The sequence below is a fragment of the Dipteris shenzhenensis genome, chromosome 19, assembly GCF_047967505.1.
Source record: "Dipteris shenzhenensis isolate YYH24624 ecotype China chromosome 19, Dip_SZ_1.0, whole genome shotgun sequence".
In the NCBI taxonomy this organism is placed as follows: Eukaryota; Viridiplantae; Streptophyta; class Polypodiopsida; order Gleicheniales; family Dipteridaceae; genus Dipteris; species Dipteris shenzhenensis.
In genome coordinates, this window is record NC_141614.1 from 36375355 (window position 1) to 36447443 (window position 72089).

Here is a 72089-nt window from a genome sequence, read left to right on the forward strand (position 1 = left end):
AGATCTACCACCATTTCTCTGCTCTTCAAAAATTAGGAAAATTCTCACGAATGGCAATGGATGTCCGGAATTGTGCATAATCCTTTCCTAGACCATTTAAGGTCATAGAAACTAAATCATCATCTCCACTGGCGACCCAATAGAAGCAAGTGCATCTGCAATCTTCTTTACCCTCATGTGGTAGTCATTGATGCTCATATTCTCTCTCTGCACATTATGCAACTCCTGCTTGAGCTACATTTTGCTGGCTTGCGTATTTATCCTATACATTTTTGTCAAAGTATCCCACGCCTCCTTCGGCGTGCTTGCATCCTAAATATGCACAATCATAGAATCTGAAATACTAATAGACATCCAATACATAACTCACCAAAAAATCACACCCAATTTCTAAGAGGGATTATTTCTAGCCTTATGCAAGTACAAGCAGAGCTTTACCACTACTCTACACACACATTCTGTTCTACCTAAGTCCATGTTGGCACAGAGACAACATTGAATTAACAAGAAATTGGCATGCCAAGGGGGAGGCAAGGATCAACCTCGAGTAGAATGGGAAGATTACAAACAATGAGATGCTAAAGGTTGGACAAGATGGGGAGTGTCAAGGATATGACACTTAAATGAAGAGAAAATTGAGCAAGGAGAAGCTTATGTTGAAGATAGATGTTGTCCAAGTGATAAAGGAGGAACAAGAGGAAAAAAGGATGACAGTATAACACATGCAAAGAGGCATGTATTTAAGAGAACCCTAACCCTATGACCATTGACCAATACTAAACTCGCATCACCACCCTCATTCTTGCGCTTGACAAGATCCACAATAATATTACTACTACCATGGTCATGATCATGACACATGGGTGGAACATGCAGTCAAATTTTCAATCATTTTTGCATCCTATATTTCTTGCTAACATAATATCCTTTACTTCATCCCCAAGCATGCATTCATTCATCGTCTCAGTATCTACATAGAAACTTTTACCACCTGATTTCCATTACCTTAGAGGTTATTTCCACTCAACCTCTATCCAGCCACCTCTACCTCTAAGCTATCTTTATCACATCCATTCCACATATGATACCAAGAGGCACTACTTGTGCCACCTGTAGGTTATCTTTATCGCATCCATTCTGCACTACTTGTGCCACCAAAAGGGGCTTATATCTTGATATATTACTACATCGATGAAAATTAAGGAAAGAACTTGCAAACAAGGCCTTGCATACACAAGCAATAGCTAAATATCATCCCCCCCTCCAAATTATCACCATGCATGACCCTAACATTATTTCATGTTCTAGTAGTTCCATCGATTTGGAGCTAGGAATGTCACCAATCAAATTATATCTTGTCTCTTTAAATCACGCCATGCCCCTTCCACTCCCCCATGCATACATCTTGATAAGTTTGAAAATAGTATAGATCCATAATGCAATAGAGTAATGTTTATGCACAAGCCCTCATGAAAATCTTAGAGATCAAAATGACATTCAATTTTTGCCCCTTGATTTTTTTTTGGCATTCAATGATCCCATTTCTAACACAAATCATAGTATCTTAGAGGATCTGATCCCAATAAGTGTTTTTTGAAGTTGAAGATATTAAAGAAATCATCAACTTGAACATATGCACTTTTTAATACCACATGAGGAGGTTTGCTCCCAATACAAAACATTATCAATAAGTAATCAATTCACAACTCTACATTTCTTAACCATGCTTTTGAACTCCTAGGGTGCATTATATGTAGTTATGATCTATTGTTTGAACCTTCGAGTGAGTGAAAATCCTGCAAAAGTTTTGCTACCTTTACAAACTGGTGGTCCCCACTAACTTTGCTAGGTATTGTTCCAAATTAAAATAGGTCAACTCCCAAAATGGTATAATAAGTATCCGAATTGTCCTTACTCATCTTATGTTCATGATGGATCAAAGATAAGTTGCTTCTTTGAAAGCATCATCAAAATGTATCGAGGTGATGTGTGCAATCATTAAGGTGCTAGCCTCTAGGTTAATAAATAAGGAACATTTTTGTTGTACAGATAGGATAAGTAATGGGGCAAGTGTATTTTTGTTGTAAAGATAGGGTAAGTAATGGGGCAAGTGTATTTTCAAATTATGTTTTAGCTTCTACCATAAGAAAATGGGTGTTATCTCATCACTCGACTTTTTAATGTCAAGTTGGTCAACTAATCAATCTCCTTTGCAAACAAAATGACTAACATGGCACTCTCTATCGAAAAGAAACCACATTATATCTAGATGTAACTTAAATTGTTATCAAGCTATTGCAATGCCTACAAGCTTGCTTTAATCTTGATGCAAGCGAGGCAATGCAGATGCTCACTCATGTAGAAGTTTTTTGAAATTTTCACAAAGTCACATTAATTATTGTTTTTGAAATCAAGATCTTGTGTCTTCTACATTTTGCTACTGCTTTAGGATGTGTAGTTAGAGTTATGTTTCTCTAAACTCTAATTATTATTTTATGTCATCTCTATTAGCATTGCTCATGGTACTTGCTTTGAAGAATTGATCATGCATGGTATATGAATTGCAAGTCCACACATGAATAATAAGTACTTTCTTAATAGTTGTTACCACTACCAAAAGAGTTTGATGAGATTGTTGTATGAGTTACTTTTCATAGCTCTCATTATTTTTTGTTTCATCATAATAAATGCATGATTGGTGATTATTTGCATTACATTCATGGCCCTTCTTTTGTTTTGAGAGCCGGCTTTGCTATGTGTGGTTTATTGAAAGTCCATTGAAAGTATCGATGGCACATTCTTGTTCGAGGCAAGAAAATATGATAATAGTTTTTGGTTGGATATTTGAAAGGAGGATTGGCATAGATCAATGAAACCCCTCAAACTATGGATTTATTGTCATGGGATATGCTTAGAGGCATGGCTACTAATGTCCTCCCACTGCCAGAGGCAAATGTTCTACCAATCTCTTGTTGCTACTAGAGTTATGTGATAACAAGTTAAGCTCTAATTTCATCACCCAATCACTAGAGAATATCAACAATAGTAAATGGTTTATGTGATAACAAAGTAGGCTCTAATATTCATCAAAAATGACTAGAGAATATCAACAAGAGTAAATAGTTTATTTTGAGTTGAGGTATATTCATGTAATTCAAGTCTATAAGAACAATGTAGGTCTATGCACTAGGGTACCTCTATCACTATATGTAACATAAATTATCTCGTTTTATTGAGCAAATATACATGTCTATAGGCATGGTTTCTTCCAAGAAGGAATGCCTTTGCTATCCTATGGGGGTCCTTTGCAAAATATTCACAAACTTTTCTACTGTAGTCATCAATAAAAGTGACAAAATAATGACAGCCTCCAATAGATGCAGCTTTAGTAGCCCACACATCAGAGTGGATTAATTCCAATGGCCTCTTACTCTCTTGAACATGTCTAGGAAATGGTTTCCTTGCCTGTTTTCCAAATCGACAGGCTTCACATTGCTTATGCATTTTTGCAACCTTGAACTTAGGTAATCTTGCAACAATATTTTGGGCCTGCATTAATTTAAGTCGTTGTATATTAACATGACCAATGCGTTTATGCCAAATATCAATATCTGCAACTACACCGGTCCCATGTGCAAACATTGCTGCACTCAATTCAGGCATGTCCGCATCCAATGTAAACATCCTGCCCTTCTTCTTCCCTTTTGCTATCAAGCGACCTTTATTTTTCATATCCTCAACAAAGCATCCATGAGGATTAAATCTGACCTGCAAGCCCCGCTCAACTATTTGACCAACAGAAACCAAGTTCTTGGTGATATTCGTGACATGAAATACATCAGACAGGTATTTCTTTTTTCCATCCTACATAGACAAAAGAAATTTACCAATTTGCACAACAGGATGTGCAGTATCATCACCAGTCTCCACAAATCCTGGTCTTTTCATTTTCCTTACATCTTGCATCCATTCTGCATGACCTGTCATGTGGTTGGACGCACCTGAGTCAACATACCACACATCATTGCTTTCTTCTGCACTTGTTAATGTGCTGAACCATAAACAGATGCTCATTTCTGTCATCACCCTGTTTGCTAGAGGATGCATAATTGCCTTGTTGCAATTTTCCAGTCATGATGTCATTCTATTTTTTATAGCAATCTTTAACCATATGACGCATTTTGCCACAGTAGTAGCATTCAACATTGTGGTTTGCATTTTGGCCTCTCTGCCATCCACCACGACCTCTTTGGCTCCCCCTGCCTCTAAAGTTACCACGTCTTCCTCCATAGGACTGGTTTTCTTGAATTTGCTACATATTCTGATTTCTGCCACGGCCTCCAATCGGCCTGCTCTACCTTTGCCTCTACCTCTTCCAGCATTTGAGTAGAAGACAACTTCTTTTGACGTTCCTTCTGAAGAAGATGCACCACCATTTCTCTGCTCTTCAAAAATTAGAAGAGCAATCAACTCTTCAAAATCAAGAAAATTCTCACGAACGGCAATGGATGTCCGGAATTGTGCATAATCCTTTCCTAGACCATTCAAGGTCACAAAAACTAAATCATCATCTTCCACTGGTGACGCAATAGAAGCAAGTGCATCTGCAATCTTCTTCACCTTCATGTGGTAGTCATTGATACTCATATTTTCTCTCTGCACATTATGCAACTCTTGCTTGGAGCTGCATTTTCCTAGCTTGCGTATTTGTGCTATACATTTTTGTCAAAGTATCCCACGCCTCCTTCGACGTGCTTGCATCTTAAATATGCACAATCATAGAATCTGAAATACTGATAGATAGCCAGTACATAACTTTTCTGGCTCTCTCATGCTAGCCTTTAAATGCCTGCAACTCCTGTTGATTGGAAACATACTCAGCACCCGAGGCCTACATATATTGTCTATGGAGATATACCTTAGGAAGGTGGCAAGACCACTTGCTAGGGGTGGGAGAAGGTGTGGGGGGGGTAACAATGGAAGAGGGAGTGGGTTTGGGTTGACCACAAAGTGGGGGTTGAAGAGGGGAGCTAATGGCACAATCGACCGGAGATTTGGTGACAAGGGAGAGGAGGAAGGTTTCATCAAAGACGAGAAAAGGGACTCAAAAGAAGAGTTACCGACCACTCAAATGGGGGGCAAAAAATCGACACATTTTCTGGACTTCCAATGAGAAAACACAAAAAATCTACACATTTTCTAGGCTTTCAATGAGAAAGCTCTTCCCATAATTGATATTTGGCTACACATTTTTCGGACTTTTTTTTTCTTGGACTTTCAATGAGAAAGAAGAGCTTTCATATAAAATATTACATTTTTTGGACTTGCAATGAGAAAACAAGAAAAATGTAGAGATTGTATGTCCATACATAAAAATATACTGCACTAGTTTTCTGAGATTTGATTAACAAATTTGGCTTCGCCCGGACTCGAACCGGAGACCTTCAGTGTGTAAGACTGACGTGATAACCGACTACACCACGAAACCAGTTGTTTGCAATTTACACATTTTTGACACTGAGTTTGACATATTTTTCGATCGTAGTCCATAACAATTCTTACTCTGCTCAATCACCCGCATTTCATCTCATCATGAACTCGACTCCTGCTGCTGTGCAAAATAGATTCACGTAGTCTTGAAACGTCCTCTTGAGCCACTTACTTTTTGCCAATGCGTCGCTATACGTCTTACGTGCTGTCAAAGAAATTGCGTAGGCTTCAATGTAGTTCAAAAATTTGCGAAACAAGACTCTATTCCCCGAAGAAACGCACTTACTCGTGGAATTCCTTGTGGATCACACCTTGCATCGAAATCAACTGTTTCACAAAATGATATTATCAGCCGTCCAAGACAAGCTTGTGCCTGTATGGAACGGACAGAGATTTAGTCCATGTAAAGTCGAAAGGGGCCAATTAGCAAGAATCAAGTTCCCACAATGCAAGGTTTGCAAAATTGAAGTCAACGGATAGACCTGCCATCATGCTTGATCTTGTCTAACCCAACATCAACTTCTCAGGGGGGCGGGCATAACATGGGGGCCATCCACATAGCTATGGATTCGGGACCTCTTCCTAGGGATGCCATCTTTAGGAAGATCATCTCGAGGGTGCTCGGCCCCAAAACCTTCATCAAGGAGGAAGAAGGTGACATGGTAGTCACCTCAATCGCCAGGCCACCATGTACACTGCAAAAATCCATATGCACATTGCATTGTGGGGTGTGAACCAGTCTTCCAGACAAGGACAACTACTATGCCTTCGCATTGACAACCCTCTACACAAGCAATGAGGCATCCTCACAAGCAAGGGTATCGGAACGGTGAACCCAGTAATATTGTCAACATGAAAAGTGCCCAATATGTGGAGTTTACTCCTTGAATCGACCAACCATGTATTTGTTGCCTCATTAACTTCGATTCCTTCCTTCAATGAGCCTCCAATCTCATTTTGTAAGGTCAAACATGGCTTTGTAATGTTTGAACCACCACGAAATTCGTTCATGCCCACAAGCGGCTTCTAAATTACGTAGTAGTTTTCTTGGGCATCTTAGGGAAAGATGATCTGTGGCCCAAAATTGCTTATATGGGCTGAAAATGGCCCTTCCTAAGCAGTCACATGCAAATGTGGAATGGGCTATGTTACATGGAAAATTGCACCCCTACTCTATTCGATTCACAATCGTGCTTGCTACAACTTCTATAACAAGGGTGCCTTGTAATCATGCCCTCCTATCTAGATAGCAAAATGCACCTTTTTGCCTAAACGTAGAATCAAACTCCATTAAATGCTCATCTAGAGATTCGCCTCTTTGCCCACACTTGCCCTTCCCTTAATCAACAAATCTTATGACATACAGAATATAGTGGAAGGCATCTATATTATTAGCAAGTCCTTTGATTACCACATTCAAACGTGTAGTATGATGGTCCAAGAGTTAGGTGTGGTAAGATTAATGTATTACCCAACACTTAGCATTGATGTGTTGATGACATTAGCAAATCACCACCTTTCTCTAAAGTGCAAACTTGGGGGTTCACCATATATAAATATACCTTACCACATGAACTCGATGGACAAATAATCAAAGATCTAATGGATGTTACCTTTTCGAGATAAGTGGCATTTTAATCATGGAAGATCATATTTTGGATGGTTTTCCCATCGGTGCATGACATAACGATCCAAGGAAACATAAGAGTGGTCTATAAAGGAATCTAGACAAGTGCCATGGAGGGGAAAAACGGATTATGCTATACAAAATGCAACATGGAAATAGAGAGGAAATAGTGGGGACCATGGGAAATGGCGGCTGAATGTGTTATTTCCCCTACCCTTGTGAAACATCAATGTGCTACCCATGAGAACCATTGATGTGACACTTGTCTAGATTCCTTTATAGACCACTCGTATGTTTCCTTGGATCGTTATGTCATGCACCGATGGGAAAACCATCCAAAACATGATCTTCCATGATTAAAATGCCACTTATCTCGAAAAGGTAAGCAATATTGTATAAATTACATGCAACTAGAAGGTGAAAATTAAAGAATATTTTGCACATTAAACATATCTATAATGATCTCATATAGGTTATTGAATACACCTAAGAGTTAGACACACAAATTACAATCACAAGGCTTCAAACAACTAAGCTCACAAGATCCAAAAAATAGATGAATTGCTTAAGCTTTATGTTCTCAAGGGATGACAAAAAATCTCCAAGACTAATATTAAGACCATGGCTAGGAATGAATTCTTGTGCTTTGTTCCTAAGGCTCCTTGCCACTATGCCACAAGAAAACTTCAACCACTATGCCGCAAGAAAACTTCAATGAAGAAGCGTCAATATTGATTGCATTGAATAATGCAAGTATAAGGGCAAGTAACCGCATCATCCCACTCATAGAGATGCATTTTCACCCCTCAATCTCCATGCTATGTTAGAGGTTGAGAAAAACAGTTTAATGTATGGGTGCACGAAGTAGGTATGATCACTCATTAAGCATTAGTTTTTTTGGGGGGGGAAAGGGGGAGAATAGTATTAGGTCCCATGCATGAACTGAACTAAACTCATTTCAATTAAACATGCATCTTGAGTTGAGGATAGTTGAGATGCATTTTCAAAGCGAAAGGGGAAAGAGAGAGAGATTGCGACATCTATGGAGTTGCAAACTTCCTCTTCGTCAATAGGGTTTTTTTAATGGCAGTTAATGCTTGGAGTTGGCCATCTCATAGCACGTGTCAGAGTTGGCCATCTCATAGCACGTGTCATAAATGCCTAGCTCCAAGGAAATCTTGCTTCACCTTTTTTGGCATTGCCCTACAACTTTTTACTTTTTCTATGACGACGTCTCCGAGCTCGACTTCTTACTACTTGGTTTGGCAAGCTTTCCTAGCTATTCATCATCTACCCACAAAGGTGAGAGTTTGATCTTTTCTTCAGTGCGCGCGAGAGCGAGCGCGCTCTCGCGCGCTTATTACAATCTTTTACTATTGCTTTTAGTTCCAAGTATTAACGGTCTTGTTTTGAGACAGCTATGAATCTATATTTTTTCTAATGACTAATCTTTCTTACCCCAAAAAAAGGGAGGGGGGGGGGGTGTGCACACGCGTGCATGCACAATTGCCACATAGAGACACACGTTTGCTTTCTGGCATTCCAAATCTTCAAGGTAAATGTATTTGTTATCTAATTGTGTGAAACATGGAATGGAGATGTGAAACTTCAGCATTTTATGCTTGATAAGAATCATGTAACCCACTTGAACAAAAAAAAGGGCGCACACCTTGAAAGTGATGAATTTCCTTTTTCATCTATAACCTTGAGGAACAAACCTCATATAAGCTTGAGAGTTCCTCTAATAAGCTTTAAAAGTTCTCACAACAAGAGTACAGCTATCACTGATTTACAAGCACAACAGCAAGCATTATATAACGGAAGCCCTAGCTTCTCATACCATGTTTTTAATCGAGCTGAACTCTTGCAACAGGTTCAACCAACTAAGATGATTGCCTTGCAGTTGTTGCTATTACATAGTCAGATCTGCAGACTCCTCAATCAGTTATATAAAGTTAAAACTTCCATACACAAATACTGAGCTTTGAAAAAGGTTGCAAGTTGGCTTGAAGGAGCTGCTTTAGCCACAAGCAATAAAGATATTCTCAACTGCCCGAAACTTTGCAACAAGATCACCCGTAAGATCCAACATCATAAGCTTGTGCAGGCTTAGTTCATTTCACACGAAACTAACCATCTGAGAAAGTGAATGATCCTATTTTGGCCTACGTCGATCAGGGTAGAAGATGTCATCCGCCATAGATTTGATGGAATTCCCCACACGAGATAAGTTTTTTCCTACTGCAGCCGCCACCAGTCCTGCACTGCGAATGAACCTGCAGCCATTATTTTAGGAATTGAAGACATCAGCTCACAAAAATAGGCCTTGGAAGTTGGTTCTCTGCACAGGCAGGCCTTGGAGCATTTCCGCAGCTCTGTGCCTCTAGAGGTGTGTGCACGTGTTCTGATCCTCGTGCATGTGCATGTAAATCAGTAGATCGAAGAAGTCTCACAATTCCTGCTTACCAAACTCAATCAAGGAAGGGCAAAGAGACAGGACAGAACAAAAAGGAGCCCTCCCTTGTAGAAATGAAGAGAGGGGGAAAGGGTGTCAGGACAAAGCTTATAAAAGAAATGCATTGGAAGTGATTAGTACATTACCTAGAGCTAAACTCCTCAGGAGTAAAGCTCCCAATCATGCTGGGAGGCCTTACTGATGATGGTGGTCTTGACATCACTGGTGCAGCTATTCCATCACCAGAAAAGAGAGATTAGAAAAGACCACAATTAATAATCAACTCACCGTTGTAAATATTTCCAATTTCATACAAAAAGATCCAATTCTACAGATTCACACACACACGCGCAGAGTTGGTTTGGGTGTTCCGGGGGGGGCGCAAAACCTTAGCTTTGGCAGACGAGTCACATTATGAGTTTTGAACCTTTTTTCTCGAAAAGAGCTTACAAGTTAGAACTTGCAAGCTGCAAATGATTGACCAACTAGTTACTAAATAGCTTCTAGCCAGCATCTAGAAACTTTAAACAATCAAATCTATTCTCATTTCAAACGTGTGCAGGCAAAGCAGAGTTTGATTGGAGTTTCCAAACAGTTTGTGTCGCAAAACATTAGCTCTGGCAGACCAGTCACATTCTGATTTTTGACTCCCAAAAGCCTTTTTCTCAAAGAACAGCTTCAAGTTAGAACTTGCAAGCTGCAAAATATGAAACTTGAAAGTGATTGACTAACTAGTTACTAAATAGCTTCTAGCTAGCATCTAGAAACTTTAAACAATCAAATCTATGCTACTTTGAAACATGTGAGAGTTTGATTGGAGTTTCCAAACGCCATTGTTTCAAACATTTCCAAACATTTGATAAACCAATGAAACGCGTTTGATAGTAACTATGAGCTCGACACGAGTACACACTCCTGGATATTTATTTTCTTTTCTTTTCTTTTGGAGGGGGGGCAACAACGACATAAGTAGGAATTCCTAGAGATACTAGATGGTATTTTTAGAACCTGTGCAAGATCCACAGACAAGTCACCAGGGCCAGCCATGGACAGAACAAATCTAGGTACTAATAAATACCACTTGGGCAGTAGTGTTTTCTTGATCTGTGATTGTGTAGACCTCACCTTTCCTTAGGTGCCAGTGACACAGCACATAGAGAATAAATTTTTTTTCTAGAAAACATGATTTGAGGCTCTTTTGCATAAAAACACCCTATATCATGCTTATTAGCAAAATATGCTAGGTGTGCAAGAATTTGATAAAAAACGCGATTTGGAGCAGTTTTTGAAGAAACATGAATATCACGTTTTTTAGCAAAAGGTACTAACCTTATTAGTATGTATAAGCTTCAGAAGAGCTTGATGGGTGACGGCTTGATGGTTGTCAGCTTGATGTATCTTGAGCTGTAGTGGGTCAGTGTGATAGAGCTGCTGAGGTTGTGGATAACAGTTTGATGGGTGTCAGCTTGATGGGTTGAGATAGAGCTGTAGTGGGTCTGGGGGAAGGAGCTGGAGCTATATTGAGTCAGGGTAATAGAGCTGTTGAGGTTGTTCTGTCACAAGCCTGTAGGGAGGAAGATGAAACTAGAGATGGAGACAAAGGGAATGATTAAGTCTAGTAGCAGCTTGGTCTAAAAATAGGTGCACGCAATCACTAGATACTCCAAATATAGTACCTTGAAGACTTGTTTTGGCATGTGTGGCTGACAAGTGTGACTTGAATAGATATCTCTACCATCTCTTATCTTCACTTTTCTAAGAAATTACCATGCCCCATTACTTGAAGGAATTAAGAAGCTTCAACATGGCAAGGCCAGGGAGCACGAGGGCCTTCCAGCAGAGACGTGACCCATGTTCGGAGTACTTGCACTTATCCTGGCCAAGCTGTTTAATGAAGCTCTATGTAAAGGCTTTAATTGCGGCCTCGACTGTAAATCCTGTAGTCCCGATTCACAAAACAAGAGACCCTATGGACGCTAGTAACTATCGAACAATCATAGTGTAAGCCAAATGTCCTTTAAAAAAGAAATTTCACTAGTTTCTTTGGAGGAAAAAAAAAAAGGACAAGTGACCAAACTGATCCATACTAGTCGCACTAAATCATGAATGTGATGCATGGTCATGTGCCAACAAAATTTCCTATAGCCGTAAGTCATAACTCTTCCTTGCTGGAAAGAAGTGCATTTGAGCCTCCCACAAAGCTATATTCACTTCTATTGTACAAATTAAATGGGAGAACTCACCTGGCTTTTTCACTCCACACTGCTTCAATAAGATTTATTGTAATTGTCCCACCCATCGTGATGTCTTTTTGCCCATTTATTTGATACAACTTTTCACATTTATGTAAACTTTTCCTTTACTAGGGTTAGGGTGGGCGACACTCTTAAGAAGAACATGGGAACGAGAAGGTTTTTTTTTGTGAGAGTTTTTTTTTTTGGGGGGGTGGAGTGTGGAACTTCTCAATCAATCATTTGCAACATCAATATTTGACTCTTAGGCCAAAGACAACGATAGTAACAAGCTAACCTTCAATACTCTTATGATCATCCTTTTGATTCATTTGCCCTTGCCTGACAGCACTTGAGGTCCGCTTTTCAGCCAAAAACTGATAAAAATAAAAGCTTAGAACATAAGTAACAATTTCCATGGGGTGAAACATGCAAAAGAAAGTTCAAAAATACTTCAAATCGGACCAAAATAAAGGCACACATCCATAGCAACGAGGAGAGATGGCATGCTTAAACTTCATGCCACGTAGAGTACAAGAAATTTGCCACACAAATGAAGCAGCACAAAATGTAATCGTGTAAAACTTAGGACAAAAGAGTCCATTTATTACATTATTGTGTTACGACAACATTAGACATTCACATTCATGCAATAATGAAAAATGATTGCCATATACCTTCAAACTATTAAATCCTTATCATTCTAAGATAGTTGATTTCCTAAATTTTCTCCTGGCAGACCTTAAAGATTGCATCTGAAAAAGATAAATACCAAACGATTACAATGCCTAAAGATGCCCTCCTAGTTTACACAAATCCATACTCATACACTCCTTGTTCAACCTAATCTAAAAGCAATAAACGTGTCATCCCTTGTCACTTGCAGAATGTCACGAGCACCTCCCCACCCCACCTCATCCTGAAGCCACATGCCTTCTTCCTTACAGTGAAAACACTTGTTGGCATCACTGACAGCCTGCCCCTCTTCTGGACTCATCCACTTAAATCTTCGGACCACTGCCCTTGCTTGTCCATTTACCTGCAACAAAATTAGCCTTAACAGGTTTTCCAGTCTTTCCAAACTTTCCTGCTTCCTCTTTCCTAGAACCTTTTGAACCACTAGACGTCCATGTCACCTTCAGTGTGACAAGGTCAACTTCATCATGACTCTATCACCTTCACAGTGATCTATCACCTTCAATGTGATTCGTCATTTTCAATGTGACGTTACCATCTTCAGTATGGTTTGCTTTTGCCGTCTCAGTATGGTCTTGCTTATACCATCTACAATATGGTGACAAATCTCAATATCCATGATAGTTACATCTAGTGATGAGATGTCGAAAGCTAGTGCATGAGGTGGACTTCACATCAGTGAAATTACGAGTCATTTGACTATTTTATACCTCGCAAGGATTTCCAAAACACTCGTTATGTCTCCAATACCATGGTTTATTCGGATATTCCTAACACCTGCAGACTGGCTTTCGGAGTGAGTCTTGGTGTGTTGTGCAATAATGCTTGGCTTGATAAGGGTAGAAAAACCGTGAGGCAGAACCCATAATCTTTGAGTGTTAGGATTAACACCTTGATCACTCACACGCACATTAGTTAGGGCATCTAAAAGAAGGCTTTAGTTTGTGTGAACTCTGAGTTGTCTAGGTCAAGTTGTGAGCATAGCAAACCTATGATTTCTATGCCTGCTTGTTTAACTAACTATGTGTGCATGGCTAGAGGGGTCATGGCAAATTTTATTAAAAGAAAAATTACACACACACATACATTAAAAGACCTATTAAAGATTAGCCCATTCAGCCACTCAGTTCCCCACAGCTGTCACTAGTGCCCAATTAGCCATCCATCTGCTCAAAGTAGAGAAAGAAAGCATACAGGAGCTTTCTCCACTGTCCAGGACTGTCATGACTAATCGTCTCTCACCCTATTGACAGCATATATCCTCAGACATCAGCTTGATTCCATAAGAGAGCTGGCATCACAACATAGCAAACACTATGGCAGTCACACCTGTACCATCCCTCTCGGAGTTCCAGGGATACTTCCCATTCCAAGCATGGATTTCCCAACCCCTACCTATTCAGCAATGAGGCTGTTCCAAAGATGTGCCGTCTACCTAGCAACCACTGCTTGCAGGTTACCCATCTCCTAGAGAAACCAAAAACATATTCCCACACAGAACATGTTACTTGCCAAAGCCGACAAATAGGATACACAATGAATTCGACCCACTCCTAGTAGGCATCAGTATCACAAGCACTAGCCCTACAGGGCTCTGCTCTCACAGCCATGTGACCATAGGCATCCATCTCAGTGCAAACACCTGCATCTAACCCGAGAGCGTTTACTAGCAGCCCACACAAGGCCACACGCTCCCCATACAATCACAAGTGCCCCTGACTCACTGGAATACCCAAACAATGGGTGAAAGCATAACTGAACTGCCCACGGTGCTCAGAAGCACAAACAACCTCTGCAAGCATTCATTGTAATCGTCCTGCCAAGCAAGTCCCTTCAAAAACCAGCCCAATGCTCATAGCAAACACAAGATGGGATGGGTGCACCCTTCTCCTGTAGCTCCCACTTGAGCCTAGGCACATAACCAATGGTCAACTGTAGAAGGGCCAATCTAAGCCTGTCAACAACTTTTACAAGCAGCCCATGGACTGACTGTGACCAGCCAAGAAGCATCCATACTTACCGTACGTCGTCCATATAAGTTGTACGTCATCCATTCCTTCATGTTCCTGCAACTGTACCAAGGCCATATGGAGACCGTACGCACAACTATAAGCATGCCAACCTGCTCAAGTGGTCGTCCGTACCTGACAGCCCGTACAACAAGCGTACGGTAGTCCGTATTTAATGTGCAAGCCTGTACAAACAGCCCCGTACCAAAAACCTTGCAATCACGTAATGTGCAAACCTGTACAAACAGCCCCGTACCAAAAACCTTGCAATCATCCATACAACCGTACACTTAACGGAAGCCCATGCCCACAGTGATCAGAACGTATGGCTCCAGCCGGACAGCCGCATTAAATACTCACGTACGGACTTCCATACAGTCCGTAGGTAACATCATTTCCTTTCCCTGCCCATCCGTACTCACGGCTGCACCCGGCTCTCTGAATTCTTCCGTACCGTTGTACGACCACCACTTTTCTTTGCTCTGTCGGCACTTACTCCCTCTGTGAAAATTCCGTCACCTTTTCATTTTTTTCCAAGGCCTTCCAAAGCCTTCTTTTCCAAAAGGGAGCGCATGGGCATGCCACGTGGCAGCCCATGCCTTAGGTTGTCTCCAACGGCTCTCACTTGCCCCTAGGCCCCCTCTAGTGGGGCCTTTTTAGAACCCCACCAATGACTAACTTCAAGTCCTAAGGTTCTTTGGGCCCTCTTGGACCTAAACCTCTCATTTTCCCGCAAGGCACACTTGCAAGGGGAACTAGCACATCAAGCAACCCATGACCTCACTCTTTGTTTTCCTAGGACTGCCCACATGTAGGCCAACATGCATGCGCCAAAAGTTACACCCTCGTGACTCTTTCTCTCTACAGTTGAGACGGAGGCACATGTAGCTCTACAGTGCCCCTGTTATGCACATATTAGGGAGGACTACCAGCAGATACTGGAGGACTCCGCTCAGTTGACATCAGTTCTCTCCACTGCCTCTCCCACAGCTTTGGGATCTTTTGTCACTCGTCTTTTTACTTGTCGTCAGGAACTCATAGACTCCTGACCCCTCTCCTTGAGGACACTCTTTTTACATTGTATTAAGACAGGTCCCATGGGTCATTTTTGGCCCCCCAAGGACGCTAATAAATTCTACTTCTACTTTCACTTCTCTCTCTCTCTCTCTCTCTCTCATATATATATATATATATATATATAAAAGACTAGAATATATCCAATCCTACAAATCAAATATCTTTATAGAACGAGCAAAAGAACAAAGGAAAATATTTTTTAAATGAGTAAATGATTAAGAAATTAAAAAGAAAAAGAACTTAGTAAGCACAGCTACGCTTATGTTCTCATCTGTACCCAAACACAGAATACCATCTGGGTTTCGAAAGATTCCCGAATCTCTTGGGTAAACCAAGTGCTTACGAAGTTTTGAAATTGCAACCAAACAAAAAAACTTTAAAAGCAAGAAGGAAGAAACAAGCAAAAATTAGAGAGACAGAGAGAGAGACGTTAAATTTCCACACAACCCGACCTAACCCTGAAATTTTTCAAATTGTAAAAGAAGTAGAAAGAAACAACAACTAATGTGGTAACATAAGGAAAAAAAGATAAACCAACATATATATAAGACAATAAATTAAACACCATCGCAAGCACAAAGAAACAATTACTATCATTATTTTGTAATTAGTTGTTGTTTATTTCAACTTTACAATAACAATAAAAGTTAAAATAAGCGAGTGGCAAAAAAAATATACAAAACAAAATTATATTTATTTTTACACACATATAGCACATATTCACACACACACAAACGCACAAATATAGCAAAACTAAACTAAAAAGGTACCTAAGAGTACACGAACTCCAAAAATAGAACAAATCTAAGAACTAAAGAAAATCGGCTATAAAGCTCCCCACTTTGGAATTTGATTCTACGATCAAGGATCCTAAACATACCCAAAGCCGAAATTCCAAAGATATAACGACTACAAGGAGGGACAGAGTGGAGTTTCTTCATTGCTTTTCTTGTATTATAGCCCTTTCTAAGAAGCAAAAGAATTAAATTACTAAATTGAGAGAAAACGCACTCTTACCAGAGAATCTATAGAATTGGGAAGTAATAATCACTCCATATTTAGCCATATCAGAGATGTTTGAGTCAATGCGAGGCATTCGTATGATATTCAGCATAGCATACTCAAGTTGTTGTCGTCTATCAAAGATATCAACTTCTAAACCTAAGGAAGATCGAGTAATGCTGAGGTCCAATAAACTACAAAAGCTTCCACTAGCTGTACAATTAAGTTCATAAAACGCTGGAGGATAAATTCCTACACCAAAACAGTTTGGATCTTAGTACTTAAAATCTTTAAAGTTTAGAATATCTGGGACAAATAAGTCATCTATGAATCTCCTAACCTGACTTGCTCTACGAAGCACGATTGGGCAAGTCTCACAAGAGATCAATCGAAACTCAAATTCATAAGTAAAAAGGTAGAAGTTTGCTAAGTTAACAGCACACTTAGTTTGCTAAGATCTCTCTCTCTCTCCCCCCGTGATATGATTTTGCTTGAGCTATTGGGCTTTTATTTCAGCATAGTACTCAGCAAGGACCTTAGCGCACCGTATGGGTTTCTTCCCTTTGCTGTGTTTTGCACTTTGTCCCATAGGCCTGCCCGGCCTTCCACGGATGTTAATCTCTCTCTCTCTCTCTCTCTCTCTCTCTCTCTCTCTCTCTCCCCCCCCCAAACACACACACACCCCCCACTACATTTACTGAACCCCAGAGCTATACACTTATCCATCTCCCACATGCACTAAGGATCTCGATTGGAATATGCAAGAGGTCAATACAGAGGAGCACATTGCATTCAGATGCCATGTGTACTATAAGATCCATGGACAGGCCGCCCTATTCAAGAGGTTTTTGGCCCACTCAGAGATGTCTTGCCCCATTCTGATCAATGATGTATGGCAATTTACGTCCTTGAGACACGACATAGTCATCGGCTTCTACCAGAGGAGAGCCTAGGGCCCTTTAGAACCCAAGAGTACAGTCACTAGACTTTTATCCCGGTGACTTGGACCAAGGGTAACAAGGGATGCAACATCTCGCCCTCCACATGAGGACTGCAGACACCTCCTGTATACTATTTGAATTGGGGAGACAGACCACTGGAGTGACGGTATCGATTGTCACACGAGGGGCTGCCCCTCAGGAGGAGGGAGGGGCCCAGACAGACTTATCAAGCTGAACCCCATCAACATTACTGATTTTCTTCTTTGATCTAGCCCTCACCAGATGCAGAGCCTATTACTCCATAATTAATGAACTGCAGGCCCCTTCCTGCAGGCTTGGAGAGACCTGGAAAGCGGGAAGCTAAGAGCTTACAGAATCTACTTTTTAGTTGTTAGTTGGTTCATAGTAGCAAATTTTTAGGTCTTCCAATTCTTAAACCCATGAAAGCATGCAAGTTTCATCCCTCAGGTAAATACTAAATCACATTTGAAAGTTTGAATCCTATCACTCATATGGATGCAAGGCAAAGCCACAACAAAGGCTACGATCCAAGGCAAAAGTTATGAGTCATTCCAAAACAACAATACAAGTGTGCTCATCCTTTCCATTATTGGTGTAAAAAATGGCTTATTGTTTAATGACGACCGAAAACATAAGTTTAGAACATTTTCCTAGTATGAAAACAGCACAAGTTAGAGTTTTGAAAGGACAAAAAGAAAAGATTTTGCCACAATCATGAAATAAGGAGCATAAGTTTAGAACATTTTCCTAGTATGAAAACAGCACAAGTTAGAGTTTTGAAAGGACAAAAAGAAAAGATTTTGCCACAATCATGAAATAAGGAGCATATACCTCTATGCCCATGCAAAAAGGTAGCTCTGCTTGTTTATCAGACCGGACAAGGGACGATGTAGCCTGATTCTCCTGGTGAACTGAATAACCCAAACACGCATATCTGAATTCAAGCAACGCTTTTCCATCCTTTGTAGCATCTTGCTCCGACTTCCCTATATAATTATGAACTGCATGCATATAAAAGTAAAAAATAATATTAGAAGTATCATTTGAGACATATGCTCTTGTAACATTTTTTACTGCAGCTCATCAACTTCAGAGTGTTTGTTAAAAAAATTTGTGACCATGTTATCTCGCTTAAGCGTAATTAAAATACAGCTCTAGAGATTCCAATGATCTCACCTTTCATTTATACTAATGAAGTCTATGATTCAGTCCTTCCCTTAAATTAATACCAGCTTCCCCCATCAAAGCACATATGCATGTGCATTTACTACAAAGTGTAAGTCGACCCTGAACATCAAATCAGCTGGACTAAGGAGCCTCGTACCTCTGTAGGCTCAGTTGGCCAGCACTGGTGTCATGTGCACGGATTGGTATCTGACCTGTACTTGGTACACAAGACTAGCTCAGGTAGCCTGGGGAGGCTTAGAGCTAGGCAGGCTTGATTCTCGGGTTGAGTGGCAAGAGTACGAACCAGTTAGAGGTCTTCACTATTTTTGGCGCTTGGGGTCCGAGTCTATAAAAGGGGCCCAGAGGTTCAGTTCTGAGGGAGCCGATGGGAGCAAGTTTCGTTCCCAGGTGCTAGGTCTGATCCTAGATTGAGTCGCGGACGCACGCTTGCATCATAGTGTAGCCCAAGGCCCAATAGTAGATCCCAAGCTTCACAGCGCCACCTAGTGGTATGGGACACCAGGCTATTCGGGATCACATCCCGTAGATGTCATGGTTGGGTGGTGAGCAGCCTGCTCAGTTTTCTCACGTTGTGTGTGTTCTTGTGTTTGCTTGCAGATCAGAGGTTTCAGGAGTGCTGGGACGTGTCAGTTGGTATCAGAGCCAGCTCCTGAGGTAGGAACTTTTGTTCCAAGAATTTTGGACGATTTGTTCCTCCAGGTATGCCCTAATTTCGAAATTTGTGCTGCAAGTTCTTGTTTGGTTCATCGGTTATGGGAAGTGGTCAGGATTTAGGGAAGAGGTAGGAAGAAGAGAGTGAGTGATGAATTCGGGATTCCTGAAGGTTTAGGTGAGAGAGGGTGTGAGGTGTAGCTAGGAGAGAGTGGAGAGGATAGGAGGAGAGGCGTGAGAGGGGCTGTTGGGTACGCGAAGGGTTGAGGGGAACCCTAGGGGATTCCGAGTTTTGGTCAGGGCTGCGCAGTGTGTTAGGTGACGCAGATAAGTGCGCCATAGGCTGGAGCGAGATTCGGCCAGGCAGAGGTAGGTGCGCCATAGGCTGGAGCGTGATTCGGCCAGGCAGAGGGGGTGCGCCATAGGCTGGAGAAGGGAGCGACCGGGCTGCTCAGGGAGGCTGATGCAAAAAAAAGCACCACCCTCCAAGTTGGGAGGGTGGGGCAAGCAAAGCATCGACCCTCCAAGTTTGGGAGGGTGTGCATGCTAAAAAAAGCATCAACCCTCCAAGTATGGGAGGGTGGGCTTTTCTAGAAAGCATAGCTTCCTAGAATAGCTGCACCGTCTCCTTTATAGCCTGGCGAAATCCCAAGCTCAGTCACAGCTTATGCAAGTGTGCGCAAAAAGATCCCTCTACACCTCTAGCGGACTTTCGTCACCTAGGTACGGTTCGCAGCAGATTACCGTACGGTACAGCCAGCAGCGGAACCAGCAGGGGGAGTCTCCGGGTTCACCTACTCGAGCTGATCATCAGCTTTGTACCCCTTCTCTTCAGCCAGCTTCTCTTCTTTCGTCACCTCCTCTTGGGACAGTTTTTCTCTCTGCTCCACTCTCTTTCAAGCTTCGATTCCACCAGTCACTTCTCTCAGTTCACTACTCTTTTCAGATCAGTTTTCAGACATGGCTGATTCTGTAAATCCTGAGTTTGCGATGGGTGACCAGGATTTGGATTACCCTACGGAGGAAGACCAGGGTCTCTATGACGATCTGATTACGAAGAAAGCCTTCAGTGAATTCACCACTGCTCTTGATGGAAAGTTTGAGCAAGTTAATGCAAATCAAACGGGGTTGACACAGCAACTCCAAGGGATTCAGACTACCCTCACACTTCTGACTAGCATTGTTCAGGCGCTCACGCATGTGGATGCCATGGCTTCAGTGTTAGGTCCGAACATCACTCCAGATCCTTTTCCCGGAGATCAGAAGTCTCGTACCAAGGAGGTTGTTGACACTTGGTTGCACAAGTGGCAAGTACACTTCCAGTTTCACCCGTACCCAAATGACAAGAAAATACAGCTTGCAGCTGAGTTCATGTCAGGAAAGGCTTTGTTGTGGTGGAAGGAACTCCAACCCAAGCCTGCAACATGGATAGATTTCTAAGGCGTCTTCAGGAAGGAGTTTCTGAAGAAGGAGGATGATTATGATATTGTAGGCAAGCTCAAAGCCCTCGATATGTCCAAGCTGAACTTGACTTTTGAGGTTTATCTTCAAAGGTTTCGAGATTTGCAGACCAGAGCTACAAAGATGGATCCAGTGACCTTGTTATGTTTCTTTGTGGATGGTTTGCCTGACTCGTACAAGTTGCAGATCAAGAACAACAAGTGTACCACGTTGCAAGAGGCCATGAATTACGCGTGTATTTATGATGATACCATGGCCAATGCAAAGGGAACCACTGTTTCCGACACGAGTGGGAAGAACAAACGGAAGTTCTTCCAGTCTACCACTGGTACCGGGGAGACGAAGTCTATAGACAACGCCTCCAAGAAACACTTGACTCAGGCGAAGAGTGGTCGTGCCCATTTCCGTCGTACCTTGAAGCTAAAGAAGGAAGGACGTTGCTTCTTCTGCGAGGAGCGGGGCCACACTAAGAATGATTGTCCAAAGCGCAAGAATCAAAAACAAGCGCTGGGACCGAAGCTCCAGGCGGGTCCAGGTACCAAAGCCAAGGGAGCGAACCAAGTTTCGATGACAGGTATTTCTGTAAATGTCATTACCTGTCCACTTTCTTGTAATTGCACTTTTAATACTTCGTTATTTGGTTCCCATGATCTTTTCCGAGTTTATGGAGAAGTTAGGGACCAAAGAGTTCACATTCTCTTTGACCCGGGCAGCTCTCACAACTTTGTTAATTACAAATTTGTACAGAAGATGGGGCTGTCCACGATACCTAGCGATCACACCTATGAGGTGCAGCTTCCAGCTGGGAAGCAGTTTTGGGATCGCAAGATTGAAGCGCTTTCTATCCGGATTCAAGAATACACAGGGGCTCTTACGTGCTATGTTATGCACTTGGAGCATGTGGACTTGTTAATCGGAATAGAGTGGTTTAAAACCCACAATATTCGGATTGGATGGAAGGAACATACCCTTTCTTTTATGGATAAGGACACCCAATTTTGTATTCAGTGTGATAATATTCCCTCTTCTCAGGGACCTATTGTATTTGCGATGCAGCTTCGGAATATGTTAAACACTTCTTTGTTTCTTCCTACACTTAGGTTCCCAATGACTAGGAATACCATGATAATTACACTTTCCTATTCTCTATCAGTGTGTTTTGATTCCGCTTTCTTCATTTGTTGTCTTTGTAAATAACACCGTGAATTGAGAATGTTGTTAGACGGTTTCAAGGATGTATTCCCTGCTCAACTGCCAGAAGGTTTACCTCCAGAACGGGCAGTAGATCATCGCATAGACTTAGTACCTGGGGCTCAACCTATTAGTGTACCACCTTATAGGATGAGCCGGCTTGAGGAGGATGAGCTAGCTTCACAGCTACAGGATTACCTGAATATGGGCTATATTCGCCCAAGTAAATCGCCTTGGGGAGCACCTGTCCTCTTAAGGAAGAAGAAAGATTCTACATGGAGAATGTGTATAGATTATAAACGATTGAATAAAGTGACAATTAAGAATCGATACCCTCTACCTCGTTCCGATGATCTGATAGACTGTTTGGCCGGAGCGAAGTATTTCACTAAGATTGATTTGCGTACGGGTTATCACCAAATCCGTATCTATGCTAAACACATAGATAGAACCGCATTCCGAACTAGGTATGGCCACTACGAGTTTCTTGTATTACCTTTTGGTTTGACCAATGCTCCTGCCACCTTCCAGCAAATGATGAACGATTTGTTCCGAGATTTTCTGGGCAAATTCGTTGTAGTGTTCTTAGCTGACATCGTGGTATATAGATGAACGCTTGAGGATCACATAGGACACCTCCGGATTATCTTAGTTATTCTAAGACAGCATAAGCTCTATGCCAAGATGAGTAAATGTGACTTCTTTATGAAGGAGATCATTTACTTAGGACACAAGATTTCTTCTGAAGGTATTAATCTTGATCGTATTCAGAAGGTTTTAGAATGGCCTATCCCTCAGACTATGAAACAACTTCGTTCTTTCCTAGGATTTACGGTATTTCTACGGAAGTCTGTGCGTGATTATTCAAATATCACGGCACCCCTGACAAACATATCGAAAGGTCGTGGACACAGGTCTACCCAGCCGATTTCTTGGAATGATGCATTGAACAAGGTTTTTGAAACCTTGAAGTTTTCTATCAAGGAAGCACCCGTTCTTACATTACTTGATCCTACCTAGCCTTATGTTTTAGAGGCCGATGCGAGTGATTTTGCGATTGGGGCAGCTCTTTTCCAAGAGGGCAGACCTGTAGCTTTTGAGAGTAAGAAGCTAGACGACACCCAATATCGTTGGCCCACACTAGAAAAAGAACTTTATGCTGTAGTGTATGCTCTTAAGGTTTGGAGACACTACTTGTATGGTTCGAAGTTTCTTGTATTGACTGATCATCAGTCAATTAAGTATGTGTGTGATGGGTCTGAATTGAGGGGACGGAAAGCTAGATGGGCAGAATTAATGCAAGATTTTGATTTTGAAATACGTTATCGAAAGGGTTCGTTGAACAGTGTGGCGGATGCCTTAAGTCGAGTCAAGTTTGTAAATGCTATGTCATTTACGAAAATATCCTCTGACCTATTTCAATCCTTGAGAGGGCTTTACACAACTGATAGTCATTTCAGTTCTTATTGGCATAGAGTCCAGGATGGGAGCTCCATGGTTGACAAGGACTCAGGGATTGTGCCACCTACGGTACAGGCGGTGGGAGGTCAATGGATGATTAGGAACGGCTTGCTGTTCCGAAATGGAAAGATTTGTGTGCCAGATGTTCTGGAACTTAGATCCAAGATTCTCTGGGAGTGTCATGATGCTCCTAGTGCTGGACATCCGGGTATACATCGGACTCTGTCTCTTGTGAAGCATACCTTTTATTGGCCTAAGATGCGTGCATTTATTGAAAACTATGTAGTAGGTTGCCGGGTTTGTCAGGTATCGCCTTAGAAGCGCGGGTTTATTACAGCCATTACAAATTCCAGGTAATAAATGGGAAAGTATTTCCATGGATTTTATTACTGGTTTGCCTCGAACGCACAAGGGTCATGACTCCATTTGGGTCATAGTCGACCGTTTGACAAAAATGACTAGATTCTTACCTACTAGAACAACTATTTCAGCTGTTCAGCTGGCTCACGACTTTGTGGACCACTTGTTTAAGCTGTATGGTTTGCCATCTGACATAGTCAATGACAGGGACTCAAAGTTTACAAGTAACTTTTGGACACTTGTTTTTGAGAAGTTAGAAACTACTCTAAGTATGAAATCCTCAGATCATGCACAATCCGATGGCAGAACAGAGAAGGTTAACCAATTGGTTGAAGATATGCTTCGGGCATATGTATCTAAGAGATAGTCTTCATGGGAAGATTATCTACCTATGATAGAATTTGCTTATAACAGTGCAAAGCATTCCAGTATTGGTTACATTCCTTTTATGCTTATGTATGGGTTTCAACCTAAGTCACCAGTTATGGTTGGGTTAAAAGGGATTCAAAATGATGCTGCAAAGAACTTCTTGCAAGACATGCAGGAAATGTTGCAGTTTGCCAAGGAGTCTATTAGAAGTGCCCAAGATCGGGACAGATTTTATGCTAATAGGCATCGTTCACCTAGAGAGTTCTCTAAAGGAACGATGGTATATTTGCGAATTCCCAAGTAATCCAAGAGCCTAAGTACTGGTTTGGTTCCGAAATTATCCCCCAGATATTGTGGTCCGTTCAAGGTCATTAAAAGAATTGGACCAATTGCATATCGACTAGAATTGCCTCCTGATGTTAAAGTACATCCAGTCTTTCATGTCAGTAGACTGAAAGAAGTCTTGGGTGCGGATGATCAACTTGTTTCTCCTCAAGAGATAATAGAAGTTACAGATTTGACTTTTATTCCACACAAACCTGAGTGTATTCTTGAATTTCGTGAAAAACAGATTCGTAATAGAACTATCACGGAATACAAGATCAAGGGGAGGGATCGCGTTGAGGAGGATGCAACATGGGAGACATTACAAAACCTCCAGAGAACATTTCCGGGTTTTTTAGCGAACTCAGGAGTGAGTTCTTAGAGGAGGGGAAGTATGTCATGTGCACGGATTGGTATCTGACGTGTACTGGGTACACAAGACTAACTCAGGTAGCCTGGGGAGGCTTAGAGCTATGCAGGCCTGATTCTCACGTTGAGTGGCAAGGGTACGAACCAGTTAGAGGTCTTCGCTATTTTTGGCGCTTGGGGCCCAAGTCTATCAAAGAGGCCCAGAGGTTCAGTTCTGAGGAAGCCGATGGGAGCAAGTTTCGTTCCCAGGTGCTAGGTTTGATCCTGGATTGAGTCGCGGACGCGTGCCTGCATCATAGCGTAGCCCAAGGCCCAGTGGCAGATCCCAGGCTTCACAGCGCCACCTGGTGGTATGGGACACCAGGCTGGTTTGAATCTGGTTGGGAGTTTGTGCCAGTAGCTCAGCTCGTGGCTTGGAGGGGACATCTCCTGATTCGAGATCACATCCCATAGATGTCATGGTTGGGTGGTGAGCAGCCTGCTCAGTTTTCTCACGTTGTGTGTGTTCTTGTGTTTGCTTGCAGATCAGAGGTTTCAGGAGTGCTGGGACGTGTCAACCGGAGGAAGGGTAAGGCGGGAAGAAGGGCGGGACAGGGGGGGCAGAGCAGCCCCTCTCCCCTATAAAAGAAGGCCTTGGGCCTCATTTCAAGCATCAATAACTCTCACTAGCCAAGGGCAAATAGCAGGAAGCATGCGTGTACATATGCATGCAGCCTCTAGGCCCCAATTCTGTTGCCTGGAGTAATATCTAGGCATTTGGAGCATATAGACAAACAAATGTACACACGTGCGCATGTGTATGGCCCCATCAGTAAAAAAAATTGCGTGGCATGGACTGCCACATCATCCCTGAAGGGCACTAGAAACGTGGCATAAGCTGCAACATTACCCCCATAAGATGAGCCAAGATGCAACATTGCATGTGTCATGAATAGCCATGTCATGAAGGATGTGGCTTACGAGAGTCATGTGGTGGCCACATAACATGGCAAATGACAAAGTGGCAAGATGCCACATAAACCCTTCAACATGTTGAAACATAACACCTTCACCTCCTGACAAATTGCCCCCTATTTGGGCAAATGGCAAACCCACTCATGGCACATGGCACCCACATGTCATGTGATGGACCATTTGTCCATCCAGTCCACCAAATCAATGGGAGACTCCCACAACCCTCCAAATGGGAATGGAAAGTTCCCACGGCTGTAGCTCACCAAAACCAAGTCCACCTGCTAAGTTCAGACTTGTGCGCAAATAAACCCGTGGATAAGTTGGCCTTGGGGGACTAGCCAAGAGAAAGTACCAAATTCCTAAAAGCCCTAAGACTTGATGTTAGAAGTGGGACCCATCCCTAGGTGCAATTACTAGGCCCAAGCGCTAGGCCCAATGCAAGGAATAAGCCTAAATGTCAGGTTCAAGGCAAGGCACAAATGTGACCAACAAGAGTGGGTTAGAGGCATTAATGAGCCACGTGACAGTCCCTTGATTGCATGTACTTGCACGCCTCCTTTTTCTCTCTAGCTCACATTTTGGAGGCTGCTCCTTGGACGTACTGCTTTTTGGCATGCATTTCGAGGTTCACGGCTCGCTATACGGCGATTCTCTTTCTGGCCGTGAGCATTTTCACACTGCTGCACACATTTCAAGGCTGGGTACGGATCTCCTTCACACATCCTGAGGCTCATTGCCAGCTATACGATCCTAAGGTTGAGCGGGAGGAAGTGGCAGTACAAGTGCGCCACAAGGGTAAAACTGTAGCATTGCATGGCCTTGCCACTCCTTAATTGCAGGTCATTTCAGCAAGGCAGTTAGCCAGAGAGCTCAGGAAGGAGCATACCCTCTACGCATTGAATGTGTCAATATCTCAGGGGGGTAGCATTCCCCGTGTTGAGGATTGTGATATGCAACAGTTGCTATCAGAGTTTGCTGATGTATTTGCTGATATGCCATCCCAATTGCCTCCCAAGAGAGATGTAGATCATGCCATTGTTCTAGAGCCTGGTAGTAAGACAATAAGCAAAGCCCCATACCGTCTCTCTAAGGTTGAGCGGGAGGAAGTGGCAGTACAAGTGCGGGAATTGCTTAAGAAGAACTTCATCTCTCATAGCACTTCTCCTTTTGCCTCCCTGATGCTTCTGGTGAAGAAGAAGGATGGATCATACCACATGTGCATTGATTACAGGGATCTAAATAAGGCCACTATCAAGAACATGTTTCCAATCCCCAAGATAGATGACCTGTTGGATGAACTCAAAGGTGACGAAGATAGATTTGAGGTCTGTTTACCATCAAATTAGGGTGAAAGAAGGAGATAAGCACAAGACGGCCTTCTGTACAGAACGGGGCTTGTATGAATTCAAGGTGATGCCTTTTGGATTGACTAATGCATCGGCCACCTTCCAGGCACTGATGATCAAGATATTGCAGCCACTTCTTTTCAGATGCGTGCTGGTTTTCTTTGATGATATCCTCATTTACAACAAGGATAGACAAGAGCACATTAAGCATGTGAAGCAAGTGCTGTAAAATTTGAGGATGCATCAGCTTTATGCAAAAGTTAGCAAATGCACTTTTATGGCAAAGGAGGTTGAGTACCTGGGGCATATTGTGAGTAGACGTGGCATTCGGGTGGATCCTGCAAAGGTGAAATGCATCAAAGATTGGCCACAGCCACAAAACCCCATCTAGTTGAGAGGATTTTTAGGTCTTTCTTTCTTCTACAGGCGCTTCATTCGCAAATTTGCCAAGAGGGCAGCTCCTCTTACTGACCTCTTGAAGAAGGATGCTTTTGGGGGGTTAAGGGAAGCACAACGCAGCTTTGAAGACCTGAAATTTGCTCTCACTCATGCACTTGTCTTGGTATGCCCTGATTTTTTGCGTCCTTTCATTGTGGAGGCAGATGCCAGTGGCAAAGGATTGGGGGCCGTTCCGAGGCAGGAACACGGGGTAATAGCCTTTGAAAGCATGAAGTTTGATGCCAAAGAACTCAATTTCTATGTTTATGATCATGAGATGCTGGCTATCTTGCATGCTTTCAAGAAATGGCACCACTATCTGTACGAAAGTAAAATTAAGGTAAAAACAGATCATAGGACACTCAGATTCTTCCTCACCCAGCCAAATTTGTCATATAAGCAGAAGAGGTGGTTGGTTGCACTCCAATCCTATGATTTTGACATTGGGTATAGAAAAGGAAAGGAAAATGTGGTTGCAGATGCCTTGTTCAGGATGTGGGCTTGCAATTTGTCTGCTATCTCTACCATATATCAGGAGTGGATTCATGGCATTCAGGAAGAGTATATGCAAAATTCTAAAGCAGCTCCCATATTTTCAGATTTGCAGAAGCCTTCTAGTCAGGGTCATCCGGATTTCAAATTTCATAATGGGCTGTTGTGGTGCCAAGACATGATTTGTTTAGTGCCAAACTCAAAATACCGCCAATTGGTTTTGCAAGAAATGCACTCCTCTCCCATGGTGGGACATGCGAGTATCACTAAAACATATGAAAGAATCAAGCAGAGCTTTACCTGGAAAGGAATGTGGAGAGATGTGGTTAAATACGTGGCTGAATGCTTGCCTTGCCAATAGAGTAAAGTGGACAGCAAATCACTCGCAGGTCTCTTGCAGCCATTACCCATTCCAGAGGGCAAATGGACGCACATAGCAATGGATTTCATCACAGGATTGCCTTCTACAAAGAGGGGATGGGACAACATCTTTGTTGTGGTGGATAGAATGATAAAACAAGCCCATTTCATACCCACTAAGACCCGGTATTCAGCATCGCTGGTTGTTGGAATCGGAGTCCTAGTGTGTGTCCTAGTGTGTGTGGTCCTAGAGTCCTAGGAGTGTCCTACAGTTGTGTGAGCGTGAAGAGTCTTGAGGCCACTTGTGCCACCTCATGTGGCAGGTGTGATTCCTCCCCTAGATTATAGGATCTAGATTCTCTTGTGTGAGACCTCATCTATGAGGTGTCTGTGTGGGAAGATAAGGCTTGCCCAGCCTATAAAAGAGGCTATGTACTTGCTGTGAATATATCAATCTATCAACATCAGTTCGTGCCTCAGCTCTTGTCTCCAATCATGTGTCTCTCACCCTTTCCCCATTTTCAACAGTTGGTATCAGAGCAGGTCTTCCCTGACTGAGCTCTTGCTAACCCGAAGCTGCCCACGCTGCTGCTCCAGCTCTTGCCCACGCTACAGCTCCTGCCCACGCAACTGCTGCTCTACGCTGCACCTCTCTGCCCACGCTGCTGCTCCTGCAACAGTCGCCATTCAGCCCGCAGCAAACAGCAAACAAACCCGCCATCCTGCGGATCTTCTGCCCGCTCCTCTGTTCGCTCTTCTACCCGCCTTTGCTGCCCTACCTCGTAATACTGCCTGCTATCTTCCCTGATGCTGCGCCATTCTGCCCGTCCTCCCTCGCGGTCTGCTCACGCCTCCCTCGCAATCTGCCCATAGCCATCCCTCTGAAGATCAACTGCCCGTCATCAAGTTCTACAGCGCATCTATCTACCCAAAGACTACGGTGCAGGACTATTACCTCTGACGGTGCTCTCCAAGAAGCAACTGACGGCAATGCACATGTGCACATGTCCTGCTACTGCCTGTGACTTGTGACGCATGCTTTGATCTGCGTCAATCTCCATCCTAAGTGTCACTGATGCGCATGACTATTGCTTCCGTGGCATGGACATCAGCGCTGCACGAACCACCTCAACAACAACTGACGGGTGGGTGGCAAAGCACTTGCTAGGCACATAACTTTAACTACCTGTGACGTTGCAGCTGTGCAGCCCATTTTTCCAGCAGTTCGTAGAAGTTCGTGACTATTTTCAAGTAGTTTGCAACAGCTCGTGGCTGCTTCCAGCAGTTCGTGGCATTTTTTGGGGATTTTGGCATATTTGGCCTCTTCTGCACTATGGTTTTCATATTTTGAGAAAAAATATCAGAAAACCCAATTTTCTGCAAACCCTAATTTTGCAGCAACCCTAACCCAAAAATTTAGGGCTTTTCTGTCTTGTGTCTTCCTTTGGCATAATTGAAGCTTCTACCATGTAAAATTTGGGCCTTTTTTGAAATTTGAGTAAACATTGTAAGGGATTTAGACACTGGCTGTAATAACAGCTAAGACCTTCCCACCAATGGATAGCATAAAAAACTCCTCGTTCATCGAGAAATTCTCAGGGAGCAATTTCCCAACTTGGCAGACGAAACTCCGGCTTCTTATGCGAGAAGGGATATGGAATATCACCAATGGCAAGGAGCCAAAACCCCAAAGTGATGACGCTAGAATCAGTTGGTAGGAGAACCAAAATGATAAAGCAATGGCTATCATTGGCCTAGCTTTAGCTGACAACCTTATCCACCATGTGGATTTTGATAAGACTGCAAATGACGTTTGGAAAAAATTAGAGAATTTGTTTGGAAATAAGATCAATAATTCCAAAGTATTTCTCAAACAAAAACTCTTCAAGCTCAAGATGAAGGAAATTGAAACCCTCAATGAACACTTGAGCAATCTTGGGTCAATTCTCCAATAATTATCTGCCATCCGAGCCATTGTTGAAGATGATGATCAAGTTGTTGTACTTCTCTCAAGTATTGAAGACATTTCCAAGTACAATGAGATCCTTGTTGTCCTAAGAGTCAGCCGCAATATGAGCTTTAAGGATATGGTAGCTCATCTCATTGATGAGGACCGTAGGCTTACAGAGAAAGCAGAATCTTCCTTCGAATCTGGCAAAGCATTCTTTCTCAAGAATAAGCCCAAGAAGAAAGGAAAACCTCTTAAATGTAATTACTGTCAGAAACTTGGCCATCCAGAGGATCGTTGCTTCAAGAAGATGGCAAAGGTACAAGCCAAAGAACATGCCAATCTAGTTGCGAAGCAGAGCGGACATGCTGTCCAACAGCAAAGACACATGGAAAACATCATGGATCTTGGAGGTACTGGGTAGCTCCAACTAATATGCTACCTCTCCAACCTTGCGGATGATCCTGTAAGGACCGTAATACCTATGAGCAAGCTTTGCGTTGGTATTACCTTTCCGCGAGGCATAACGGTTCTTATGGAGATGTAAATGCACATAATCTTCCTCTTTGAAAGTCAAATCTCCTGCATTCATCCGCGTATTTCTTCTGCTTGGCTTGGGCATCCTGCATATTCCTTTTTGCCAACTGTAGAAGGTCATCCATCCTCTCCAAGTCATTCCGTGCTTGCTGATTTTTCACAGCCATGTCACCAATTGAAGAAGGCATCTCGACCTTGCATCCGTACATTGCCTCAAACGGGCTCATGCCAATGGAGAGATGCTTGGTACTGTTGTAGCAAAATTCAGCAAGTGACGACCATTTATCCCAAGACTTCTGAGTATCATGACAAAAATGTCTCAAATATTCCTCCACCCATTTGTTCACCCTTTCCACCTGTCCATTAGTCTCAGGATGGTAAGCGATGCTAGGTGTGAGTAAAGTACCTTCTGTTGTAAATATCTCCTGCCAAAAGTGACCCATAAACTTTGGATCTCTGTCACTGACAATTTCCTAAGGGAAACCATTGTTGAAAATGGGGAAAGGGTGAGAGACACATGATTGGAGACAAGAGCTGAGGCACGAACTGATGTTGATAGATTGATATATTCACAGCAAGTACATAGCCTCTTTTATAGGCTGGGCAAGCCTTATCTTCCCACACAGACACCTCATAGATAAGGTCACACACAAGAGAATCTAGATCCTATAATCTAGGGGAGGAATCACACCTGCCACATGAGGTGGCACAAGTGGCCTCAAGACTCTTCACACACACAAATGTAGGACACTCCTAGGACTCTAGGACCACACACACTAGGACTCCGATTCCAACAAACCCCCCTTCCAGAGTTGCCACCTATAGATGAAGAGGGCCACATCCTCTGTCCCGGAGTGTATCGTGGGTTCCCGGAGTGTATCGTGGGTTTCAGAGACCATGTACTCTGGAATAAGGCCTACGTAGAGTATCTTATCAAATGGTGGGGACTACCTTAGGATGAAAATTCATGGCAGCCAGAAAGCATTGTCTAGGGCCCACCCCAATCTCCTACCGGATTGATTACTAGTTGCTGTTTGCTGCACTTTTGGACAGCCATGCTGTGAAATTTTGAGGGCAAAATTCTATGGGAAGGGATGGCTGTAATGAAGGGGAAAAAGGGGCCAAGTTAGAGGTTCTTTAGGTGGGAAATATGGAGGGACTATTAAGTCTCCATCCACCACCTACTATGTACTTTTTGATGTGACATCCAATCCTATCTACTCTCCCTTCGTCCTTATTGCCCACACACGCTCACTTTCTCTCTCTCTCCCAACTCCCTCTAAATCTCTCCCTCTTTTTCCTACCTCATTCTCTCTCCTACCCCTTCTCCTCCCTTCTTCCCCTATCTCTCTCTCCCCTTCTGCTTGTCTATCCCCCTTTCTCTAAATCTGCCCCTACCCCTTTCTACATTTACTTATTTCTTCTATCAATGGATGTGCTCTTTTACAACAAGGGCTCTCCCTTGAACTTGTCCTAACTGGAAATTCCACTGTCCAAGACAATTCCTAACTTCAATAGGTATCCAATTCCGAGCACACACTAGCACCCAAGAGCCAAGGCAAGGCTAAGGCATCCCCCAGTGTCTGTGACCAACTGAAAGATGACAATGCATTCCACAAGGCATCGAGCTTCCTAAGGGTGTTTGGCAGTCTGACAATCCAATGTCCCCCCCAGGGAAACTGAAATGCACAAGTGACCTCAAGGCTGGATAAAATTCGCAACACTAATCCTTTGGCGCCAATCTAGGCACACCCTTTGTGTCTGGATGTCTATTCACAGCCCAATTTGGCCAAGAGAGAAATTTGAACAATAAAGGAGCAACAACAAGATTAAAAAGTGATTAAAAGCATCCAAATGAAGGTCAGAGCGACTGTACCCGTTGTCCATGGAAGAGGGGCGATCTCAAGCGTCGCACCTAGGCCACCAGCAGTGCACATTTGACCTTCAATCACAATGGAGTCGAGAAACAACAAGAAATGAGCTCGAACTAGGCTGGAACACTCGTAGGAGGCAGCGGCTCCACAAAGCAAGAGGCCAGCAGGAGAAATCGGTAGCTTAGAGAAAGAAAGAAAGAAGGTTTATTATGGTCTACGAAAGACTGATAGGTCTATGAGATTGGTAGAAAACCTGATACAACAAGCAGGAAGGGTGGAGCTATCAAACGGGCATCATCACCCATGCTGAATGCTAAGTCCTAAGTAGTACATAGTCATATCATTAGTAAAATGACATCATCATCATCGTCATCACAATCCGCATCATCATGTTGATCAATCCATGTCACTAGGCCATGCCGGCTAGCTCTGGCCAGTACAATGTGGCCTCACAAGGTGTAAATGTCAAGGGGAGCTCTCTCGGCTCCAACCAAGTCGTGAATGTATGTAGCTGCAAGAATGACTTGGTTGACCTCGTGGTATCCAAGTGGGATAGATGGGGAAAGAGAGGGCGGAAGAAATTAGAGTGGAAATGATCACCAACAGGAGAGAAGTGTGGAAAATGGTGCCGGGTAGCAGAATAGGGCCGTATTGCCAGCCAAAAGGCCTTGAAAGGTGCGCAAGAGCTCCGTACAGCCAGCAATGATGCATGAAGGAGAGAGACGGTATGGGGCTTTGCTTATTGTCTTACTACCAGGCTCTAGAACAATGGCATGATCTACATCTCTCTTGGGAGGCAATTGGGATGGCATATCAGCAAATACATCAGCAAACTCCGATAGCAACTGTTGCATATCACAATACTCAACACGGGGAATGCTACCCCCCCGAGATATTGACACATTCAATGCGTAGAGGGTATGCTCCTTCCTGAACTCTCTAGCTAACTGCCTTGCTGAAATGACCTGCAATTAAGGAGTGGCAAGGCCATGCAATGCTACAGTTTTACCCTTGTGGACAAAGCTGAGTGATAGGGCATTTAAATCCATGCTGATTTTACCAAAGATTTCAGCCAATCGCAGCCCAGGACAACATCTATTGGGCCCATATCCAGTGCCAAGAGATCCCCAGCAAACTCATAATCCTCAGAGAGCTTGATCCTTGCATCTTGGCAACAAATTTACTGACCAAATGCTGTCCATTTGCCACCTCTACTCTCAGCCCATATGATCAATCTCAGTAGCAATCCCACCTTCTATAAGGTCTTAGAATTGATGAAACTATGAGTGCTACCACTGTCCACAAGCATGTGAACATTCTTGCCATTAATTTGTCCTTTCAATCTGATAGTTTCAGCACTTTTGGCACCCATCAAGGCATGAGAAGAGATAGCATAAATTGCTTGCTGCGCATCCCAATAGATCTCCACTTCATCCACAGGAGCATTGCCATTTGCATCCTCTCGCGCAAGAAAAGGCATAGCAACCTAATGCTCCACATGAAAGAATTTAGGCCAACGGCCTTGCATGTTATGAATACCATGCATATTATTTTCATTAGCACCACCGGGATCAAAGGGGAAATCAGCCCCCTTCATGGCTCCGAAATTTGGAGCTTCTTCCACGATTTGTGCACCGTCTGAATCATCATGAGTGGCATCCAAAGTCTCAGAAGCATCCATCAAATCCTGATCATCCGATATCTCAATAATCATGCTGAGTTTTGCAGTACCACAGTTACTCATTTTGCAAACTTCCCGATGCTCAGGAGTCCACTTCTCACCACACTTAAAGCATAAGTTTGCCCTCTTTCTGCTGTCCATAATAGCCCTGTTGTGTTGTTTAAATTCTGATTTTTCATGTCCAACAATTGGCTTAGCTCCTGGCTTAGCATCAAATGACATGTATGGCTTCGCATATAGCATCTTGCTGCCTGTAACTGTGGGAAACCTTGGAAATGGTGCTGCTGCTGATTTTCTTTCATTCCAATCAGTCACCTTAGGCTTCTTCTCAGCCTCATTTGCATTCCCATATGACTGCCCGTTGTCATCTTATATTTGTTGGCATATTTGGGCTCAAATACCTCTGCCAATTGAGTTGCACGCTCGATTGTTTGAGGGTTATGTGCCTTCACATCTGCAGCAAAAGAAGGACTAAACCCATGGATGAAACGCAATCCTGGCTTAGCATCAAATGACCTGTATGGCTTAGCATATAGCATCTTGCTGCCTGTAACTGTGGGAAACCTTGGAAATGGTGCTGCTGCTGATTTTCTTTCATTCCAATCAGTCACCTTAGGCTTCTTCTCAGCCTCATTTGCATTCCCGCTACTAACTCCCTGCTGCGTAGTAGCTGCTGCCATCTGATGTGTAATTTCCAAAAGTGCGGGCATCATCACGCTTGAGGTTTACATAATCAAACGACATCTCAAGTTTGATGGCCTCAGGTAGGGCTTATATGCACGCAAAGAATCTGCCAACATGTCATCAAAAGTGGCTTGCTTCCCACCACTAACTCCCTGCTGCGTAGTAGCTGCTGCCAAATGATGCACTAGCTGCGTCTCGCTCTATGTGCTCGCTGGCAGAGCAATAGGTGCATGAACCCCGGGCTTATATGCACGCAAAGAATCTGCCAACATGTCATCAAAAGTGGCTTGCTTCCCACCACTAACTCCCTGCTGTGTAGTAGCTGCTGCCATCCGATGCACTAGCTACATCTCGCTCTATGAGCTCGCTGGCAGAGCAATAGGTGCATGAACCCCAGGCTGGGTCTCTCTGCCAAATGCATCTCTCTGAAATGATGGCATACCAAAGGGACTGACCTCTCTCCCAGGGGAATGGGCTGCCATATAAACCAAAGCCAGCTCTAGGCATGCTCACTGGTGCGGTGAAAGGAGCACTAACTGGATGCACACCAACAGGTCGGCCCAAAAGGCACAGCTCAACCTGCATAGATGCCGAAAGCTATGAGCCAAAAGATGGCCTGACATCCTGCATGAAGGTGCTCTGTGGCACAAAAAATGCATTATCTAAGTCCAAAAAATCCCCATGCTGGGGTACATGCAATGGTCCAACAGATTGATGCTCATAGGCACGGCGGGCATCTGCCATTAAACCTCTGCGTGGAGCACACAAAACATCCTGACTATCTGAGTAGTCCCCTTGCTAGGGTGCAGGCTGCTTACCCTTATCCTACATAGCAATGGCAGGTGTGATCTGCTGACCAATCCACTGTCCCTTCTGGGCAAGAGCGGTATCCTGCATAGCCATGGTTGTGGTAAGCTGATGGTTAAACTCCTGTCCTATCTAGTGGAAAGCACCCTGGAGCATAGAGGAAAGGGCATCTAGAAACTGTGTATGCGCTACCTGCGCTTCCCGGGATGCAGGAGAGAGAGGTTGAGTGAAAGGAACCTCTGTACCACCAGTGGATGCATCCACTGTGGCAGGCACTTGCTCATACTGAGCAACCTTATCACTGTCATGCAATATATCACGAGGGGCATGCCTCGGTGGCGTGGTGACTAGCCCTGAAGAGAGCAGCTATAATGAGCAATTGAGATAGTGCGTGGAAACATGAAAATGTCGATGGAGAGGCTCAAAAGAAAGATCGTCGAAGAAGCTTTGAAACGGGGCTTGAATGAGCCAAAATAGGGCTGTGGAGACCCCTAAAGAGGCAAGAAAATTTTGAGTTTTTGCCCCTCTTTTTTTTTTTTTTTGGAGAGGGGGGGAGGGGGGGGTTCCCTACGTCACCTAGGACACTTAGGACTCCTAACCTAAAGACTAGTAAGACAGTTAGGACACTGACTTAGCGTAACCCAACCTACTCTACTAATTAAACCTAGTTAGGTTAACCTAATTGACCAACTAACATAACCTAGCTAACTAGAGCTAACTGACCTAACTCCCACCCCACTAACTAAACCTAACCAACCTAACTTGACCTACTGACTAACCCTAGTTAGGAACCTTAGACCTTAGTCTAAGGTTGTCGTTGGAAGTGGCGTCGCGACGGTGGCGCACGGGCGCAGACAGAGACGCATGGGCTGGGATTGCAAGGGCTTGGCACAGACAACGGCTCACGGGATTGCTACTGGCTGACAGGATGCCGGCTGAGGATACCACAGCTGACGGGCTATCAAGGGCTTGGCACAGACAACGAGTGGCGATGGGAGCTGTTGGCTAGCGGGATGCTGACTGACGGGCTGATGGGAGCTACTGGCTGACGGGATGCCTTCTGACGGGCTGAGGATACTGTTGGAATGGTCACCTCCCCATCTGTAAGCCCCCAAATGAGGAGAGCGTGGGGGAGGGAGACCTAGGGCAAGATGTGCCCAAGAGAGAAGAAAGAGGAGGCACTGCCGCATGGGCAGCACCTCACAGCCAAGAGTGAAAGAGACAGCTGCCACATGGACAGCAGCAAGCATGTCATGTGGGCAGCACTGCTCAAGAGCATCCTAGAGAGCCTGGAGCGAGGTCTTTGGGCTGCGAGTATCTGCAGCAGACGTGCAGGCGGACGCACAACTGTACGGGCCAGTACGGAGGGCTGGAAGCAAGGTACGGAGCAGATGCAGATGACCAGAGGGATGGAGCAAAGTGTCTTCTATATCTGGCTGGTTCATTGTCTATTGATGACTCTGCACATCTAATCTATGTGACGCACATTAAGTAAAGAGGTTTGTGATTCCACATCCCACACGCATACTGTGTGAGCTCCTGGGCATTACTATAAGTCTTCCACTGTGCATACCCTCTGTTGGGTCATTTCTAACAAATACCACAGCCGACAGGCTGCACCTTTGCTAATCCAGATATGTGATGAGCAGTTAGGTGAATCTGCTGGCCTAGCGCTTGTCGCTTGGGTCGAATCTGAAAGCTCTTGCTGGAGAGTCGCTCGCTGTTGGTGTATCTATTGATAAAACTAGTTTGGTCGTCTATCAGCTGGTTTGTCAGCAAGGAGCCTTGCATTAGCGGTCATCATTGTGAATGCCTACGCTAGTCATCCTCCACTGTTGCTTGGCGTTGGTTGTCTGCGTCAGGTTGTAACTGTGAATTATCCAAGCCTTGAAAGCTTGTGTAGTTCTGTTGTGCACCGTTGGCAATAGCGTAGCAACTATAGTGAAGGGTGAAAAGGGCGGAAGCAAAGGTGCCAAAGTCGGAGCTTTGATCCCAATCTAGAAAAGGGGTAGGGGCAGATTTGGAGAAAGGGGGATAGACTAGCAGAAGGGGAGAGAGAGATAGGGGAAGAAGGGAGGAGAAGGGGTAGGAGAGAGAATGAGGTAGGAAAGAGAGAGAGATTTAGAGGGAGTGGGGAGGGGAGAGAGAGAGAGAGAGAGAGAGAGAGAGAGAGAGAGGGCGAGCGTGGGCAGGAAGAAGGAAGGGAGAGTAGATAGGATTAGATGTCACATCAAAAAGTACATAGTAGGTGGTGGATGGAGACTTATATAGTCCCTCCACATTTTCCACCTAAAGGACCTCTAACTTGGCCCCTTTTTCCCCTTCATTACAGTAAATACCGTAAGGGATGCCAAAGCATTTGGGGCCAATCTATGTCTCGTGTACGGTGTTTTGAGCAGGGGCATTCTAGCCTCCTTTCTAGTAACTTAAAGTTTATTTCCTATTGATTATTAACTAAAGGAAGTGGCTGAAAGTGATGCATTGTGGCTGTGATTAATGTGGACGTCAAGTTAGGTATGGATTACTGCCCTTTAGCTTGCAAGAGGCAGGTTTTATGCCAGTACAACCACCATCTTCTCATAGAGGTGAGCCCTGGTAGTGCTGGAAAAGAAAGCCTTCATTGCATTCTCATTACAACTGAAAATTTTCAGTCACAGTGGTGGACACACCCAGTGATCAGGAGGACGACTCAAAGTCTTTTGAATATAAGCCATGGTGGGAAGAAGAAGAGGAGCAGCATGTTCCCTCAGAGCATGCAACTAAGGTGAAGCTGAAGAATTAGATGCAGAAATATTTTTCGAGGTACAATTGGCAAGTGCAGTGGGCACCTTGACACAGTTGACACAAAACCTTGCTGAAATTTGGAACGCCTTTCCGAAAAGTAAGAAGACAGCTAAGAAGAAGCAAAAGAAACAAAGGCATACACATAGTCATGCACCCTTTGGTGGGCAGTTACCCGTGATGCATCCAATTGGTCCTAGAAATAGGAAATGCCCAACAGGGCAATAATTTTCAGTCAGTCAACAAGGGACAGCAAGCCTTTCCTCCCATAGTGATGCATCCAGGATACTTTGGAGGCGGCTCTGTCTTTCAGGCAATGGTTGGACAACACACAGAAGGGATGACAATTCTTGGTACTTATTTGGCAAATATGCAGCCAGGAATGCAGTGTTTTCCACAACCTATGATGGGCTGGAAATGCAAATTGCCAATATAGGAATGCAACCCGGAATGCAAATGGGAATGCCTGGTTCAATGAACATGCCTCAAATGCAAGGAATGGGACCAAGAATGATCAACCCAACCATGGGAAGTGGCAATAATGCACAGAGCACGGGACAAATGATGCCACCACCATTTTTGCAGCCATTTGTATATGATAATATCGAGCATGTTTGCTAACTCTGCATATGATTGTCCAAATCCCATCATGTCCAGTCGAGTACAAGGAAGATCAAACACAAAGTCCATGGCAATGCTCTGCCAAGGTCGATCTGGAATAGGCAGTGGACGTAACAATCCAGGTACCTTTGGCTTGTCATATTTTACTTTCTGACAAATGATGCATGCTTTCGCATATGCCTCGACATCTTTCCTCAAAGCTGGCCGATAGAAGAAATGCTCCACTGCTTTTATCCTGGCATCAATGCCTCTATGTCCTGCATATGGTGGAACGAGACTCTCTGTTAAAACTTTTGGCATGTGACACAAAGTCTATCATGCATCATCAGAAACCATCCTTAAGAATGTAGTGCTCATGTCTTTGGCCATCAGCCAACTGATCATGTCTTTGGCCATCAGCCAACTGATCAAAAATCCTTGCAAAGTCATCATCATGCTCTTTCATAGCATCAAGCTCACTGTAACATGCAATTGTGACAGCCGAAACTTGCGGTTTTAATGAAACTGCATCGGGGATTGGCTTCCTTGAAAGTACATCAGCAACAACATTTTTCTTGCCAAGCACATGCACAATCTGAAAATGGAACATTGTAAAGAAAGTTTGCCCAACGCATGTGTTTTTCTGACAGCTATCTCTAAGTGAGAAAGTGCCTCAAGGATTGATGATCTGTTTACACATGAAAATTAGCACCTAAAAGATGGTGTTTCCAAGTGGAAAGAGCATGTATGACAGCCAATATCTCTTTCTCATAAATCTCTAAATACATTTCAGCATCACTCAGCCACTCTAGCATCCTGCATAAGCACTCCTCTGATGTTGTTCCCACACCTCAGAGAAGTTGAGGCTACATTAAAGTTTGAGACTTTTAATGGAATGCACGATAGGCTGAAGGCCTTAACCTTTGTGCAACAGCTTATGCTGGTGAATATTTAGGTAAGAAAGGCAGCCACTTTTTTTAAAGGAAATGCACTTTCAGTGGTAGACAAACTTGCCCTTGCACGGCAATAACTCCTGCAACTTGGGTGGAGTTCAAGCAAGTGATCCCAGCTACTTGGCTCACAACCACTTTTGAGGTGGATATTATTACAGCTTGGCACAAGCTTGATGCAGCAAACTGCAAGAACTTGGAAGAATACAACAAGAAGTTTTGGGAAGCATTGTTGTCTGTGAGTTCATACAGACGTGTGGAGCTGTAAGAACTGGTAGAAAAGGATTGTTGTGGGCTGCCAAAAGAAACCCAAGACTGTTGCACTAAAACTAAAGTCTCTAACATGTCCTAGCTCATGGAGAATGCCACTACAGCATATGCCCTCTTGCAAGGAAAGACTTCGGGATTCATGGGCAGCAACCAGAAAAATCACCCTAGCCCCACTGATGCTAAAGTTAGCTAGGGGATTTTCACCCCTCTCTAACCCACTTGCCCCTTGCCCAATCAGCAAGTCGACCTGTTCTAGCAAGCATGCACCTGATTCCTGGCATGGGAAACACCTGGCTATTGGTCGTTGCTGCCCTGGAGTCCTCCCCAAGCTTGCGCATGCACAAGTGAATCCCCCTTGCTGGAAAAGCACCCTAGCGCCACTGATGCTAAAGTTAGCTAGGGGATTTTCACCCCTCTCTAACCCACTTGCCCCTTGCCCTTGGCCCTAAAATTTAATGCACTAGGTTAGCCTTTTTACCACTCTAGGGCTTGGGCTGTCACACGTAAATTCTAATAATTAGAATCACGCCCCCGTGACAGACCGACAAGAGTGGGTTAGAGGCATTAATGAGCCACATGGTAGCTCCATGGTAGTCTCTTGATTGCATGTACTTGCATATGTTTTTCTCTCTCTAGCTTGCATTTTGGATGCTGCTCCTTGGACGTATGGCTGTACGGCGGTTCCCTTTTTGCTCGTGAGCATTTCTAAACTGCTGCACGCATTTCGAGGCTGTGTGTGGATCTCCTTCCCGCATCCCGAGGCTCACTGCTGGCTTTGCAGATCTCTTGCACACCTTTCAAGGCCTTTTGGCTGGCTGTACAGCCCTATTCTGCTACCCGTCACCATTTTCCATGCCTTCTCTCCTGCCGGTGATCATTTTCACACTGAATTCTGCCCCTCTCTCTCTCTCTCTCTCTCTCTCTCTAAGTTGCCGATTTCACCTACTGGCCACTTACTTTGTGGATCTGCAGCCTCCCGGAGGTATTCAAGCCTGGAATCGAGTCCCCGGGAGCTGGTTTGATGCCATTTGGAGCTGGTTTGAGCTCATTTGCTGCTGTTTCTAGACTCCATTTTGACTGTTGGGGGCCTGGACAGAGGATAGGTGCAAGGCCAGAGATCACCCGTCTTTCATGGACAGCCGGTACAGCCGTTCTGACCTTTATTTGGATGCTTTTTATCAGTTTTGAAGCTTCTTGCTGCTCCTTTATTGTTAGAATTTCTCTCTTGGCCAAATTGGGTTGTGAATAGACACCCAGACACAGAGGGTGTACCTACATTGGTGCCAGAGGGTCGGTGTTGTGAATTTCATCCTACCTTGAGGTCACTTGTGCATTTCGGGATTTGTGTTGTTGCATTGTTGCCCTAGGAGGCTGGACATTGGATTGTGGGACTGTTAAACACTCTTTAGCAAGCTTGATGCCTTGTGGAATGCATTGTCAGCTTTCAATTGGTCACAAACACTAGGGGATGCCTTAGCCTTGCCTTGGCTGTTGGGGCTATTGAAGCCAGGAATTGGCTTGGACAGTGGATTGCTAGTGAGGACAAGTTCAAGGGAGAGCCCTTGTTGTAAAAGAGCACATTCCATTGACAAAACAAATAAATAAATGCCAAAAGGGGCGCCAAAGTATTTGGAGCCAATCTGTGTCTCGTGTATGGTGTTTTGAGCAGGGGCAGTCCAACCTCCTTTCCAATGTCTTGAGTTTATTTCTTAGTGGTTATTAAGTGGCTGAAAGTGATGCATTGTGGCTGTGATTAATGTGGATGTCAAGTTAGTTATGGATTACTGCCCTTTAGCAAGCTACAGGGCAGGTTTCGGTGGCAGCCAGGTAACATGGTCGATTTCGTGCTCAGTTAGCAGTCTGCCTACAGCTAGTTCACAAGCACTATATGCAGCCAGTTGATTGCTCAGTTTGCAACTCCAAACATTCCTTAAATTTGCAACCCAATGAATGCTTAGCTAGCAGCCCAGAATGGCTCAGTTTGACATCACCCGTGCTCAGTTTATAGCTTCTTTTGCAATCAGTCATATATGCGCAGACCTATGCTCACTAATGTGCAGACCTATGCTCAGTTATACACAGGTCACCCTAAAGTGCAGCTAGCTCTTCTATCTATTGAAGTTTTTTGGGAAATTGGTAAACAGTCTTTGCAAATGAAATCTTCCAATATTTCTCTAGAAGAATGGTAATGAACGTATAACAATTTACTGTTGAAGGCCCTGGAGAGTAGGGGTTACAAATCTTACCCATACATGCTGCTTCCGTTGGGGTTGGAGAATCCATGAAAGCTAGAGTCCTTAACAACTAGCCTTACTGTTGGATCAACTACGAGAGTCATGTGACTAGTTCTGCATTTGTGTTCATCTCTACACTTCTTTTGACATATTAATAGAAACTGCAGATGACACCATAGTGTGGGGATCCCAATCCCCTATTGAGCGAAAGAACGGGAAGAAGGGAACTAAGCATCAGAGCTCACATTCTTTGCACATTTGACGAGATGATATGATGAATGATGATACCTCACGATAGGATGCACGATGATGCTACATGACAGATGTACAATCAATCGCAAGCAAATTTTAGGAAAGTAGACTCAAGAGACTCAAAATTTGATTCTCCCTGATGAACCAGATGATGATGTTGATTCAAAGTGCTCTATGTCTTCTATGTTTGATGATGAAGGAGTAAAGCAGCTGAACAACAAGGTACATCCAAGAGATGGGAAGTCGCTATTTTTGGCAACCGCAAGAGGCAAAAGAATTTGGTGAAAGCATAGTAGCTTCTTACACACAGAAAGCAGGGTCTGCCTGCAAGGAAGATGTTTCCTTCAATAAGGTAAGGAGTCTTCTTTTTCTTGAGATGTGCAAGGCCATAGGAGTCTCATGCCTCCAATCTATGCAGCACGTCGAACAAGAGAATTGAAGGAAGAAGTGAAATTTTGCCACCTTCGGCTGGAAAGTGAAAAAAGGATTGTATTTCTGCATACACTCCAAATACATTCCAAATGCCATTCATTGTCTTCGAGTGTATGCACTAATATAATCCTCTGAAATCCATTCATTGTCTTCCACTATTGCACGTAATGAGTACATATAATTGCCCCTAACTGCATGTCTGGGCTGTGAATGACCAAACTCTGCTTCAAATTTGTTCAACATGTGTTTGCAGAAAATTTTACCAAAATCAACCCGCAAGCTAAATTTGTGTCGAAAAGTAGTTCTGTTGGCAACGGTTCAATATCCCTCACGGTGCAATTTGATTATTTCACTTGTGATATTTCTCATTGCACCTTTCGGATCACTTCTCAGTCATCATTGTTCCGTTCTTTGGTCTTCCTGTGCATAATGTGCCACTGCCCCATAAGAGATTCTTGCTGGTCAATAATTCCTATTTGACTTACCAGCCCTTTCAATTATGGTTAAGGGACTTATCACCAGGCTTGTTTTGCACACTCCGGTGAATCTGGATTGGGCATGGGTTGCAATTACAGTCAAAAGGCAACCATATATGTAAATTTATAGCATCAGTAAAATAAATTAACACCAAAGATTTAAAATCATCCCAAAAGCTAATTTTGTGTTAGAAGTTGAAACACACAAGCTTTTCCTTCACAATCTGTTCTTGTTGCTGTGCTCCGACTTTGATACTTGCTAAGAAAGTACCTTTTGTGTGATGCCATTGTATTTCTTTCTCTAGATTCATCATATTAGGAACGCTTAAAGCAATCAAGGAAAATACAGGGCAAGAAACAATGCCTCTTTTGCCTGACAGATATGGCCTAGTATGACTCATCATGATTCTTGCGGGCAGTACTAGCGGTTCGGGGGCTCTCAGGCGAAGCCCACGTTGACGGGCCTACGTGAACAGGGATAACAACGAAAAGTCACACATGATATTCCATATTGAAATTTTGGTTGTGCAATCTAACCATTCTTCTTTGCGTAAAGATTTCACCTAGTATGGCAATGTGACCCATGCCATATTAAAGGGGCGATACGCTCTTGTGATTTCAACAGTGAGCTTTAGACGACATCATGTTATGGACCGATCAAGCCACAGTCTCGAGGGAGTATTTACATACGAGGTTCCATATCATACATTTTATTGGAGCTTGACGGTTACGCCATCTAGTCATTTCCTTCACAAATGAGCTCATACTCAAAGGAGAAAGCTCCTAATTATATCCACGTCCACCTGATAACAGAAACTTCTCCCTTGTTTAGCAAAAAAACTAATGTCGGCGGTCATGTCAATTATGGATCAGGACGTCCGAACGGAAATCTCCATCATTGGCAGGGCGTTCGAGCGGAAATTCCCGTCATGGCTCATATCCATCTTCGATCATCCTAAAATTAACTGGATTCAACTAGCGATGACGTGCCCATCGCATGTTTGGCAAACAAGATGAGTATGAACTTCTATATCGGAGCATCGATACAGATAGCACCACATTGGAAGAACCTCGACACATCGCTGAGAGAATTGCGCAGGGAGGAAAGACCCAACATGATAAAAGAGCAAAAGGAAAGGCAGGAGGGGGACCTCGGTCCTCGGGGCGACGTAATCCGTAGCACAAAGGGTTGCGACCCTTGTTCTTCCGAGATGAAGAGAAATAGAGCAACCCTTTACAGCTTCTACCACGGGGAGGGGAGAGAGTGAGCGAGGGGCTATCAGGATCCTCAGCATCGTCGGCAACCATCGGGCAGACGGAAGTCGAACAGGGATGAGGCGAGGGATGGCTATGGCGATTCACTCACAAAAAAAGAGAGAGATCACAGCAATGCATCTGATCAAAACATCAACCAAAATGGTCTGCAAATCATCAAATTATGATCTAGCAATTTTCATCAACCTTAAATAGAAAGCTGCCCTTTTATACAAAAAGCAGTATGCTTTGTTGTGGATGTTTTGTCGTTCTGCCAATTCCCCTAAAGAATTAAGAGAGAGCTCGATAAGAGCTCCCTCCCCCCCCCCCCACCCCCCTTGTGACACCGGTTTAGGGGATGCCGTGCCGCTGCCAGCAGTGCTAGAAGAAATCCATCCTTTCATGTACTTTGCACTGGGAAACCCCGGCTAAAATTTTAGTGTGTGGTAAAATATTGGCTGAGATTTTGAATACTTTAGAACTAGCAAATGTGTATGTTTTGAGAGACGAAAAAACCGGCATGACTTGGAGATTGTCCTTAATTTGACTAGCTACGAAAAAAGCTTCTTGCTAGCACTGGCTGGCATCCCCATGTGCCGAAGGAAGATGATAAGCAGTCAACAGATCCAGGTTGCACCGGCCTAAACCAGCTTAGCTTGTCTCCAGTTGGCAAGAGGAGGCAGGAGAGAGTTTCTTCAATGCCCTCTCATAGTGCCATTTACAAGAGATCCCAGTCAAGGCATGGCATGTTGGGCTAGAATCCTCAAAATTCATCGAACTGGGCTGGCAATCCAACGCTAGAGGTTTTCGCTGATCTAGCGTTTCGTTTGCATGGGGTGATGAAATGAGAGCGCTACCTCTTATGGAGTGGTATTACCTACGCATGTGAATATTGTTGATTTGTCAACGTTGTTGGTCATTTCCTATATAGCAGATGCGGTTGTATGAATCATATGTTGTAGTAGTCTCTCTAAATACCGTTGCTTTTTGTGGATGGTGTTTCTCTCTCTATTGGTGTTGATTTTTCTTATAGCAGATGTGGTCGAGTTGTGACTTATATATTGTAGTAGTTAAGGGATAGATGTTGTGTGATTCCATTGTTTTTTGTGGATGTGTAGGTGCTCGTGTTCCTTTCAACATGTCAATGTTGAAGTCTCCAAGTAGCATTATCTCATTGTTTGATGGGAAATGTGTCCGCATCCAATGAATGCAAGACATTAATATTTTGTAGTTTGATGGTCATTCTATAAGATAATGAGGTTTTTGCTATGAATTGGTAATGTAGAGTGGATTGCTCATACAAAGAGATGTTTGAGGAAAGAGATATGTCTACTCATTCTCTAGATAATGATGTGAGGTTTTTGCTATGAATTGGTAACTGTAGTGTAGAGGGGATTGTTGTTCTATTTACATTATGTGATACTTTTCTAATGTATGTTAGCGAGAGTGCTTAAGGGAGCTCATTGCCTACATTTTGAATTTGTTGATTGTTAAACCTCATTAGTCCCTTAGGAAGGAGTAATAACAAATATGTTTTTCCTATCAGCTCCTCAGTGAGTTATAAATGAATATTCTTCTCTGGAGCAGCTCTTTTTTAATGTATCACAACATCAAACAAGGTTTTTTTTTTGCATTGCTTTATTTGCTTGAAATATTCTTCATTAGGCATTGTTTATTATTTCTTTATTGGAATTGAATTGTTATTTGTTCTAATTGTTTTTTTTTTCCCTTTTCATGGGATGGCCCATCACCCAATCAAATTGTGCTAGGCATATTTGACACATGTTATTTTAATTAATCTAGTTATCTATGAGACTGTTGCAAATTATTTGTTGAAATTTAGGTAATGACTACAAATAGTGCTTCCTTCTTTTAAAATAAAGGTGAACATGCCATCTTTATTAATATAGAAAAAAGGGGGAATACAAATTTGGCTAATTTTTAGGGGACAATTCTACGCTACAACATAGCAACTCACACTCAACTACACTGACTCAAGTCTACAAGACACTCTCTTATCACTTCATCATCCGTAATCGCCATGCCATATTGGCCAGCGTCAACTTGGTAAGGTTCCATATTGCATCTACCCTCATACCAACATTCAAGGAAGCTCCGAACCTAACTTATTCCTAATGCACCGTATACCTGAAAAGATTGTTGCCCTAACATACAACCAGCATGCATGGAAGATTGGCTGTCTCACTGAGAAGTACGAGCCGCCACTTGGCACACAGGTTTGAACTTACCCATCAAGCCCACCATCCTGATAAGCCTTGCCGCCTTGCTCCAAATTCTTCTTGCAACAATGCAAGACTAGAACAAGTGCAACATGTCCTTTACCGCAAGATCGCAGAGTGGACAATATGTATTGACATCCTTCCACCTGGCCATTCTTTCGTTGAGGGGAAGCCACTTATGCATTATCTTCCAAAGTAGGAAGTTGGCCTTCTAGCTTTGCAACCCCCCAGATTTCCTTGAAGTGATCCTTCCAAAAATTTTGGCGATTTTCATTTATTGTTCAAGAGGCCCCACATAGGGACTTTCTCCACCAAACTCATGTACATCGCCTCGACCGTGATCCTCTTCAATCCTACCTTGTTCACTGTCCATTGATCCACCTGCCAGTCTAGCATTGGAATCAGGTGAACAGCTCCCATCAAAACAAAGAGTAGGCTCCATTCTACATCATGCAGATGGAATTGATCCACAATACAACCTCTAGGTCTCCACGTTGACCTCCGCTGGTCCCAAATATGCAACCATACTCTCTAACCTTTATTGTGTAAGCTTCTTGATAACTCAAGGTCTAGGTGGGCAACTAGTTTTTCATTAACTAAAACTTCCCAGCTCCATCACAAACTTTCATGAAGGCTAGCATCCCCTCTCAGGCCTGCCCAACCCTTCCACTGCATAACCTACCCATAGGTTTTCCAAGCATCCACAAGCCCCGACACAAGATCCGATCCCACAATCTTTGCAATGAACCATGAACAGATGGCATCATACTAGCTCAAGTCCTTCCAAGTGCCTGTCCCTCTTCCCTTGTAGTTTTCAGCAAACCACTTTACAGACATTGTCCACGGATCATGCGTTTCAAGCAGTATTGGCAACACTACTTAGCCTGTAGTGATACATCCTCTTAATAAGCATGAGGAATCCCCAACCCCCCAGCCACTTTGGGGGCCTTTAGTTCTTCCCAAGGCACATAGTGCCACTTTCTTTTCTCCCCATCTTCTAGCCACAGGAATGATTTGAACAGTTTGTCAATCTACATCCAATGGGTCTTTTCAAAACGCCATATAGACACCAAGTAAGTGGTAGATCCTACAAGAATGTGTTAAATGACCAGCCATCTTGCATTCCACCCCAAGGTAACCCCACTCCAAGCTCTTAGTTTCATCTTAATCTTATCACTGAACCAATCAAACCGTTGCCTTAGTGAAATCCCAACTCCTAGGAGGGCTTCGAGCTACACTTCGAGCCTAAAACACCACCATATCATCTGCAAATAGTTGTGAGCAGAACCCCGACCAAGCCCGACAATTAGGGGGTCTGTACCCACTCCGAAAATGATCTAACCTCCCCACCACTCCATTGATGCATAACAAGGAACGCACCATTTGGCAAAACAACACAACGTTCAGGATGTTCTTAAAGACATCCTCGATTCTATTAGGAATCCTCCAACTGAGAATTTATATCCCCTAACCCTGCAAGAAGTCAGACTCCACGGTCACCCACTATCTTATCGTCCACATCACTCTGACAGATTGGAAGAAGAATTAGATCCTCGACACCTATTGATTCCTACCCATCACCACCATACCTCTGGTAGAAACCAAGTCTCCTTGGACCATCTTTTCATCCCAACACATTAACTAAAAGTAATACTACACCTCCAAACTTGTCACACACAACCCTCACATTCCAAGAGACCATGGTACATCGTACTGTAGGAAGTGCCATGCTCGATCATGCAAAGGTCAACTGTTTCCTCTAGCAAACCCTTGCAGGCGCAGGAGCAATCTTACCTTATTGACCACTTTCCTACCGAGAGCAATCGCAAGCCTTTCAACAGAGATGGGACTTGAGTGACAAGTGCTTCCTTTTAACGTAAATGCTCTATTCTCTTTAATGTTGGTGTTGTTAAATCGAAATCTATTGTGGATCCACGCAATGGTAATGATAAAGATATGAGATGATAGCTCCCAATCTGTGGACTGAAGAATTGGTACAATAATTAGCATCCTTTTCAACAAAGAGAGGTTTTTGCTGATTTTCGGACCAAATGTATGGTGCATCTTTCTGAGTTATACTTGTCAATCGTTGACATACATGGGATAAGTACCTCAAAAATTTGTTAGCTCACTTAATTTGACTAATGAATTTGTTAAGTTGTTTTAGATTTCTGGGTGCTGGGGTATTCTTAAAATTGCCTCTACTTTCCTAGGATCTATAGTCATCCCTTCTTTTGAGATTATATGTCCCAATAAGACTCCTCTTCTAACCCCAAATGCACATTTATTTGGATTTAATATGAGCCTTTGGTAAGAGACATCTCTCAAAACAGAGCGCTAGATGTTGAAGGATGTTGAAGTCATCTAAGAATAGTCTCATAACATTAGTTAAGAATGGATAAAATACCTACTACATCCGTTTCTAGAATGTGGGTGGTGCATTCTTATGACTCAATGTCTTTACATTGCTTGCAAAGATACCCCATTCCATGAAGAATGGAATATTGTTTTTGTCTTCAAGAGCCATTAGAATCTGATGACACCCACTAAATTGGTCAAGAAAGCTATACATCTCATGATCTACTGCATCCAACATTGTGTCATAGTATGGAAGAGGGAAAGGATCTATAATTGTAGCTGGATTTAGCTTTTTGTAGTCAACACAAATTTTGTGTTTGCCATTTTTGTTTGGAACTATGACAATTTGGGATAACCAAGTTACCTCATTAACAGGATAAATGAATCCTACTTTCAAGAGCTTGTTAATTTCTTCTTTGACCAATTTGCATAATTGGGCTTCATCCGATATCTTTGTTGCACAATTGGGATTGCATCTTCTTTTTGATGGCAAACAAAGGGAGAAGGTGGCGAAACTAATCATGAGAGAGGACATTGCACCCTAAAATTTAGGGCATCAAATTATCCCCTCCTCTTGGCACATATATGTATCTAAAGTTCCAAAATCCAAAATCTTGTTCAAATATAGTCTCTTCCCCTTGGCTCCCATGTGGAGTGCATTGTCATATTTTAGGGCACTTACTTTATACTCAAGTGGTTATGAGTTCTAAACCCCATAAGTGCAATAAAGAATATTGCACTTTCAGAATCAAAATTCCCATAACGCTCAAGCCAAAAAGAGGCTTTAGCCCGATGAAAGACTAAAATCGGCTTAGCCCAAATTCACAAGTCAAATCTTCAAAGACTCCAAAGGTATCTAATTCCAATTTCCTCTTGAAAGTCCAATTTTTTCAAGGCATTCCAAGGCCAAATCCCTTTGGCATAAAAGGGCATCAATTTTTGGGGGAGCATAACTTTTTGCTTAAGACCTGAAATTCTGAGCTATTTGAACCAAAATGGAGAGCACATTAGGCTCTTTATTGTGGATTGCTCATTTGGTAGCTTTAGGAAACTTGGTGGGAAGTGGCACTATAGCTCCAAGTGTTAATCCTTGAGTCATCACTAAGATGACATCCATGGGAGAATTTCGTGTGCCAAACACTCTTGTATTTATGGGAACAACTTTCACGTCTAGAAATGGCACATAAAGAATATGCTTGTCAGTAGTAGGAAGTTGTGGCAGTTTGTTGAGGCAAAGTGGCACTGCCAGTATAAAATGCCACACAAGTAGAGAAGGATTCCTATGATGAGTTGAATGTGAAAGCAATGGACATTTTTACAATATGCCTCAAGAACACTGTGTTTGCCCAAGTGATGCATTTCACAAATGCCTTTGAGGTGTGGACAATGTTGATGTCTCGCACGCGTGAATTTGAAGACACAGTTGGCAAATATTCATATGGAAGAAGGCGATGCCTTGTTGGAACATCTCAACAAGATGAGGATCCTCAAGACAGATTGATTGCGAATCACTTTGACATGGGTGATGTAGAATTTTTGGAAAGGGTACTCCATAGTTTATGCCCATCTTTTCAAAGCCTTCAGGTGCCAGAGGCATGACTATCAAGTTAGATGAATTGATAAGCCTGTTGATCCAAGAGGAGGACAGGAGAAAAGGATTGAGGGATGACCACATTGAAGGCTCACTAGTGGCAAATATGTGCAATATGCAATTCAAAGGCAAGAATCCTCGGAGAAATGCACAACATGGTGAAAGTTGTAAGTCCAAGCAAAAGAACAATCAAAGCCAAAGAAGGCAAAAGTCTTTTTGTAAGTAGAAGCAATCTTCTTTTAGCAAAATCAAATGGTATGAATGTGGCAAGTTGGAGGGCACATGCAGCCAAAGTTGGATATGCATTTGATGGGTCGTCAAAAAGGGGTGATGCCTCAAGAAGAGTGTGTTGTGCAAGGACAAGGATGTCGATTGTCGCAGGCAAGTCATGCAGCAACGCATACATCAAGGACATCAAATTATTCACAGCATTGAGTGCATCAAAGAAAACTGACCATGAAGTGTCGATACTAGATTCTGGTACATCACGACACATGTGGTATAGATGTGATTGGTTCAAGACACTTGATCAAGTTAAGAGATCTCTAGATGTCCATCTAGGAGACAATCATCCACTTCCAAATTGGTAATATACTATTTTAGCTTCGAAATGGGAAGGTAAAGTTCATTTGCAATGTTGTTTATGTGCCAAGACTTGTGAATCTTCTATCAGTTATCCAATGTGCTTTTTTTACATTTATTGATGACTACACAAGGAAGATATTTTGTCTAAACCTTGAAGAAAAGGTTTGAATTGCTTGCAAATCGTCATAAAGAGTTTAAGAGCATGGTAGAAGCCTAGACTAGTTGTCAAATCAAATGCCTTAGACTCGACAAGGGGGGAGAATATACCTCCAAAGAGTTTACTCAGTTTTGCAACTATTGAGTGTGCAAGGAGCATTATGCAAACAAAGGACACACTTGACAACTTTTGGGTAGAAGCGGTTTGCACCAGTGGTTTTTTTGTTAAATCGATCCCCTACAAATGCATTACATGACATGACACCAGAGGAAGCATGGAGTGGACATAACCCAAATGTCCAACATTTCAGAGTATTTGGATCAACTGCCTATGCTCATGTGTCAAAGGACAAGAGAGGTAAGTGTGATGCCACGAGTGAGATATGCATTTTGGTTGGATATGTAGAGGAACACAAAGCTTATAAGATGCATAACCCTGCAACACATAAAATGTTTGCTTTCCATGATGTGTTTAATGAAAAGGTAAAGCAAGCTCTTTTCCATCAAGGCTATGCAAAATTATATGGAAGAGCAGAGAATCAAGTGGTTGACAAATGCTTGAGATGCAGATTTGCAAACATCCATGGTAGTATTTTATAACATGCTACCTAGTGTGAGTAGGAATAGTCCACTGAATGGGGGAGTGTCTCCTAGATCTTTTGCAATTCTCACGTGGAGAATGTATCTCATGGTCATGCTAACATAGACCAAGAAGCCTCATCATCCAATCAAATGCTAAGGTGGGCAAAGAAGTTGGTGGATGAGGCAGAGGACATTGTCAAGGACATGAAGCCTAGAAGGGTGCAAACAACCTATAGGTGTTGCATGACTCAATCAACTTCAGAGAGGCCATAAATCCAAGGAATGGGTTGGTGCCATGGAAGAGGAGTATAATAGAATTCTAGAAAATGATGTTTGGGAGTTGGTGGAACCACCAAAGGAAAGAATGTCATTGGCTACAAATGGGTCTACAAAGTCAAGCAAAAAGTTGACAAGAGTGTAGACAAGTATAAGGCAAGATTGGTAGCAAACAGATATGCTTAGCAGGAGGGCATTGATTACGAGGAGACATTTGCACCAATCACAAGGATGAAAACAATCAGCCTTATTCTTTCTCTTGCTTGTAGTATGGGGCTACACTTGCATCAAATGGATGTCAAGCCTGCATTCCTTAATGGAGGCCTACAAGAAGAGGTATATATAAAGTAGCCAGAAGGACTTGTGGAAAAAGTATCTGAGCACTTGGTATGCAAGTTGAAAAAGGCACTCTACAATCTCAAGCAAGTCCCACGGGTTTGGTACAACAAGATTGACATTTATTTTAGATAGGAAGTCTTCAAAAGAAGTGAACTTGATCATAGAATGTATGTGAAGAGAAATGCAGATGCTCCCACAATCATTGCACTCTATGTGGATGACCTTATTATAGTGGGCAACAACAAGCTAATCAAGGTCAACCTTTGCAATGGGCAGTTTGAAATGCATGATTTGGGATTATTGCATTACATTTTGGGTGTTGAGATAGCACAAATAGACGAAGGCATATTTCTTAGTTAAACAAGGTATACTGACTCTATAATGGAGTAGTTTGGGATCTTGGATGCCATACCTCTGAGTACACCTATTGAGACTAGGCACTGTTGGAAGTCAATGTCCCCCACATGTGAACCCCCATATAAGGAGGACATGGGGGGCATATGAATGTCAAGGGCAGGGAACATAAGGGGCAATTATGGGCTACAAGAAAGTAGCACAAAAGAGTTGGATGGTAGGATAAAATGGGCAGGACAGCAAGGCCACATGAAAAAGGATTGCTACAAGGTGAAAACAAAGCAGAAGGATAATAAAAAGAATGCAAATTGGGGTGCAAATAAGAAGGAAGAGAGTCCCACGGAGGAAAAAGGAAAAATGAAGATCGAGGAGATTAATGTAGTCACTAATAATAGTGACAATGACATTCTCTTCATGTCTAGTCTACTTGTGTTGACTTGCTTACCACTTCAGATGATATTCCATGGATTGGATTTTGGATTGTGGTGCTTCATTTCATGTTACTCCCCATAGGGAATGGTTCTCCACTTATAATAATGGGAAGACATGTTGTGTGCATCTTGGAAATAACTATGCATGTGACAAAGTGGGAGCAGCTGACATAAAGTTTTCTTTTGAAAATGGGTCTGCATTTGTTTTGAAAAATGTGAGACATGTGCCTAAGATGGCCACGAGTCTCATTTCAATGGGTCATCTAGATGATACTGGTTTTCAAACCACCTTTGGCATTTAGAGTTGGAAAATTCAGAAGGGCTCTATGGTTTTGGCAAGGGGTGCCAAGTGTGGGACATTGTATCCCTTACATGTGGTTGCATCAGCACAATCAATTGCACCTCTGCTACAAAGTGGGTGCTTGACTGCCTCGACCACTCCTCAATAATCAAGCAACCAAGTACTTCTTTGTGGCATTGCCTGTTGGGGCACATGAGCCAAAATGGAATGAAACTCTTATGCCATTTGGGTTATGTATGGCATTTGAGTTTTTTTTACTTTGAATTTTGTGAGCATTGTCTCTATGGGAAGTAGACTAAATCAGCCCATAAAAGAAGGGGAAAGAAAGAGCTTGAAAAGATTGATTTGGTGCATTCAAATGTATGTGGTCCCATGCTTACATGATCATTAGGTGGGGCTGAATACTATGTGACATTCATTGATGATGCAACTAGGAAAGTGTGGGCTTATGCTATAGCTCGGAAGAGCGATGTGTTCTGTGTATTTCAAAAATGGCTAGCTTTTATTAAAAATCAGTCAAGTAGAATGCTTAAATGCCTACGGGTTGACAATGGTGGAGAGTATCTCTCTCACAACTTTCAACATTTCTGTGATACATGTGGGATTAAGAGGGAGCTCATGTCCCCTCATACTCTAGAGTATCTCTCTCATGACTTTTAACATTTCTATGATACACATGGGATTAAGAGGGAGCTCATGACCCCTCACACTCTAGAGCAAAATCCAGTTGTTGCAAAAAAGATGAACCACACCATTCAGGAAAGGTTGCAATGTATGCTTTCCAATGCAAGTCTTTTTGGTGGTTTTTGGACTGAGGCAATGAAGACTGCAAATGCATGTGATCAATAGATCACCTAGTAAGAGTTTGGATGGTGGTATTCCTGAAGAGACACGGAGTGGCAAGAAGCCCTATTACGCTCATTTTCATATATTTGGGTGTGAGACATATGCACATGTGCCAAAAGAGCTTTGGAAGAAGCTAGATCCTAAGTCTAGGAAATGTCTAGGTTATGGTGAAAGTAGAGAGATGGGCTATTGTCTCTAGGATCCAGAAGATGCATAAGACAGCCATGAGGGATGTGGAAATGAGGAGAATCACTTTCTAGGATGTGCATCCACCCGCATATGTTGATAGACAGCAAGTTGTCCATGCATCAAATGTGTAGGAAGTGCTGCCACCACCAGGTACTCCCACAGGTACACAATCAAGGGTAGATGATGGCTCATCTATTGGTGGAAATAATGAGCCAAATGTGACCGATATGCAGATGGGACAACAAGCTAAAATGCCATTGAGAAGATCATCTAAAGTGTCTAGACTGCCTAAGAGATTTGTTCCAGGGGCAGACTATGTGATGCTTACTAATTGAGGGAGTCTTCTTGCTATAGAGAGGCTATGATTGTGTGAGGATCAGTGCAAGTGGGAGTGTGCTATGCAATTAGAGATGAATTTACTGATGAAAATAAAGACTTGGGACTTGGTTTCTTTGCCACATGGAAAGAAAGCATTGCCATGTAAATGGGTCTACAAGATGAAGGTCACAAGTAATGATGTGCCTAAGTACAAGGCCCGTTTGGTTGCTAAAGGGTTCAATCAAGAGAAGGGTGTGGAATTTGATGAGATCTTCTCTCTAGTTGTGAAGATAACCACATGTAGATGTGTACTTAGACTTATGGCAGCAGAGGATAAGGACCTTATGCACATGGATGTTAACATCTAGGGGGAGTGGCAATTCCGAGCTAAAAGCAATGCTACTAGTTAGCTTTGGGCGTAGCACGAGGCCTCCACTACATGCACGGAGAGTGCAGACATCACATCATTCACAGTTGGACAATGAGTTGTTGCCAAAGATAGCAGATTTTGTCCAGCCAACCTGATGTCGAGGGATGTGAGCAGGGGGCTACACTTTCGAAAGGAACACCACGGCATGTGGCGCCAGAGTTTTGGGTGGGTGGGGAGAGTGAAGTCCCTTCCCAAACTTTCTTGTGTCCTACTCACTTGGTAGTATGTGAACTATTGTTCGGTTCATTTCTTGATTAGTTAATTTAAAGGCAAATTTCGATTGTGCCTTATTTAACCCAGCTTGTTTCAAAAGCCAAAATTAATTTACTTGGATTTTTTGTTGGTGTTGAGTGCAGTCAGGTGCACACCTACTCACCCCGATGCCATTGCCACTTCGACCCTGCTACTATTCTCTCTCTCTCTCTCTCTCTTTCTCTCTCTTCCTTGCAAATTCCACCAACATGCTTGCTGATCTCCTAGTCCCATTTCGTGAGTCCACCTTCATGTACTTAGACCATTCTGTACTATAGACTACCTTCTCTAACACAAAAAACAACCACCCCACAAATTCTGCTTCTTTTCTCTAGATTTGGCCTCTCCTCCAGACAGGCTTAATGAATATAATTCATCTTGTTATGCATTAATAAAAAGCTCGATTTTTTAAATTAAAAAAATTAACTGGTTGTATTGTCGGTCTCGATGGGAACCGGCTGGTCAGAATTTTAGACTTTTTGGATATGTTGCTAGTCAGTTTCTAGTTGGAATTTCAACGAAACCTATCTCCAACATTGCATTAGTGTTTTAGATGACTTTAAAATCTTAACTTTCACTAAAGCTTCAGTAATAGCTAGCTTAGGCTATTTATACACCACCAAAGGGTGCCCAAGTATAGCCCAATGTGTGGGCACTCAAAAAGAGTCTTAGGAAGTCTTGAATGGGTTCACCCTATTACACACTAGCTACCCACAGTGGGTTTGAGTGCCCACCCATGGGCACCCCCTTTTACACACTATCCAACAGTCGGCCAATGACGATTTTGTAATCTTCTAAACCTTGAACATAGAGAGGATTGGGAGAATTGAAGGGTGCGCATTGTTGCAAGGAAGGGCTTGGGGAGGGCAGGACGTGGAGTCCAGGTAGGATTGAAGGTTTGGTCATGGGTGGTATGTGTGTAACGAGATGCTTGTCCATTGTGCCATCATTAAAAAACTGGCTTCCTATTGGTTCATTCGCCATCCAGAAAAGCCAAGTCTTGCGCATGACGTAGATAAACAAAATAGCATTAAATGAGGCCTCAAGTCACTGCTACAGAACTAGCGAAGTACAAGCAAAAGTAGTATGACTTATGGAGTCTAAACTCGACTAGCCAATCAGGTGCACTCATGTACTGGATGCTCTTGGCTAGACAAGTCCACGTAGGACTCTCGTGTAATGGGCATCTCTAAGTGTGTAAACACCGGGAAAGTTTAAACTCAATGTGGGGGTACCTAATCTTCTTGCTATCGAGAGACATAGTGGTTTTGTTAGCATTGCCCCATTAGGGGCAGAGGTCTAGCATAGGAAACCATGCTATTTTGGGAGCCCTTTGAAATCCGGAAGAACAATGAGTTGCACTCTCTCTACCTTAGCATTAACCCTTTACCTTAGCATACAAAGTCTCAGATTTTGGTAAGCGGCAGTGCTATCGGGCATGTCTGGTGACCCCTTGTTAGCATTGCCTTCCAGGCAGAGCTATAGTTACACTTTTGTAAAAAAGTGTCCAACACAGTTTCTTGCCAAGTGGCTCGCTTCCATTTTGGTTTAATCTCTCTCTCTCTCTCTCTCTCTCTCTCTCTCACATACACACACAGAGGCAGTTTGCAAGTCATTTGGACTTTCGTGACAATTGTTTTCCTTTGAGAGAACCAATTTGAAGTACGCACTCATTTTAGTGCAGGCTAGGGTTTTATAAAGGAGACGTTAGATGAAGGGTCAGGTGTAAAGGGAACTGAAGAGAGGGAGCAGTTAACGTGTCTTTTTAGGGGTTTTCTTGCCTGGCGAGCTTCTTCATCGCCATAGCTCTTCCTCCTTCATCTTGATGGCTTCATAGCAAGCTTTTCCATTGCTTCTCCCTCACATCATTTCTGCAATTCAAGCATCCTCCCGTATTCCTCATCGCTCTCCCCTCACATTTCTTTCGGAATTTTCCCTGAGAGAAGCCTTTGTGGTTGAAAGTTGAGTACAAGGAGGAGGAGCAGGAGACGCGAGTTTCAGGGGTGGTCTTGGTCCAGGTTCTCGAAGCTTATTCTGTTCATCCATCGCCAGCCTTGGTGGTGGTGTGTTGGTGTTGTTGTTTTGGGCAGGGCCGGGTGGTGTGGGGGAATAGAAGGGACACAGAAAGAAAAGAGGGCTGTCTGGGCTTCGTCGGGATATCAGGCTTGCCATAATGTACTCCAGAGGGTAAGTAGTTGGGAAGGGGGCCGCTCTCGGTCGACACAGAACGCCTCGCAACCCTGTTGCAAACCTAAGGAATTTCGCTTTGCAAACCTTAAATTTGTACTTTTCGCGTTCGTTTTGCTTTGTTCTCCGTCTTCACAAACCCTAGTTTCTGTCGGTGCATCGTCTGTGTTTCTAATCGAAAAACGGTGCTAGTTCGTGTTTGATTTTGCTGTAAGAAACTGTTTGCAATCTTTTGTCTCTGCATTTCCGTAAAATCAACACCATGGAGAGTTCCAATCTCACACACAAACCAGCGGTCGATAAGTATTTGCTGGGAGGGTTTAATGTATTGACGGGTGGGCTTTGGGGGGTTGCTGGGGTGAAGGAATATGTTGGGAAGCGTGGGAGGTGCAGATGGCTACGAGGTTGGGAGCAAGAGGCAGCGCATGTTAGATGGAGATTCCTATTTCGCACCCTCATCTGCTCTTCACGCAGCTTATGCCTATGGCGGGGCAAGCCTCGCTTACCTTGGGCAGCCTCGTGCTTTTCCTGTTGTCCGCCTCCGAGGTCTGCCTTTCAATTGCAGTGAGAGCGATATATACGAGTTCTTTGCAGGCCTTGATATTGTGGATGTGCTGCTCGTCCGCAAGCAGGGGCGCTTTTCTGGTGAAGCCTATGTAGTGTTTGGTGCTCCGATGCAAGTAGATTTCGCTCTCCAACGCAACCGCCAGAACATGGGACGCCGTTACGTCGAAGTTTTCCGGTGCAAGAAACAAGATTACTACCATGCTGTTGCGGCCGAGGTCCACGAGCCTAAGTCTCTTGTTGATGAAGGCGGACCTCCAGCAGCTGCGTTTTCCGGGAAGCCAACTCCCGAGAAAGATGATGATACTGTTGAGCACACGGGGGTAGTGAGACTGAGGGGTCTACCGTTCTCAGTATCCAAGCGTGACATCATCGAGTTTTTCAGCGACTTTGGCTTGGTGGACGAAAACATACACATTGTTACTCACTCGGATGGTCGTGCAACTGGAGAAGCCTTTGTGGAGTTCAGTGGACCAGCACAGGCTAAGTCTGCTATGAACAAGGATAAAATGACAATAGGTAGCAGATATGTGGAGCTCTTCCCGTCCTCTCGTGAAGAGGCCACTCGTGCTGCGGCCAGGTCAAGACAATGAGTTTCGTTTGATGTGCAGGAAAATTAAGCCTTGAGATTTGCTACTTAGATTAGACTGAGGGCATGAATAGGGGTGATCTTAACGGGAGGCTTCATACTGAGGAAAAGACTCAATAGACGTTGTTCTGTCTGGTTTAGGGCTTTTAATGAAGAGTGTCAAAAGTGTGTATGGCTTGTAGCATGTTTTGTTAGGATATAACTTCGGTCATTTGAATGCTTTACTGAGTGTCAGATTAGTCAATGAACTTCAAACAATTGTCTACCATAATAAGTCCAGTTTAATGATCAATTATGTGCCTGGATTTATACGTGCAGCCTTGTTATATTTTTTTGTCATTATGCTAGCTAGATGAATTTGTTTGTTTAATGCCTCTCTTGTCAAATGAGTTTCATGTAAAATTGTCTCGTGAACAATCTCCTGGGATTCTGACCATAGATAGATTGTTTATTTTCTGAATCCAAAGACTGAATTGAAACTGCGTAACCTCTCACAAGTGTTCTGACATCACTTGTGTGCACATTAGGCTCTGCCCAGCTGTGAGCACACATGTGGTCTGGAATTTGCTGGTCTTGCCCGACTACAGTGGTTTAGAGATGGCTTTTCACTTGTGTTTTGTTTGTTGGCATTTAACTTTACCGTTTAACACATACTGAAGTATAGTCAGTCTACAATCAATATGGGTCTTGCCAACCACGGCCAAGGAATTTATGCTAGTGATGGAGGAGAATGCTGTGCCCCCCCCAGACTGTTCGAACAATTCTTGGGTGTGGTGGATTACGTGATATGTGATATTTCCCTAGTTTATGCATTCTATTACTTTATTGGCATGGAAAATTTTGTAAAGAAGTATATGTCTGATTGGCATGCAGGTTTATTTTGAAGCTGCAGCTGTTTTCCAGCTGTCAGTGTGGGGATGTAGGTGTTTGCAAGTTGATGTTATGTGCTTTGCTGCCATGTACCCTGTAGTTCTCTGCTGACATGGCAAGTCAAAAATAGCACTATTGAAGTACGCTACATCAGCTCTCCACCAGGCTACTTACTAGCCCATTGCTGACGATTTGTGCATCAGCTCCTAGAGCTGCCAGAATCTTTAAGCTAGCCACCAGTGTTATAAGTGTTACTAGTCCCTTGTAGGCTGTTCACATATGGTTATTTTTTTCATAGCTAGAGCTCTTAATGGCCAGCTTGAGGGTTTGACTGAGAGGATTTACTTTAATGGAGGCTCCCATGTACGGTGTGGTTCTTAGCTGATGATGTACCTGCATGTACTATATGCATTTGTAGTTGATGTTATGTGCTTTGCTGCTATGTACCATGTGGTTCTCTGCTGACATGGCATGTCAAAAATAGTAATACCGAAGTAAACTATGTCAGCTCTTCACCAGGCTATCCTAGCCCATTACTGGTGATGTGTGCATGAGCTCTTACAGCTGCTAGAAGTTAGCCACCAGTGTTATAAGCATTTCTAGTTTTTGTTAGGCTGTCCACATATGGTTGTAGCAGCTCTTAATGGCCAGCTTGAGGCTTCGGCTGAGGGGATTTACTTCTGTGGGGGCTTTGTAGGCTCCCATGTACTTGCTGATGATGTCCTTCCACGTGCTGTAGGCACTGTAAGTTGATGTTATGTGTTTTCTGCTGACATAGTAAGTCACACTTCATTATCCACTAGGCTATCCTAGCCAATTGCACGGTGCGGCTCCTAGAGCTCCCAAAACTTGAGTTAGCCGCCAGTGTGTTATAAGTGTTGCTAGTTTCTGAGAGGCTGTCCACATATGGTTGAGATTTTGGTAGCTAGAGCTCTTAATCGCCAGCTTGAGAATTTGGCTGAGGTTTACTTTGATGGGGGCTTGGTAGGGGCCCCGTGTACCATGTGGTTCTCTGCACCCCAGTGAACTGTAGGCATCTGTAGGTTGATGTTATGTAACATCTTTGCTGCAGTGGCTCCTTTGACGATGTGTGCATCAGCTCCTAGAGCTGCCAGAATCTTTGAATTATCCGCCAGTGTTATAAGTGTTGCTAATTGCTGTTAGGTTGTCCATATAAGGTTTTATCTTTGGTGGCTAGAGCTCGTAATGGCAAGCTTCTGAGACGATGGGGATTGGTAGCGCTGCCTTTCTCTTTTTTCTCGCACTCTGCCCCCCCCCCCTCTCTCCTCATTGCAGCTCAAATTTCTACATGTTATCTTTCTGTTTGATGCTGCTGTGATTAGCAATTTCTAAGCTCTCTCTCTCTCTCTCTCTCTCTCTCTTCCCGCTCCATCCCTCCCTCTATTTCTCCTCTCTCTCAATTGTAGACCTGCCTCAATGCATGTCACTTAAGAGTTTTGGTAGCTAGAACTCTCAAAAGTCCGGCTTTAGGGTTGGACTAGGAGAGATTGCTTTAATGGGGGTTGGATAAGGCCCACGTCCCCTGATTCCTTAATCCAGCAGTCCAATTTCCTACATGCCATCTAGTCTTGATCTTAGCTACATTCCATCTAGTCTTGATCTTCTGTTCCATCTAGTCTTGTCACTTAAGAGTTTTGGTAGCGTAGAACTATCAAAAGTCCGGCTTTAGGGTTGGACTAGGAGAGATTGCTTCAATGGGGGTTGGATAAGGCCCACGTCCCCTGATTCCTTAATCCAGCAGTCCAATTTCCTACATGCCATCTAGTCTTGATCTTCTGTTCCATGTAGCTCTGATTTACAATTCCTAAGCTGTGAAGTTGCTTGCTCTCTTGAATACCTCAAAGCTTTTCTCCAGTGTACTCCGAAGTGGCAATCCTTGTTCTCAATGTCTGTTTCTCATATGTGCCACCTGATTTTGGGCTACAGGTTTTGGCATTCTGCGTGAATTTTGGGAAAACCATATGTACCACCTGATTTTGGGCTATTCTTTGGCATTCTGAGTGAATTTTGGGAATTCTTGTTAAAGCTGCCCAAAAGGTTGTGTAGAATTTGCTGTAGAACTACCTTACATTGCAAAGGAAGATTCAAGACGGAGTGAGATGCTCTAGTTATTAATAGTGAGTTTTTCAAGAGGCTCACGTCTATCAAGAGGTTCATGTCTCAGTAAGTAAACATCCACAAGTGTAACACCTATCTTGTGAATTCCAGAGATATTCTTAATGTTGCACATCCTAAATTTTACTTCCAAGAGTATTACTCACAATGATCCTAGTGTATCCCAATTTGGACTCACATTACCTCAATGACTATATTGTCACCGATTTATAATGGAGTAATCAAACCTTGTAGCTTCAACCAGTATCCGGAATGAAGTAATCAAACCACTTTGTTTAACCATACAGATTCCTCGTAGGAAGCGGACAATAGGTTCCCCTTCTTAGCTTCCATTTGGTTGAAAACTTAGGCAACAAGTTCTTCATTTTAGATTTGATTTTATCCACATACATACCCCAAAGTAACATTTTGGTAATTTAAGGAATGTAAGATTACAGCTTGTAAATCTAAAGTATGAAGATGTTGGCAAAGAAAAGGGATACACACTAGCATAATCACCTAGCCAGGACACCCAAATGATGGGCCATGACATGAGCCAACATTGTGAGTGTTGGTGGATGAATGTATTGAGCATCCACTTGATACTCCGATGACAAGTTCATCATCTTAGGTCTAAATGTGTTGAAAGCTTGCATGACATCTGGAAGTACACATAATAGTAACATTTTGGAAAGCTAATGAAACTTGTTAAAGCCAAGGCATGAAGATGTTGGCAAAGAAGGGGATACACATGATGCATGCCTTGGCATTCAACATGGATGAATAGTCCACTATTCTTTGTTGAGTCTATTCTAATGTTGTTGCTTTGCTAGATGGTATGTTTCCAAAGCCAATGCGAGAATACACAACTATGCCATTGCGACCAATGCATAGTCATAAGGGCCATGTAATCTAGAAATTCACCTAACAATCATTGTCTAATCATTATGGGTGCCATTTTACCATCTCTCTCTCTCTCTCTCTCTCTCTCTCTCTCTCTCTCTCTCTAATAGCAGCTCCCAGCCGCCTGCGCTTTTTGATCCAGCGATTCGCTTGCGTTTGGACCAGCAATTCACTTGTGTGGCGAGGTTGTCTTTGAGCTTTGTAAGAGCTAGTTGGAGCTCCTCAAGCTTTTTCTTGGTACTCCTCCACTCTTTGTACTGTTGCTTGGCCCGTAGCTTGGGTTGCAACCATTACGGATTGGTTGTCATGTGTGGAGAGCTGTGCCTGCAGGAGACTAGCTGAGAGTTGTGAGGCTTGTTCCTACCTCCATGGCAAAATTGTGTGGGCGACTTGTGGGAGCTATGCCAGCTCTTCGTTTAGCTTTTGCCTTAGTCAGTCAGCTGAAACTTGTTTCGTCACGTTCAACTCCAGCTTCTTCGTTTATCGGAGTGCCGTATTCAACTTTCGTCATTGAATCTCCATTTCACTTTAGTCACTTTGGTTCAACCATCTTTTGACTTTTACTTTAGTTTTACCTCAATCCTTGGTTAAGTTCATCTCTTTAGGTTGAACCCCAACCCAACTCTAGGGGGGTTGCCCAATCCACACAAGCCACCATGGAATTTCCCAAGTTCAAGACCTTTGCCTCTACTCCAACCAATAATGTCTAGCCTTTCCCATCGCCTTCCCCTTATGCAAAGATTCAGAAGTGAAGGATCCCTTCAGAGCTGAAGGAGTAGATCTATTACGCGTAGCAGGAAATACGAGAGCTCAAGCTCCAACTTGCAGCTCTTGGAAGGAAAGTAAAGGAGATAGAGAGTGGTGGAAAACAATAAATTTGCCTCTACTCCAACCAATAATGTCTAGCCTTTCCCATCGCCTTCCCCTTATGCAAAGATTCAGAAGTGAAGGATCCCTTCAGAGCTGAAGGAGTAGATCTATTACGTGTAGCAGAAATACGAGAGCTCAAGCTCCAACTTGCAGCTCTTGGAAGGAAAGTAAAGGAGATAGAGAGTGGTGGAAAACAATAAATTATGGTAGAAGTGTTGCACAAATGAAACTTATCTCCACCAGCACCGCAACGGCTAAGGAGATGATTACTAATTAAGTAAGTTCCATCAAGGAAGAGATGATCATCGATGCTAGCAACAATACATAAAGCTGATCTTTATATGGAAGTAAAAGAGTAGGAATATAGAGAAAAAAATAGGATGATCTTACGCATTGGGTGGTTGAAAGATGGGTGCCTTCATGATGATGAAGAGAAAGACATAGATGATATAATCATATGCCTTAAGAAGGAAATTTTGCAAGCTGAATGGATGAAAATGATATATGAAATGTCTGCGAAAATGGCACACAAGCACAAGTCTACTTCAAAGGGAGCAAGTGGTAAGATCCTTCGACAAATGCATAAGCTGAAGGGTACAAAGATTTGGATATTTGAGAAGCTCACATTGCTCCAACTCAAACAAAGAAATAATGAACTCACCAAAGTCAAAGAAGCACGCAAATGGGGGGTTTATTGAGATGGGCAAGCATTGATTAGGGACATCAAATCCAAACCCAAAGACTCTTAGTCTTAAGCTGATGTTATAAAGGCCACCATATGGTAGCCCAATAATAACTTGGGAAGAGATGGCTTTGTGCACATCGATTCTCTGGTTATCCAACTGTAGTACATCACTTTTGGTTGTTTGTACTTTGTCTCATGGACCCTTGAGTAGATCTCTCTCTCTCTCTCTCTCTCTCTCTCTCTCTCTCTCTCTCTCTTTCTTATATACAAGTTTTTAGAAATGAGACACGTCTACTTAATGTTTGATAGAAAATAGACTATTCATGTATCATCACTCAAAACTTGGAGGTTTGCTCTCAAGCATGCTCGAAAAATGCCTAAAGAGATAATTCACATTCCTAATAGTGGTGAGGAGCATTAGAGATGCAATGTGGGGACATGGAAAGACCCACATGATAGGTTACCTCACTCTTCTCCCATAATCTCTATTACACAGGTCGCTGAGGAGCACAATGCAAGTGCTTTTTAAGCTTTGGTTTAATTGACATTGGAAGAATGAGCAGACTGTGCAAGGGGCCATGACATCACCAACTGTTTGTTATGCAGTGGATAGGATAGAGTGATGAGGTTGTATGATACCTTGGAGGGAGGTGAAGAGAGTTGAGATGCCCTACTGATCCACGCCCTGAGGTCTGGAAGTATGCACCTAGGACGGCTTCATCATGTAGCTCCAGTATGTCCTCTTGCTCAGTGTTGAGGTCACTCTCACTCATTTCGTAGACTATTTTGCCTTTGTCTTTCTCTCTCTTTTTGGGCCTCTTGCTTGGTTGCTTTACGCTCTACCTTTCCTTCTTGTGCTACTCCATGTAGGCTTTATATTCTTACTCGGTCCATTCCTTTGCTGCCTTGGACATCTCCTTCCTTGGTGGCCTTCTCCTTATTTCTTTTGGTCGGCATGTGGATAGAAGCTTGTCTTGAGGTGGCTGCGGGACTATGTAAGGCACCAGGGAGAAACTCCTTTATGATGAGACTGTAGACTCCATGGGGGAAGTCTCAATTCTTCTATTATAGGGCTTCTTTGTGATTAGACTAGAGGCTCCATGGGGGAAGCCTTTATTCCTTATCATGTGGTAGATTATTAGCATGAGTAGCATTGGGTTGCCAATCTATTGTTCATGATTGGAGAAGAGGTTACAGAGCGCCGTGATAAAGTATATAGCCTAATTAGTGGAATTGGTGCAGGTGGACTTGCAAATTTATAGTAGTATTATTGGGCTGGTCCATCATCTCCACCTTGGCTAGGAACTGAAGAGCCCATGCAGGTTTGACCAAGTTTGGGATATGGATCACATCTAATGAAACGCTGCCCTTGTGCTTCTTGGTAGTGTATGCCACCACCCTTTGGAGTCGTTTGTCCAAATTTTAGACATTCTTGTACCCTTCTGCGACAACTAGAAGTTGCTACACTGCCGATACTGTGTCGATGTCGAGGTGCTGTTGGGTAAGCTAGCCCTCTGCATTATAGATGAATGTTACATCCATTGCTACATTGTTGTTGCTGAGGAATTCTATCAGTCACATATTTATGCAGCATGGTAGGAGGTCAGCAAGGCCTTACAGTTTGAGGGCTTGCAGATGTGGCTAGACTTCAGGTTCACGAAGGGCCTCATAAGATTGAGCCATGTGGTAGTAAAGGATGTATTCGTCTGTGGCATTGTACTTGTACCTTGAGTGGTTGGCCCATCCCCCTAGATCATTTAGCCATTGTGCACCTAGGGGGGGGTGTTCGAAAAATAGCATATTTAGTGTCCATTTGAGGCTCCTCTGCTCTTCTTCTTTTGCCACCAAGAACCACTTATTCGATTTTTGGATTGGATTCATCCCAAAGCTCTTCATCATGGAGTTGGGGTGGCACTACGATGTATAGGGGGTGGGATGTGGAAGTGTCAGTAGATTGGGTGATGGTGACTAAAGAAGTGGTGCTTGGGGTGGGGACACCCTTTTTGAAGTTGAAATTGAGATCAAGATTCATGGTGAATCAACAAGGAAGGCCTTAACACAATATGCTAGATATTTGAGAAGTCAACCAATTCCACAATCGAAGTCTACCACTTCCACACTCACAATGATCACTACCTCCGTCACCCTCTTTCTCTCATGACTCATGCTAGTTGCATGACCTCTGGACTATGAGCTTGCCAAATGAAGAGCAATCATGACTCTTGCAATATGTCAATAGCGGTGTTATATATAATATTACTACCAGTATCAATAAATGTGATGGTGTAAAGCTATTACCAGTAGTATAAAAGTTAGTACTGCGAGTATATTTGTCTACTTGATTGGTGATTTTTCCTGGATACCGATGCATTAACATTATTTTCACACTATTTTGTACCAAAAACAACTATCGTGAATGCGATACCATTATTTTGACAATATTTTATACAAAAAATGAGTATCATGAATGACTCATTAAGACAAATGTGAAAACATTAACAAAATTCATGATTGTGGCACATATTTCAAGGCAGAACATTGAGCCAGTATAAGGGATGCATGCAAAGCATTGGAGCACAGATGGGATGTGGCGTATTCCAACTGGTTGTGAAGCATTTCAACATATTGAAAGGACATGGCAAATATTCAAGGATGAGCCTCATAATGTGTACTTGGGACATCCTATTGGAACACGCTTGACAAATGGCCAGTTGTGTTTGTTAACTATCATATATTCCACTATTTATGGCGATAAGAAAAGAGCATTTAATGCGTATTGATTTCTAGTAAAAATTTTTAAACTTATATGCATTTATGTAATATGGCGCGTGCACATACACACACACATGCGCACACACACGCATGCACGTACGCATGCACACACACACACACACACACACACACGCACACACTCCTTTTCTTCCTTTTTTCCATGCAACTTACATTCTTTCCCTTGTTACCCCTTTGGTAAAACTTTTTTAACTACCTCTCCCCTCTCTTTCTCTTCAAATAAAAGTTCCTCCCACACTCTCTACCCTTCCCCTCTCTTTCTTCTAATTTCCCTCACACCCTTTCTCAATCCCTTCCCGCCCCCTTTTTTCCTAATCTAAAACCTATTTTTAAATAAAAATATTTTTTCTCCTAATATTTTCATGTTTTTCTAAATTTTTTTGAAATCTTCTTATTTTTTTCTCCCTATTTTGTCTAATTTTCTTCTTTTAATATTTCTCTATGTTTCTTCTCTCTCTCTCTCTCTCTCTCTCTCTCTCTCTCTCTCTCTCTCTCTCTCTCTTAACTTCCCCTTAGCTCTTCCAATTTCCCTATTTTCTGCTCTCACTAATCACTTCTCTCTTTTTTTCCTAAATTCCCTAAGTTCAACTCTCTTAACTTCTCCTCTCCCTATTTTTTCCAAAGTTTTGCTTTTTCTCTTTCCCCCCCTTTTTTACTTAATTTCTTCTATTTTATCAGAATTTCGTTTTTTTTCCTAATTGTTCCCTATTTCTCCCTATTTCTTCATTTTTTTCTCTAATTTCTTCAAGATGTTTCCTATTCTCCCAATTTCCCCCCTTTTTTCTTTAATTCTTATCCTAATTCCTATTCCCCCCTAATTGTTCTCTATTTCTCCATATTGCTTCGTTTTTTTCCTAATTCCTTCAAATCCTTTCTATTTTCCCTAATTCTTCCCTTCTTTGAAATTCCTTATTTAAAATTCTTTGTTTAATTTTCTTCTTTTTCAAAATTCTTAAATATCTTTCTTGAAATACCTTTGAAATTCCTTTAAGCTTCTCTTTCTTATAAATTCTCCTTCCCTTATGTTCTAAATCTTAAAATTACATTTATTCCTCTAATCCTTAATTTCTCCCCTCCTCCTTCTCATTTACGTTCACACACCTAAATACACTAAGTTTTTTTGCCTTATATAACCATTTATTTACTTTTCCTTAAACTCACCCCAATTATTTTTACACTTAAAGCATAATATAAAAAATTAGCAACTATTTTTACACTTAAAGCATAATATAAAAAATTAGCAACTATTTTTACACTTAAAGCATAATATAAAAAATTAGCAACTATTTTTATTGTGATCCCGATAACAAGGGAGGGGCGTTTATGACACTTGTCTTCCCAACTAAGTTAAAACATGTTTCTTGTCTGTAAAATCATGCATTCTATAAGTGTTTTGCAAATTGTGCTCCTCTAGGTTTTTTGTAATGTCTCATAGCTGTTTTCTCTTTTGTTTCTATTACTAAAATTGTTTTTATTTCATTATGAAACAAGGTTTTGTCGAGTCTTCTCTCACACACACACACACACACACACACACACTTCATATCCCTTTTCTCCTTCACTTTCACTTTTCCCTATTTCCCCCTCCCCCCCCCCCCCCCCCCCCCTCCTATCCCCATCTTCATTTAACATTTTCCTAATATTTCACTTAATTTGTTTGCTAACCTCCTTTCCCTAACTTCATTTTATTTTCCTAATTCTCTTAAAAATTTCCCCATTTCTTTACATTTTCCCCTTTTCCCTACCCCCTTCCCCCTTTACTTTCACTTCACCCTAGTTACTTCCAACCCCCCCCCCCCTTTCTCTACATTTTTAATTTATCTTCCTTATCTCCTACTTTAATCTTCTTTACTTCTAATTAGTCCCTTTTATTTTCCTCTTTACTAGTCTATACCTTTTTTAATATTTCTCTTTCTCCTAATACCCTCTCCCCTCCAAATATAGTATGCTTGGTTCCCTCACTCTTTCTCTCTACTTTAAAACTCAAGTTGCTTAGTCATTCAATAACTATATCTTCTAGCATCACTATTCCTCACCCACACTTCTTCCATAAACCCCTTCCCTTCCACACTCTTCGCATCTAACCCCCTCCTACAATGGTTCAATATTCCTCTCTCTATAACCTCTAAACCCACTTTTCTTCCTAGACATTCTTGTATTTACATTAAGCTTGATAAGTATATGGCCAATTGTTAATTTTTATTGTGACTCCGATAATAGGGGAGGGGTGTTTATGACACCTGTCTTCCCAACTAAAGTTAAAACTGGTTCTTACTGTTTTGCTTGTTGGATGGTGGTAGGTAGGCAGACTCCCCTCAATAAAAGTGATGCTTGCCAGGACTTATCCAAGCTCACAACTTCTATACAGTTTTCACAACGTCATTTCTACTAAATGACCCACTGCTGGTTTTCTTTATAAACATGGATTCACCGACTTAAACTTTTTTGTTAATGCAATTAGTCCTATTCCATTGTCTAGCTTCACTCTTTTGTCTTTTCACTATGCAAAGGGGTGTTGTCAAGTCTTCCACACACACACACACAAATCCCCTTGGGTATACTTGCATTCCTTGGGGTTATCAACACTTTGATTGTTCATAAGAACATCGTGGACCTTTTTCTCATGGTTATTTAAAAAAAGAAGGGATAGATTTAGCATCCCTACCCATGATAAAGGAAAACCGAAATGAGTTGGATGTGATTTGTATATGTTTAGACTCCAAGGATTTTGTTGCTCCAATCTTCAATTAATGGAGTCTTCTGGCGAAAGTTTATTGTCAATTGCTACTCTCAGACTTCCTGCAATGAATTCCATGGGTACTACTGCCTTACATCCATACACTAGCTGGAAAGTTGTCAATCCTGTGGCTACTTTATGAGCTATCCTCAGTGCCCAAAGTATTGAGTCTAAATGCTGATCCCAATCCTCTAGATGATCATCAATGGTTCTTCTATAAACCTTTTTCATCAACTTGTTTGTACTCTCAGCCAAACCATTGGCTTGTGGGTAATGTGCTGTAGACTTTTTTTGCAACATCATGTGCATTTTTGTCATCTTTCTAATTGTTTTTTTAATGAAATGGGTCCCTCTATCAAATACAATCTCAATTGGAATACCAAATCTGGTAACAATATTATGGTATAGAAAATGTGCAACTGTTCTAGCTTTGCATGTTTTGAGTGCGACAGCCTCAACCCATTTTGTGCAATAATCAATAGCATCAAGTATATATTGATTACCAAAATATTTTGTTGGAGGCTTGATTGGTGATCCATGCAAGTTCAATCCCCACTTTTGAAATGGACCCAATGGAAAGATGGGTTGGTGTAGCATCCTGTTACTATCCATTGGTCTATCATCTTTTTGGCAAGGCATTAGGGGAGAATTGGGGTCTCAAAAGGGCCTCATAAGGAATGGATTAGTTAATGCTTAGTGGGCTAATGCAAGGGGCTTGGAGGGTCCCAAAGAGGCCTAACCAACCCAACCTAGGTGGGTTAAGCCCACATTTGAGCTCACCTCTCCCCCCATCAGTGAGGGGAGGAGGCCACTTTTTGAAATTTGAATTTCAAATTTCGAATGTCCATCCCTCCCTCTCTCTCTCTCCCTCCCTCCCTCTCTCTCCCTCCCTCCCTCCCTCCCTCCCTCCTCCTCCTCCCTCTCCCTCTCCCTCTCTCTCCCTCCCCCTCCCTCCTCCTCTCCCCTCCTCTGTCTTGCTCCTCCTCCTCCCTCCTCCCTCTCCCCTCCTCCTCCTTTTAACTCCTCCTCCTCCTTCTGGCTCCTCCTCCCTCCTTCCTCTCCCCTCCTTCTCTAGCCACCCACAATCCCTCTCCTCTGATCCTCCCTCCTGCAGAATCTCTCCCCTCCTCCTCCCTCCTATAGCATCTCTCCCCTCCTCCTCCCTTCTACAGCAGCTCCTTCACTCCCTTCTACACCTGTCGCCCTACTCTTCTCCTCCTCTTCTTCTTGCCCTCATC

General features: G+C 42.9%; 2 protein-coding genes, 1 non-coding gene and 1 pseudogene across 3 annotated transcripts; 1 reads left to right on the top strand and 3 right to left on the bottom strand.

Moving 5' to 3' along the window:
- Positions 1 to 5414: 5414 nt before the first annotated feature.
- On the bottom strand, positions 5415 to 5488 carry TRNAV-UAC (transfer RNA valine (anticodon UAC)). The gene has a single exon. It is a non-coding gene; the product is annotated as a tRNA-Val (tRNA).
- Positions 5489 to 8817: 3329 nt separating this feature from the next.
- On the bottom strand, positions 8818 to 45559 carry LOC147890413 (altered inheritance of mitochondria protein). Its single transcript, XM_087391068.1, has 5 exons — positions 45191 to 45559; positions 18381 to 18550; positions 12102 to 12180; positions 9719 to 9803; positions 8818 to 9393 (listed from the first exon to the last, which is right to left on the bottom strand). Exons 1-5 carry the CDS (start codon positions 45345 to 45347, stop codon positions 9273 to 9275), a joined length of 612 nt encoding a protein of 203 aa, XP_087247194.1. The 5' UTR covers positions 45348 to 45559; the 3' UTR covers positions 8818 to 9272.
- LOC147890414 (uncharacterized) lies at positions 16356 to 17029 on the bottom strand (annotated as a pseudogene).
- Positions 45560 to 58231: 12672 nt separating the features above from the next.
- Positions 58232 to 60105, top strand: LOC147890415 (uncharacterized). The gene is made up of 2 exons (XM_087390845.1): positions 58232 to 58728; positions 59093 to 60105. The coding sequence occupies exons 1-2, from the start codon at positions 58715 to 58717 to the stop codon at positions 59883 to 59885; spliced, it is 807 nt and encodes a 268-aa protein (XP_087246971.1). The 5' UTR covers positions 58232 to 58714; the 3' UTR covers positions 59886 to 60105.
- The last annotated feature ends 11984 nt before the right edge of the window (positions 60106 to 72089 follow it).

Coding starts and splice junctions, on each gene's coding strand:
- LOC147890413 (XM_087391068.1), bottom strand. CDS start 45,347: ATGGTTGCCGACGATGCTGAGGATCCTGATAGCCCCTCGCTCACTCTC. Junction 18,551..45,190: donor ACGTCGCCCCGAGGACCGAG/GTCCCCCTCCTG, acceptor ATATGCATGCAG/TTCATAATTATATAGGGAAG. Junction 9,804..12,101: donor TGATCATAAGAGTATTGAAG/GTTAGCTTGTTA, acceptor GTGATGGAATAG/CTGCACCAGTGATGTCAAGA.